Source organism: Numenius arquata, chromosome 3 (assembly GCF_964106895.1).
Source record: "Numenius arquata chromosome 3, bNumArq3.hap1.1, whole genome shotgun sequence".
Lineage (NCBI taxonomy): Eukaryota > Metazoa > Chordata > Aves > Charadriiformes > Scolopacidae > Numenius > Numenius arquata.
In genome coordinates, this window is record NC_133578.1 from 65,277,656 (window position 1) to 65,337,608 (window position 59,953).

General features: G+C 47.6%; 1 protein-coding gene across 2 annotated transcripts; it reads right to left on the reverse strand.

Moving 5' to 3' along the window:
* Positions 1 to 7,114: 7,114 nt before the first annotated feature.
* Positions 7,115 to 32,209, reverse strand: FBXO32 (F-box protein 32). Of its 2 annotated transcripts, XM_074146083.1 has the most exons (9): positions 31,878 to 32,209; positions 28,588 to 28,700; positions 26,828 to 26,877; positions 26,054 to 26,146; positions 19,006 to 19,099; positions 17,928 to 18,112; positions 14,112 to 14,294; positions 12,791 to 12,934; positions 7,115 to 12,327 (listed from the first exon to the last, which is right to left on the reverse strand). In XM_074146083.1, exons 1-9 carry the CDS (start codon positions 31,991 to 31,993, stop codon positions 12,238 to 12,240), a joined length of 1,068 nt encoding a protein of 355 aa, XP_074002184.1. In that variant the 5' UTR covers positions 31,994 to 32,209; the 3' UTR covers positions 7,115 to 12,237. The 2 variants fall into 2 exon arrangements, with proteins under 2 accessions (XP_074002184.1, XP_074002185.1); XM_074146084.1 differs by lacking the exons at positions 17,928 to 18,112; positions 19,006 to 19,099 and having other exon boundaries at positions 31,878 to 31,993.
* Between the last annotated feature and the right edge of the window lie 27,744 nt (positions 32,210 to 59,953).

A 59,953-nucleotide genomic window follows, 5' to 3' on the forward strand; every position in this document is an offset into this window, starting at 1 on the left:
CCTACACATTGAGAAGATGGTAGTTATCTCAGCCTTCCCTTCTTTTTAGTATGCAATTGTGGCGGCGTGCTTCCCACCGTCCCGGCTTGGCTGCTGAAATGGCAGCGCACCAGCTCCACGCTGGGAGCCATCCCGAGAAAACCTTCTGCCTGCGGCTTTTAACCATTTCGCTGTAAAGCTCCCTCTGCTTCCCCCATTTCTAAACTGCCGGGGTGAAGCAAGGGTTTCCAAGTCCTTGTTTACAGCCCGTGTAATCAGCTCGGCTATTTATACTGTACTCCTCGCAGAGCACTTTGCTGTATGAAACGGTCACAGTTATATTTATACCAGTGCAAAAACAAAGTCATCACAAATCGAGGAGGCGACATCAGAGTATTTTTTCCCTGCTATGTGACGCTGTTCCCCTGGCAATTCAAACTTTTATCAGGCAAAGTCCTAGGGAGAAAATCCAGCCCTCTGTAAGTCAAGGATCCCACCGGCGTTTACCTGTGCTTGTTTTTTTTTTTGTCTTGAGTGAAGTAAATGCGATTATTTAGTCAAGTAGCTCCTACCAGCTGCTACCTCGGTATGAATATGCGGCGCTGCCAGTGAACTCCATAGAGTTGTCTTAGTGGAGCTGAAAGCAGAGTTTGATCCACTCTGCCAGCGGTACTAAAAATACCTTTTAATATGCTAAGGTATGTGTCTGGCCAGAAGTTGTTTTCAAATGCATGGTTCCATGGAATTGCTACAAAGTAAAGGGAGCCGGACCAGCTGGGTCCTGAGATGCAGAATAACTGGTGCTGGGAAGGGCTGTGGGGCTCTGGCCTCTCCTCTGGCCAGGGGCACCTTGAGTCTGGCAGTAGGTTGGGAAGAAGGGGCCGGGAGGGGATTTGCCATGCCCTACCTGCTGTATTTGTCAGGGCTGTTTTACTGGGAAGATAATTTCCTTAATCCTCATTCTCATTTAATTTATTCAATAATTATACCCCCAAGCGCCCCAGGTTGAGTATTTATGATATCTGAAAGGCCAAGTGAGGGACTTGGTCCCGGCAGCCCCTGCTTGCCAGCCTCTCCAAGCTCACACCTTGCACAGAGGTCAGATCCGTGCATGGAGGCAGAGCCCCAGCCTCCTCCGAGCCGCTGCCAGAGCTGGGGGGAAGCTGTTGCCCTCCCTGATGGAGGAGAGCCTGGGTGAAGCCTTTCTGCCCATGCTCTCTGCAGCCTCGCTGCTTCAAACCACTGCGGAGACCCGCAGGGTCCCTTGCCAGGGGCAACCCCGTCCCTGTTTCTAGCTCCATGCAAGGGCAATGCAGGCAGTGGAAGTGGCAGGACATTACTACCCGACTTGGGATACTTGCTGGGTTTGCAGAAATCCTCAGAAATGGGGATTATTTGTGCTCATTCAATGAGCAAACACCCTAGTTGAGCAGGTAGAGTTCACGGCAAAAGCCCACATGTGGAGCTTCTCCAGTGTTGAGGAGGACATCTGAGGCCCAACACGTGGAGTCTGAAAGAGGTGTTACCATCTTCACTGTCACTTGGTCTCCTCTGGGATGGCATCGTTGTGTCCTGCAGTAAGGTCCCCTGCCTTGCCTGCACAGTGAGCCTGCTCCCAAATAATGTTATAACCACTTCTCGCTGCTGCTTAATGCCCTTTGGAGAATCATCTACGGAGCTGCAGCGGAACGGCCGTTAGCATGGCTGGATCAGCAAGTGGGAGCTTTGTTTTGAGCTTTCTGTAACGAAATACCACTGTGCTGTGGCACGCAGGCTGGCTAGGGTTTCACCGCCAACTTAAGAAAACAAGGGCAGAGGGTGATTAAATATTTAGTGGGATGCAAGATCCCAGCTGATGCAGTTCATCTGGTAACCTGAGGATGGGCTGGAGGTAAAAGTGGCTTCCTGAGATACCTGAGAGGGTACTACAGCAACCCAGCCTGGTGAGCAAGAGAAGCTTTGGGGTTCCTCCATCGGTTTCCAGGGCCAAGAGACTTTGAGGGTAATGTGTGTGGTCATGGAGAGGGACCAAAATGAGGACCCTTGGGATGGCTGTATCCTTTTCTGTTCAGATTTCCACCTTTGCTGTTAAATCAAATGCCGTTTCTGGCTGTGTTAGACTGTCAAGCAGGCTATACTTACATCAGGCAGAATATATTAATGAAAAAAAAAGAACAGAGGTTTGTGATTAATGCAGAAACATTCCTTCCCCACCACAGGAGGAGTCATATCTTCAAGTCCCTCTCCTTCAAGCAAAGCTGCTGCTGACAAGAAAATTATTGACCTTCCTTATGTGATAGAGCAAGGCTTCTGAAAGACAGCTCTAATTAATTGTGTCTGTACGTCTGCAGGCGCATCTCAGTGTGCTTCCTCTCTATGTGTGCATATATATAGGTGGCTTCTTTCACAGCAGCATGTTCTGTAGGGGGTAGCGGCTCCTGTGCTTGCTCAGCTCACCTCGGCATTAGCAACAAGTGGCGTTAAATTAGATCCTTCCTCTTCCCAAGGAGGACCCGCGCCTCGGCTGCTGCCACCCGTCCGGGCGTCAGGGCTGCGAGGGCTCCTGCTCCGCTCCCTCCCTTGGCACCAGCACAGGGAAGTACATCTGGAGAAACCGAGGCCCTTTCCTTTCTGAAGGTCCGAGGCCAACATTTTGCCGCCCTCCTAGTGATTTTACCATCCCTTCCCCATCCCATACACCCTTGGAAACGTTTAACGATGTTATTTTTTTCTGATACAAAGCTGTGCCAAAACTTGGTTACTTTAGGAAGACAAACTGGCAGTGGAAACATTGACAACTATACAGGCAAATATTGTATTGCTTAAAAAACTTTATTTAGATTGCTCCATCACAGGGGGAGTTGGTTGGTTGATGGGTTGTGTTTTTTTTTTTCTCTTTTTGGATGGTGCTCAAGATGCCATAAAATTAGCTACAGTATTATTCTAGCGATGTGTACACTTCATATTCATGCGCCTTCAAAATTGAAAGCCATCATGATAAAACAAAGCAAATAAACAGTCCTGAGGAGGACCTAATCCCTTTCCTCCATGCTTCCAGCAGCCACTGAAGCCCGCGAGGGTCCCGGGAGGGCAGGAGCAGCAGAGCCCGGTCTGAGCAGCGCAGAGGATCCTTGGGAAGGCTTTGTTGCTCTGCCATGAGGATATGCATGTTTCTGGCCAGCGGACAAGCATAAACATTGGGCTCCAGCGAAGAGCTGCAGAGGAGGGCGGCGAATTGCGGCCGAGATAAACAGGGTCCTTGCGGTAGTGCCCAGCTGGGCAGGGCCATCTCCGGCAGAGGGCTGCGATGTGAGCGGGATGGGGGTGTGGATGGGAGCGGGACAGGGATGTGGCTGGCAGCGGGAGAACACTGGTTTGGCAGGGGAGTGGGACACTTGCCCGGTGGCTCTGCAGCCCATGGAGGCTCCTGGCTGCTGGCTCCTCCTGAGGCCCTGGGGGGAAGATGAGAAAGGCTGGAAAATACACCATTGGGGACACATTAGGGGTCTGAGGAAAGAGCTCAGACGCAGTACTGAAGATGCCTGCAGTACTGCTTGTGATGGTGGTGTGGTTTGTATCCAAACAGTGGCCATTTTGCAGAAGGCCAGGGTGGGATAAGCAGACAAAGATCAAGCAGGCCTTTGATTTCCATCTCTTTCCGAGCAGACTGGCTGTCCACATTAGTCCAGGCTTAATTCATGCTCTGGGTTCATTGCAGCAGCCTTTTAAAACTCGGGTCTTCCCCTGTGTGTTGGTGGACAGAGCGGTATGGCTGTGCTGCCGCCTAGGGCCAGAGGGCCTTTGGGCTCTTACCTTCCTTCCCGAAGGGCCAACCGAGGGAATTTTGCATTTTTGCAGTCTGTAATTCAAATAAAGAATAAATAACTTTGTGAATATTAAGTAAAGACCTCAGGCAGCCTGAGGAGAGGGGGTGTAAGGGGTGTTAAAACCCAGGGGTGTTACAGACCTGCTTCCCTGTGCTGGAGGAGGAACGAACGGACGGACGGACGGTGCGGTGTCCCTTCCCTCTCACAGCACCGCACGTGCGCTTGCATGTGTGTGAAACCCATTAACTTGGCTTTTTTTTCTTCTGAATGTTCAGAAGAAGCAGTGAATAATAAAATGCAAGTTTTCCACAGAGACCAGAGGAAACAAATTACTGCCTGGGTGTAGCTGAGGGCAGAGTCTGGCTCATTATTTTCTGTGAAAAAATTCCCACGAGACCTTGTGGAAACCCAGCTTCTTTTTTTTTTTTTTTTTCCTCATTTTTCTACTTCCTTAAACTTTCCAAAATACTCTGCTGTAACATATTTTCCCCAGTCACATGTGTTAGCAAGGAGAGAAAAGGTTAAATTCTCCTTTCGTACTATAATGTAATTCATTTCCTGTTTTTCACAACTGTCTAGACACAGATCTAACGAGCATTAACCCTGAATCCCACCATTGGGTTAAAAATAGAGGCTTTAAATATAAAAGTGCGTGGTAAGAGAAAGATTGTAGGTTTCTACCTACCACCAGAAGCCAGCTCTTTTAAAGAAGAACCTTAATTGTCTATATGGAAGAAAAAAACCAAATAAAATTACCTCAGTTTCAGAGGTTTAAAAAGGAGCCCCATTGCTTTATATACACCAGAGGCAATGCAAGCGCTGCTGAGCTGTGACATGGACAGGTTGATCGCCCTTCAGGAGTTATATTTGTCTGGATTTACACCTCCAGCTATATCCAAAAAAGAAAGAATAAATTCCACTTCGTCAAGAGAGCTATAAAAATACCAGGAGAAAGTCATTTAAGAGATAACCCACGTTCAAAACCATGGCTAGGTTCTGGTGGGAGACCTGTGGACAAAATGTCCCCCAGGCCTAGCTGAGGAGGGTGCCCCAAACCCCAAAGAGAAGACTGATCACTGTGGTACCTTGTGCTGGGAAGGCAAGGGTGAAAGCCACAGTGCATTGGGTCCCAACCTACCAAAGCATTTAAACACTTATTCAGTCATAAACAGACCCAATGGGACTCTCATCAGCTTTAGATAGATCATGGTCGGGCTGAATGTTGGCCCGCGGTTAAACCTGGCAATTGCCCCAGGGACACGTAGCTGCCTCCAACACTCCTCCCGCAGGCTGGGCTGCCACACCGGGGTGGGAGGAGGAAGACAAAGGGATTTCTGGCCTCTAACGTGAGAGAAACCCTCACAGAAGTGAAATTTTGCCCGTGGAGGAAAGGCAAGGAGAGAACAAAATGGCTGGTGACCCCACCCAGGTGCTGGGCACAGGCAGGGGGTGAGGCAGCCTCCAGGCCATCCCTGACAGTTTGTCCCATCAAAGATTACCCACAGAGACATCATTTTTTATCTACTTCATGAATAAGCTTATTCCTACATGCATATATTTTTAACTCAAAGCTCATGTGCCCTGTTAAAATAAGTCCAAATCCATGGTGTGCCATGAAGCTCGTGTTTCCTGCACTGACTGAATTGCTCCATCTATAAAGAGAAAACCTGCAGGGCTGGGTGTTTATTCATCCCAGGAAGCAGGGAGCAGGCGTTGGTCGTGTCCCACCACCCCTTTTCAGCAGTCACCTGGAAGCAGCAGCAGCAGCCGGGAGGGGCTGGGACAGACCTGCCATGTTGGCCACAAATTCCTGCCAGCATGGCCTCTCCTGCTCGAGGCCTGTTCTGACCCGACCAGAACAATCCAAGGAAAACATATTAAAAAGACATTAGTTTGTTTGTTTTCTACTAAAAAGCAGTATACTACAGCATCAAGAACTGAGAGGGGTGAACTGGTGTCTTTCCAGCTTTGGGGAGGCCTTTGAACCCATGTGAGTTATTTATAGAGCCTTTTAGAAAACAGCTCTCTCCCGTTTCTGCAGTTTTGATGACAGGAGCAGTTCGGGTTTTGTCACAAATAAAACAACCCCCTGTGTGATTGACTGGGGTTCACCCCACACCCCTTGTAAAGCAGAGAAACAGAACTGAACTGAGGATTAGGGAAAGTTGGGGCAAAGCTGAGTCATAATCTTAATATTTGTTGTGTAAATAGTTTTCAAAATGCTTTTTGCCCAAACTCTATTTCATTAGGTTTTAAGACAGACAGCGAGGGCACTTCAAAGAATTATAGAGGGTGACTTGTTATCATTGGTGAAGGCATGACCTCATCCATGCTTCTGGCTGCCTCACCATCCACCTCGAGTGCTCTTAAAAGGGTGGAGGTGTTCACAGCAATACTATAAAAATACGGGAAGGATTATACAGAGACCTAACCAAACACATTCCTAAAGAGATCAAGTATTCCCCTTAAAGGATTTAGTCTATTAAAATAAGTAGAATTGAGTACTTTCAAGAAAGCTTGAGTAAGAAATGTATCTTGACAACAGCTTTCCTATCCCCTTGTTGAAAAGACTCTGGTGATCTTCTAGACTGTCCTGTGTTTCCAGAGACTTGTGTCTGGGGCTGCAACCCTCTGTCTAACTGTACTCCTGAGGTACAGCATAACTGCAAAAAGACTTATGAAACAACTTAAACATGCCTTACTTCACAGTGCAAATGAAATTACAAACAAAGTATAGTTTTCATGAGGCAAGTCATCCTGTTCTACCAAGATAACTTCTCCTGTTCCAGCCTGAGAGACATTTAATTTGCCTTTACCCCTGCTTTTCCCCAATTTACCAGGAGTCCCTTGGGTGGGCTCCTATTTGCATTCCCTCTGAGCAGGATCCCAGGTCAGACTGACTCTAACCAGATGCAATTGTAACTGAAAAAAAGATAAAAATCAAAGTCAGTTGGATACTATGTCCAGAGAAAACAACGTTTCCATAAACCACAAGTTGGAGTTGAAGCTATCAGACCAGTGTGTGCACTAGCAATCTCTTTTGGGGCAAAAGAATCACCCCTGTGCTTTGGGAAGAACATGAGCTCCCCATAAGCACTGTTTTTGCTGGGAGTTAGGACTCCGTTCACCCCATATTTCTTTGAGGAACAATCAAGCAACAGCTCTATCCTGGGTATTCTCCATGTACCTACTGCCACGACAACCCGAGTTCTAGACGTTCCTGCAGAAGATCCTGCTTACAGTCACCAGAAGCTCAAGGCTGATAAGGTCACCAGCTTGGAAGCAATGAGACAACCAGCCCTGTGGTTCACATTGTTTGAACATTTATTGCAATTCAGTGTCAAAAATGTTTTACAAAAATACATTACTGTCTGCACAGAACAGCTGTAAAAATCGGAGTTGAACATGCATGGGAAGAAGAAAAAAAGTGTGCAAATTTATAATAGAAGGATTTTAACCACACAATAATATTAAACAGAAGTCTTATTATACAAGGGATGCCTTTAACTTCAGGCCATCTCTAATTACAGCTTTAAGGAAAAACAAAACAGAACACACGCTCTCTCCCATATATAAGTAGGTATTTATAATTACTGCAGATTAGTTCCTAAAGGTGAGCATGTTTGTTATTTCAAATTAAAACGTTCTCTCGGTAGCTGACCTGTTAGCATTCTGTGCAGCACAGGATGGCTAAAGAGATGCAAGTTCCACCCTCAGTCGCCCTCCCAGGTGGGAAAAAGGCAATGCTTGGTCAATGGAGGGGGAATCTCTCTGGTGTTCAAGGTATTAATATACTAGAGGCTGCATGTGCCAAGGGCAAGATGGATTTGTTCTCCCTAGGGCCAGATCCTGCAAAGCCGATTTGTTACCAACAAAACCAGTGGAGGAAGATGTGGGACAGAAATGGGGCGCTGGCAGGGACACTGGCACAGCCACACGCTGAGAGCTCTGTGGATGGCTGGCCACGTCTTCAGAGCCTTTCACAGGCATCTCTGTAAGCAATGAGCTGAGAAAAGCTGCACAGGCAGAACACCAGATCCCCAAACCTTGTAACAGGGTGTCTCTGTCAACCCGATCAACCATCAGCTCCACGGGGTCTATGTTTTTGCAAACGGGCCAGCTAGGGAGAGTGGCATTTTAATTTAAAGCTATGTCTTTTTGGCAAGGTGCTGAATCCGTGAGGAAGCCGTGCAAGGGGTTTGTAAGAACAACCCCAGAGGACAACGCTGGTTTGCTGTACCCAGCAGGAGATAAGCGTGAAACAGCACGTCTGATTTATTAGCTACATAACAGAATTTGAAACGTTCCTGCTCTAAATCAAATGTTAGCTACTAAGGGCCAAGGAATTTTCTGGGCAGGAAAAGCTGGTTTGGTACCTGCATATGTTCTAGAAGGTGACAGCTTTGCAAGAGTAACTGAAGTCAAACAGAAATGGGAACACAAACAGTTCAAAACCTGGGGGCAAAGAAAAAGAATAAAAAAAGATATTCCCATATACAGAAAGTGGCAGGGTGCAATTAAATGTTTACATACAAAGCAATGTCTTCAGATCAATACAAGTTTTCCTAATCACTTTACAAAAGAAAAGGAGCTAGAAACTCCCACAATTAAAAAAAGAAACCCAAACAATATAAGAGGAGGTGCACACGTTTTTATGATCAAACCATACCACAGTTAGTATAAACGGCTTAAGGTATGTACAGCTGAAATTGTGCCTCTTGAAGTGGCTATCACATTAAAACAAACGCCAAATACCTGCCTCTTCTAGACAGCTGAAACAAACGTCTCTGGGATCTCTCCCTTCCTAAGCCTCCTCCCCTGCATGGATCTATTTTTCCTCTTCACAGCACCACGTTCCACGCTGCTGCGCTGGTTAACACATCCTCTGAAGATAATGAGATTTCTCTGGATATGCTGGCAGGAGAAAACCCCGAAGAGAGAAAAAAACCCTCTCTTTTCCTCGTACAAGAACTGATGCATATCTAATGGAAATGCATCAACTAACTGGAAGGTGAAATGCCATTTGAAAAGAACGTTCTATTTCCAAAGTACAAGTAAAAGCCTGTTTTCCCTTCACAACAGCTTTGCCACAATTGTCCTAAAATAAAGAGGTCCTTTTTGCCGGAGAGCAGCCTTACACCATCCTGCCTGGGAGCCCCGGTTATCACAGTCGCTTTTGTTACTCTGCCATCCTCAGCCAAGCAGATGCCTTCACACTGCTAAAATACTGATCGCTTTGTTTATAAGTGGTTAGAGGAAGGTATTTGGACGCAACAGCATTTAATTTTAAATACAAGAGTACTGAATTCACCACAATATCTCCCTGTACCAGCCACTTGAGAAAGAATAAGTCTCCCAAAGAGATCAAGGTCTTATTTGACAATTGCTGTAGCAGGAGGGTAACGAACAAGGCAGTAACTGAATGAGGCTTGTTCTGTTTCTTCTTGTTTAGCCTGTTTTGTTCTCCCCTACAGTAGTTGCTTGGTTTTCTGCTGCTTTGGACACTGACAGCAATATCCCAGGACCCCTGGGATATTGTGAGCCACACACAAGTATCTGTATGCATTAACAAATCATCTTCAGCACTTTGACCCTTTAAGATCTACACAGTGCTAAGAAATAAAAAAAACCCCACTAATTGAAGTTTTATAAATAGGAGCCTCAGTTGCACATTGTTAAGTATGTTGTCAGCATGACCCATGCTCTCTGGGCAGAAGACACAGAATAAACTCTTTGCTCAAGACCAGTGGCGGGCCAATAGAGGCAATGGCTAGAGCTGAGATGTCCCCAAATCGCAGCTGAACGCTGGGATTTTCTGTCTTGCTGTGCAGGGAACGTGTTAGGCCTGATTCAAACCTGAGCTTAAAATTCACCCAGTGTCACAATCTCACAGTGGGTAAGTCTCATCTGCTAAGCACAGCCTCAGACTAGGCTGAAACCCCTCCGCATCTCATACCAAAACACTGTTTGTTGCCTCCCCATCACAACAGGCTGGCTCACTGTGGGTGGCAGAGGCAGGACTGCAAAAAAACCCAACCCCAAGCAAGAGCTGGACACAGAAAATGCCGAGGGGCACAGGCCCTCTCATTGTTAGAAAAAGGATTCACAAGAATCTCCAAATCCAGTGGCAATGCTTCACTCGCTTCACTTGCGGGTTTCTCTCCTTAATGTCCTCAGTCACTAAGCCAGGTTTCAGCCTCGTCTACCCACTGCCATCAACGCGGGAACGAAAACAGAAACTGGCCTCCCTTGCTCACAAACATCCCCCCAAAACAAGCACAAGTTCATTTTTCCAAGGTAACAGCTTTTAAATCACTTGCAATTGACATGAATACAACCAGCAGGCCTACGCTTTCCACCCGCAGTCAAACTGATGGATGGGGCATCAACACCAAGATAAAGCTCCCTATCCTGGATGTGTTTTCTCCTCCTTTCTGGAGAGCGCCAAGCTCTTAGTCATGGCGAAGGGTGGCACAGGCTCACGGAGCTCTCTGGAAAGCAAAAGCTTGGATTTGCTGTTGGAAGGCAGAAGGGAAGCTCTTGCCAGCATTTTCCTGGTTTTCCTCCCCCCTTCCTCATTTCTCCATCTAGAGGCAGCCTTTTTTCCCTTTTTGCATCTCTTCCAAGAGTATGCAAAGTGATTTAGTTTGCAAAAATGCAAATACTGTCAATTTTTTTAAAATACAAACAGCTGCAGAAAAGTGTTGAAAGTCAGTTATAAAAATGTAAAAAAAGAATATTTAACAATAATTAACTCAAGTAGTTCTTCCTGAATTGTCCTGAGTACTCCTCTTCCTCACAATTCTTCGTACATAGTCACATGCAACCCACTAAATATTTACCCTTCCGCGGCATCCTGCTTATATCACGCACAGAGAAAGTGCTACACAGGAAATCTACCAGCAAACAGCAAAAACTTTCCACTGCGGGTTTTCAAATTGTTATATCCGAGGAGCCGGATTCTTCTAGTTCCACCGTATGGAAAAGTGAAGCACTGTATGCAACAGAGGAGACGGTGAGCCACATCATGGCCACAGCCAAGTTAGGAGTTTGGCCACTTACTCCATAGGACTGAAAATTTAGCTCTATGCTAGTGTTGGAACATCCCATAAAGAAGGTCAGCACTGGAAGCGGAAGGGACTAGGCCGGGTCTTTGCCATTTCCTTGGCACAGAGAAATAACCAAAGATGTCAGGTGCAATGTTGGAAATCCCTTGCTTATCCCAGTCCTGACTGCTGTTCTTAGGAAAATGCTGACAGATTTCTTCATGCTGTCTTGCTCATCACCCTGAACTCCAGCACGATGCTGCCAGTCTTCCAGTGAATAAAAACCGCATCATTTCACTATGTTCAACAGCCCAGTTCTCCCTACGTTTTACCAGCTCCAAGATGACTGAATTCACTTGACAGCAGTGGGAATACAGAGCAGTGTGTGTGTTGGAAAACTAGGAAAACATGGGCTTGGAGAACCAGATTCTAACCTCACTTGGTATTTCAACCAATGCAATTAATCTAGTGGAGTTGATACGAATTTACATGGTGAGATTAAATCCAGTCCTTTGTTTCTCTACAGCAGAACTTCCTCCCTTTTAGATAATCTTCATCCTTGTGGCTTCTCTTTTCCCTTTTGCTCAGTCTTTCATAAAACCAACAAATTAAATGAGGATGGAGTAAAGTCTTAGGTATTTATACGGTGCCTATCATCTAGGCATTCAAGCACTGAGTAGAGCAAGAAAACTACTGTAAAGAGGTAAGCATTAGTACAAGAAAAGATGCTTACTATCACAAACATTTCCCTTTAAATCATTGTACAAAATACAAAAGTTCACATTGTACACTGGATTTTTGTTTGAAAGGTACTCAATCTATTAGAGGTAGAAAGTGGTATGGTGCGATTCTCTTTTGCAAGTAGGCTAGAGTTCTATCCTAAGTATTTCAGACTTTTTAAAAACATAAAAGTATTATTAAACTTGTCACAGGGATATTTTTCATAAATATTTTTAAAACATCGTATTTATAAATATGTAATGCTAAATAAAACCAGATGGAGAAACAGTTCAACAGTCCTAGCCTCATATTGCTTTCTCTCTATTAGAAACAAACCAAGAGAGTTCTCAAATGGTTGTGGGGCAAATTCATTTGTAACTTCTAAAAATAAAAAATGAAGTTTTTTGCCCTGTATCTTGTACTCTGATCATAAAAAAGGGACTCTGTACAACATGCTGCATTTATACACCAGTCCTATGGAAGTCTGTATTCCTTAAGTGCTGCACGTCAGTGAGCAATTTCACCTTTCATCTCTGAGATCCTCTTGTTCCTTGACTCAGGAGCTTCAAACAAACATGAATATTTACACTATTTACAAATGGAGTGTCCAAGCTCAGTGGCGTAAAGTGTCCTGCAAGAATCGCGTGAGCTGCGGTGACCCAAGTTCAGAACCTGAACAAGTTGATGAAGTCTTGCGGCGAAAGAGAGGTGGAGCAAGTCTCCGGGTTGTTGGCTGTGCAAGGGTGATCGGTACCCTGGGAAAGGAGAAAACAACTCCATTTAGAGACTGTGGAAAGGGCGCCAGAGCATCAGCCAACTCAGCGCTGCCCCTCTGCCAGACGTCCTGCTTGCAAACAGACAGAGCAGAGCCCAGAACAGTATTTCTACTCTCGCCGAAGCAGGCAGCTCAGGACTGGGCTTCAGATTTTAGGGGCTACTGGCAAGTCAGGGGAAATAAAACCAGCAAAGATTCAATTCATTCTTTTCCCCTCTTCTGAGGGAAGAGAGGCTGGAGCCTACCATCAGCTATGGGAGTTTAACTCCAGAGACGTGCCTTGGATATCAACACAGTGGTCTGTGGGAGGACTAAGATACAGGAAAAACCTAGGTTATGCAGGCAAAGGAACTGCAGCACCCTAAACCAGCTGCAATCGGAGGAAGCACTGAATGCCCAGTGGCTCATGCCCCAATTGAGTTTGTCCCACCAAGACCTCATACCTTCCACGAGAGGATGTGGCAGTGCCTGCACAGCTGCAGCGTATCACCATACTGCTCCTTCCGTGGGTAACACCTTATCAGCTTGAAGTACATCTTTTTCCAATCCAGCTGCCCCTTGTCAGATAAGATTAGCCGTTTGCGAATCTGAAAAAAAAAAAAATCCTCAAAACTGTTAGTAGGTCAAATAAAAGTGCTTTTTTCCTCTTCAATTCATGTTGTTCTCCTCTCCCTTGCATAAGTATCATCCTTGCTGGTCCCGTAACAGTTCCCTTGTAACACCAAGAAAACTCTGAATATCCAGCTATAACCAGCTCCCTCAGGGCAACAGCCTCACCCGATACCATTATTGGGGTTTATCCCCATTTCATGAATATTACTGTAGGAACGCCTGAAATCCTATGAGCTATTTTATACTACTTTAGCCACTGGTTCTGGCTGGCAGGACAGTGAGTGTAGTTGCATTTAACAGCTTCAGAAATTAAAGCATTTTGCTTTTTCATTGACTCTAAGGGTCAGCGGTTTGTCACATTAGCTTGGGAGACACCCATCTTTCTTTTAGGGTTCATTAGTTGCAAAGACTGGATTTGAATTCACTTGCTAATAGAAATAACTTCCCCAGAGTCACATCCAAAGTCAGATCCAGGGTGAGCAAATAAAGCCAAGTCAGCAAAGAAATCTGGCATGTGGTCCCTGAAGTGCAGAGGTCTGGTATAAACACCCCATTCACCCATAAACACAGAGAGGGATTTTTGGTTGTTTGTTTTTAAGTTTAGAAGATACCAGATGATTACCAGCCTGCAAAAGGCTAAAGATGTTTACACAGGTACAACATGGACAGCAGCAGGGCTGTTTTCCACATACTGTCCTGTCACTCACAAAACGGCTCAGAGGGGATTTCTCGCTCTAAAGGGCAAGAGAGTACGACTCATCGCCCATGGACCACATCCACAGAGATTCTCTGCGAGGGTGTCAGTCCCTGGGACATCGGGGTGATTGCTGGAGCTCGCCTGCACGTTTTCCCCGCACACGTGGGGCGAGGAGCAACTGCATGACTTGCAGTTGTTACCACCTGGATTAGGGTTGAAGAAGTTCACCCTATGACTAATTCCTCAGGCTCCTATTTCAGGAATCATTGCCCTGGCATGCAAAACCCTCTACATAAATCATCTTCACAGCCGTTCTCATGTCAGCCTGTATTATCAGCTTGCGGCACAGCCCTTGGATCCAGGAGATACTCAAATGAGAGCGTCCTGCCCCTGTGTGTTCACTTGCTAGTGCGTTACAACAAGCAACTGATGGCCCTTTGCATCCCTCCTTGTACCTGTCTGTCCGTAAAGTGGTACTGGCAGAGTTTCTTCCACAGCAGCCGGTCTTCGCTGAGCACTTGCAGGTCGGGAGCCACTTGACCGAGGCTGACCAGGTCTCTCCCATCACTCAGCCGCTGCATGATGTTCAATTGTAAACACAACGGCAGGTCTGTCAAAGTGGTTCCTTTAAAGGCAGGCTGGAAGAGACAGACAAAAATTGAGCTCACAGGAAGCTGAAAAACCAAGCAATTATAGCTTGCAGCAGAGTTACTGCTTTTTAAGCGTTGCTCTTCACATAGAGAATAAGCGGCAGCTCCCCCTTCTGAACAAGGAGACATTTAACCTTCTACCCCAGAACAGTTTGAGATATCCTCAAGGAAGAGGACATGTAGTTGCATTACAGTAGTTAGAAGCAGAATTGCAGTCCAAGCCTCCTCCTCCCCTTTTTGTCCATCCCACATCCATTCCCATAAGACCGCTCCCAGAAGCACCACATCCAGCTTTCACTATAGCAGGATGTTGGCTACATCATGGTTATCAGCAATTAACCACCCAGGTCTCTCCACCATGAGGGACGTGGGCATTACTTCTCAAGGTCAGCCTCCTGTTACACACATTGCTGGGAATCTCATGCTCTTCTGACATGTGTTGTAGCTTATGTCGTCACAGGATCCTGCTGTAACCAGAGCAGTGACTGATGAGTACCCGCAGTAGGATTTTTTCCTGCATGGCTTCCCAGGTCACTGCTGGCAAGGCTAACTTTTCCTCTGTACACACTTGAAGGACCTGCCCCTTTCCCACCAGCTGCAGCCACAGTTTTCCACATCAAAGTACATGCTAGCCTAAAGAGCCAAAAGCCACCTTCACCCCTATCCACCTTCATCTGGTCTACACAGGAACCAGGACTGTTTTGCTAGTCTGCATGGTGGAACAGCTCCAGGACAAATTGACCACGATGGATCAGCAGGTCCTGCACGCCGGGGAAATCCAAGGGACACATGGGAGCAAGTCATCAGCAAGGACCACAACCCGGGCTCCAGCTGCTCCAAACTCAGCCCCAGCCTTATTAAGGCAAACAGCAGCTTTTAGGATTGGGCCTCAACGAAGAAACAATGTTAGACAGATGTGCCAAGTTTATAATTTACCCTGCACAGAGATGCTGCTATTTTAAGTCGCAGAGTCACAGCACCCGTCTCGCAATTGGCAGAGCTATTAACCGTTTCAAACAAGGAGCACAAAGATCGCCATCAGCAGAGGAACACTGCGTAAGGCTGCTCTTAATCATACAGTCCCATCTCCAGCCATCCCATTGCACAGGAGACTCCACAGGCACAAGAATGTCTGTACACAAACAGCTCCCACCTTCCCTTCAGCACCCCAGGGACCACCCTGCCCAGTCTATGCAGCACCGCCCAGTATCTGCAAGGACCACAGCTTTTCAACAGAGGCATCAGTTTTGGCCATCTCCACCAGCAAGACAGGCCTGAAACAACCCCCTGAACTGTCTCTGCCACCTCCAGAGGACACTTTTTCCCATGACAGCTTTAATGCTGCATGCTGAGAGTTAAGCTGCTGTAGATGCTTTCTTGGTACAATCCACAAGACCAGACTCGGTGTCCCTGCCCGTCAGCGCAAACTGAGGTCATATTTTGGGGTAGGAAGAACGCACTGGCACCTTGGATCACCTCCCGTTGATCTCCCTCGCCAGCCTGACTTTTCCATTCTCCTGCCCTCTCTCTACATACAAGCTTCACTGGGGCACAACAGGCAGGACTGCGCTCAGAGGCTCTTGGGTCAAAAAATCCCAAAGCTTATACTTTCAGTCCTATTTCTGAAGAAACCAGTATGACTCAAGCAAATCCTTACATGTTTTCTGAGTCAGGACCAAAGACTTATCTGCTACTTTTTTTCCTCAGTACTCCTTTCCAGGACTTTTCAAACATTACTTTTTTTGGAGAAAGAACACAGATTAGATCAGAGCAGATCAGCATGCTGTCACTTTCTGGACAGTTTTTTTTTTTTTTTTCTTTTTTTTAAGCAGTTCGGTCATACTCTCAGCATTTTGCAAGTGTGTTATTGGTTGTGGGTTTTTTTTCTTTTTCAGAAAAAAGGTTTATGTCTTGGCTGTTGCAAGACTTTCTCCCCCCTCCAGAAACAGAAGCACTCAGTGCACTGTAAGCAACTGGCTGCACAGAGCTGAGCTTGTTCTTCCTTCCTCTAATCTCAGTTTTGTTCTAGCTTGACCTGAAGTCATCTTCAGCGGTGTGAAATTTGGTTTTTTTGCAAGCTTAACATCTATTTATTTCAGAAAAGTGTCTGTAAACCTACGCATAAGTATACATGAAAGACAGTTCTGTTCACAAGCAGTATTTTGATGTACTTTTGTCTGGATAGGCAGAGTTCTTTGAAATGCTTATCTGTGTTTTATGAGTCCATAAAGTAGAGGGGAAAAAAAACCACACTGAACTACTGAGGTAGGTCCTGACCTGTGGTGCACTCAGGGCAGCAGATGCCTGGGTGGAGCACGGGGCAGCTTCCAGCTCACAGACCTGCTGTGCCCCAGAAGCCACCCCACAGCTGGGTCAGTGCTCCCCCTGCGAGGCACAGGGAGCTGCAGCCCATCCCAAGAGCTCAGACAGGAGGGACAGCAGAGGTGGGGCAGAAACCACCATCAGATAAGACACTGCTGCTTTTGCAGCTCTTGAAACTCCCCAGGACCTCCCAGTGTTCATCTTCTGCTGTGTCCTGTTGCCTGCATTACTCTAACTGAAGGACTGGAAATTGTTTCCTGGTATTCCCAGAGAACACAACCATGTAAAATGGTGGAAGCAGGCCCTTTGCTTAATTCTTTCCAAACGCACTTCTGGTTGACCCAACAGGGAAAAAGGTGCTTTTTATATGCCCTTAGGCCATGCCTTGGTCTGCGTGCCTTGGTCAGCCCTACGGGGAATTTCATAGTTTGGTTTGCTGCAGGAAAGTCCTACAAGGGGCACACCAACACAAAGGTCAGCACTGGGGGAAAGCTTTAGCGTTTCTGTGGAGTAAGTATCCGTTTGAGGGGAAAAAAATAGTCTAGACATGGTTCTGAGCAACTGGTTGTACGTGTCCCTGCTTGAGCAGTGTTGTGGACCAGATGACCTCCAGAGGTCCCTTCCAACCTCAACCCTTCTGTGATTCTGTGAAGCAGAGCAAGTTCAGATTTGATTTCCATGCGAAGCCAGGTTAGGAATTTATCAACTAATACATCTCTTTCCCATCCCTACAGACGCTGTTGAAAAAACAGATGTTGTGAAAGCAGGACTTGTCCGGCTGGAACAGGCAGCTCCAGACTACTGGAAGAATCATTGATATTTTCAGCCAGGGAGCATGAAGTTATGCAGCTATTTGGAAATTTGCATTTAATTCACAGATTAAGCAAATCTAAACCCCTCAACTATCTGATAAACAAGTTTTGAAGGCAATTTCTCAGTTTGAGAAAGATCAAGTTGACTCTTCATATTGAGGCCTAAAGTCTGAAGACTCTCAAGAGGAGGAGGTGGTTTCCCACCCAGCTTTGTTCATGCTGCACTTCATGGCCACTAAAGAGTCAAGCCACAATCTGTGACCAGTAACAGCAAGCACGATCCTGGGTTGTGTATGTTGAGTTTGAGTTGAGGGACACAAGTAATGCTAGGAATGCACCCAGTTGATTTTGGCAACGCCAGGTCCTTCCCCAGCACTGTGCTTGCACTGGGAGTACAGTGGGATGCAGTCACGTGAAAGAGAGCTGCTACATGAGACGGTTTCGCGAAGGAGCCACATTATTTTTAGCTTTCGGGATTTATGCTTACCCTGGTGATCTGAATGTTGTTCAGTTGCTGCTGCCAGTGGAGAATACTCTCCATTCTGTGCACCCACATGTTGATGTTTCCAACCAGGACAGACTTGCCAACCCGTTGAACTAACGTGCAGAGGGATGTGTAGAGGGTCTGCAGCAATTCCCGTATTAGCCTGATGTTCTGCTGATCTTCAAGGACTTTGGAAGAACAGGAAAGGTTAAAAATGGGAACTGCCCAAATCCTTTCCTGAATCTACATGTTTTTCAGGCAAGTCAAGTTATCTGCTATAACCTCACAGGTCAGAGAGCCAGCCTGCACTTTTCTTTTTAGAGGAAAGCACTTAAACACTAGCCACGCACAACAGGTTAGACAGCAGATGGAAAGAGATCCTCCCAGGATAAGCACATATCTGCCCTTTCTGCAGCACTTCCCATTTCCAGCCGCTGGCAACCAGCCAGTTTTCCCCTCTGATACGTGGGAGATGTTATCTATGTGCACCTCTTCCCTGTCTCCTCCAGCTGATGTGCAGGGAGACAGCTCAGGATCTCCTTTCTCATTATGTATACACACACACTAACGGGGTGCTCTCAATTCCCAGGCTTCAGCCAGGGCTAAAGCATCAGGGAGGGAAGTGTAACATCTCAGTCACAATTCAGCCCCCCCAGCAAGTGAAGACAGCCCTCAAGCTTTCCTTTCCTCTGGAGCAGTGGGAGCACTTGATGATACAGCAAACTGGTGACAAGGTAGCACCAGAGACTACAGATGTGGTGGGCTGGGGGCAGGAGCAGCCATCTCTTCTGCAGCCAGAAATAGGACTCAGTAGGATGCAGAAGGGGTGGCAGCAAGGAAAGTTGGAGAGGGAGGAATCACCTCTCAGATACCTACCAGAATATAGACATGTCTTCCCACTCCCTCCCCACGTAGTCCTTCACCAAGGGTAAGGAAAGTAGAACCGCACGACAGAAATAAGCAGCGGTGCCTCTCTTCACCCATCTTGCATTGCCTGACTGTTCTCAAGGATGTGGTTCACACAAGTACACCAGATTAAATCAGACTGCTCCTCCTCCCCCTCACCGTTTCCGTTTCTTACCTTTCTGCACCACTTTTTCCAAAATGTTCATGTAGTTCTTCTGGGCAATGCCACTCAGTGACGTCAGCTGAGACTTTGCTATCAGCTCCAACAGCTGTGGATAAAAATAGAAGTTGCAAGCCTTAGAGCACAGAGATACCTTTCTAATCTTGACTCCTGGTCACATGACACAGCAAAACAGTCCAGAGACTTGTTTGCTGCTTGAAAATAAAAGGGAGACAGAACCACAGAGCAAACTAACACAAAGGGGGAGGAGAGCAGGGGCCAAATAATTAAACCCACATTGAAAGGGGTAGGGGGGAAAAAAAAAAAAAAAGCATTCTAAAGCATTCTAATGATCTTCAGGGGGGAAAAAAATGATTTTGTGGTTCCAAGATGCAGAGAAACCACAGAGCAGTGCTCACACTGACAGCTTCTATTCACACCGAGGGAACAACCAACGGCCGACGTCACCATCCTTCACTGGGGCATAAACAAGCAGTGTCATTAGGGAACACGAGCAAATGCCTGTTTGCATGGGGATGTTATTGATGGGGCATTAATGAGAATCAGACTCCGCAATTTACGTCAGACTCCTGGGTTGTATGGGTTTTGTCAGAGTGCTGTCGCCACGACAGGAAGGTTAAGCACTATATTAAAAACAAACCCCTGTTCCCCCAAGGCTTCCTCCTCTCTGTTCAGCTCTTACAGCTGCAACACCAAACCACCTTTCCCTGTTTGCCCTGTTTACTTGTCAACCTCCCCTAATGGAAATTTCGCTTCTACTTTTGATTAGGATTTGCTTCCCATCGCTGATCCCCTGACCCATGGAACAATCCCAAGGCTGAATTTGGGCTGCAGTCGCTAAAGGAAGCATTTCCCACAGGGAAGATGCCCTCTCCTCCCCAGCTCTCCACCATCACCAGAACAGCTGTGGAAGTTTCCTACAGATCATGCTCTGCAGAGCATGTGGCCTATGATCTTCCCAGCCTTCCTCCCTTCCCCCAGCATTATATAAATACACAGACTGTCCACGTGTCAGTCCATTTGTTTTGGATGTACATAGCCTTCTGTTTTAATTTAGAAAGGAAAGGAAAAACCTTTTATGCTGTAAATCAATCAACACATTGCCGCATGACCAGCTTATTAATCCTTTATTATCTGCAGCTACAGTATCCCATTGCTGGCACTGCAGGAGAGCCCAGAGAAGGTGCAACTACTTGTGTCAAGTAACTAAGATGGCTTTTGACAAGACTTGATAAGTCATGAGCTGAACTGTTTGCCTGGCTGTAAGAATGACAGGAATGTATCCAAAAAGTCACCGGCAGCTTGCCATGAAGCGGGGAGCTCAGGGGCAGAGAGGTATTTCTGCAGTCATTCGCCTGCTCTGCTCATCTCAGGCGCTGGCATGTGACTGCCAGTTCGGAGCAGTGAAGTCGCCCAGAGTGACCCATCTCTTCTTCCGTTTAATTTCCAGGCCAACACCATCATCAGATGGCTTTGAGTTTACATTCTATTAATATCTTGCACCTCGCATGACCGAAGGAAAACAAGATGGAAAAAGACCTGCACTAACTCCTGTGAAGTGCAGGCTGCCTGGGGTTTTGGCTCATTTGGGGGAAACGAGATGCAGGAGAGTTGGGTAGTATTTGGTACATGGGCATCAGTGGATCTTCTTGCTATTCCAGCTAAACCGAGACCAGAAGGACTAGATATTCTTAAAAACAAAGCAGTTTGCAAGATCTTTGGAAAGTTTTAAAAAAGGTTCTTTCATAATTTCATTAAATACTGGAAGAAGAAGAAGAAAAAAAAAACAAATCAGTGTCCCAAAGCAGTATGTAATACTCTGCTTACACTAAACTATTTAGCCTTCAGACCTTTGATTGTAGCGATCAACTTGCCAGACTCCATCTGTACGTTAGCCACACACGCACCCAGATCAGCTCTTCTGTGCATAAACAACTGCTGTCTCCAGATTGCACCATTCTGGAACTGGCACAGAGACAGCTTCCTCCAGGCTGGGTGTTAGCAATGTTGTGCCCGTTACTGAAAACACCAAAATGCACCCAGTGATAAGCATCACATAATGCAACACCATAAGAGCTAGACACCAGGGCCATTCTTAATATGAACAAGGATAAAAATCTCAGTTCCTTGAAGAACACTAAATTGGTACAAAATTAATTTAGCCAAAGAACAGATTCAAATTTGCCTTGTCTGTGTTTATCAAGGTTCAATTTATGTTCAGTGAACCAGCTCAGATATCATGTGTCACCTCCCTTCCCCTGCAGCAATAATCACAGGATGAAATTCCATATGAAAACTATGTTGTGAATACTTCTAGGACTACTCTGCTCCCCAGGGACCGCTGGCTGAAGCGACTGGCTAGCCTTCCAAATCAAAAGGTGTTTTTTATTCTTCTTTGCTCATATGATACATAAAAAAAAACAGGCAAGCAATACAGTTCATCTGTGCCTCACATGCTCCAGTGCTTTGAGGCACAGACCCAGCAAGAGTATGAGCTTAGTTAATGGACTGCCAAATTGGGGTCTACAGCATTATAAAAAAAATAAATCAATGTTGCCACATGTATAATACAGCCTAAAAGCCGACTGATGAATTCAGATTAATGCTGAGTAGGGTAAAAAGGCTGGAGAGCTGCAAGCATGTGTTATGATGCGGCTGCATTAAGTCCAGCCCACGCTCAACTGAGAGGGACAGATGGTAGGAGAGAGTGCACAGGGAAAGGTTAAGAGCAATTTTAAAAGGCCTGCTTTTCAAAAAAACCACTAAGTGATTGCATTCCAGCTGCTTTTTAATTGGAGCTGGGAAGTCTGCAACACCTCCAGAAAACAGAGCATTAGATCCCAATTCACTCAACTCCCAGGAAGTTGCAAAGGTGATCTGGCAGCTTCCCCCAGGAAAATCCTTCCTACAGTCCCCCACCCCTATTCTCTTTGCTCTCAAGGGTCTGCAAGAGCCAAGGAAAAAAGGCAAGAGACACAGTGGGTTATTCCAGAGCCTTTGCAAAGCTGGCAGGAGGCAGTATCTTCCACATCAGAGCAATAGCCTGCTCGCTTGCCCCACAAGTGTGATGGGCTCCTGCTCGTGTCCCACCAGCAGTCTCGGTGCAATGAGCCACCCAGCTCTGGGAGCAGAGCGGGTCCTCCTGCCGTAAGCACGAGGGAAAAACAAGCAAACAAGAGTGCCATGTGTCAGGGAACAAGGGCCCCTGTTTTAGGGCCATGAAAGCACACTGCCCTGCACCCCTGACTGCTGTGCACAGCATCGCTTAGACCTGACACAGCCAGCTGGTACTTCTGCCACCGTCTCGGTTCAACGCTGAGGTGTGTGGGCAGTCTGTACTCCAAATAATTCACGATAGGGGCTGACAGCACACAGAGCCAAAAAATCCTCAGCAGGCCTGCTCGACCGAGCAGGAGGGTGTAACCTTGCCTCAAAAAGGGAAATGCTTTGTAATAATTAAAATGACAAGTATCGAACTACTGAAGTGTAAATCCACCTTTGAATACCCACAACCAGCTATAGGGAAGCTGGACTGCAGCCTGTGGGGATCAATAAGCTCCTCCTGGTTGGGGATGTGGCTCCTTTCATCTGGATTGCTTAGAGAAACATATTGCAATGAAAAATTCCTCCTCCAGCCCCCCCCCTTGCTCTCACAGCCCTTCGCTCTGTGTGGCTAATGTGTCACATTGGCTTTCAGCTGGGAGGTAGAGCACAGCAAGGCGAGCTATAATGATTTACAGCACAGGTGCTGACAGATCTCCATGAGACAGCATCAAACTGATATTCTTTCAGCACAGCATAAATCCAGGACTCCTGGAGCTAACTGCTGTAAAAACCTTAAGAAAAATTTAAGAGACTACTTTAGCAGGCTGCACACTATCGAGATCATATTATTCCAGAAGAGCTGTGCCCATGGAGCTTAACCTAAGCTTTTATGATCAGAAACAGCACCTTCCCTTGAGACATAACTACACAATCATCATATGACAAATCTTTCTGAAGGAAGCAGCCTGCAAAGCCTCACTGTCATCTGAACAGAGTGTTCCCAAAGGAGCACCAACAACTTCTGGGTTGCATGCACTTTTTGTCTCTGCTCACATTACTTATGCTTACAGAACACTTCCAGTCTCTTCATTAAATCTGTAAGACCAGAGAAACCGGGACTGCTTCAAGACCAAGAACAGTTTGGGTCCTTTGGGTCAATCACACACTTCTTTACTAGCTCTAAAAAGGGAACATTGTCCTGTGACATGTAGGCAGATGCTATAGTTCAAGCGATCAGCAAGGACCAGGTCGTGGCACCAATACCTGTACTTAGTACTTCCAGCACTGTATCAGCAGATTGTCAAGACAAGATTGATGTTGGAGGAAAATTTGTTCCGCTTCAGTTACATGAACTCACTGACCACAGCTGATGGTATTTGCCCATGAAAAATATCCACCAGGCTTCTTGCAGCTCCTCCACCTCACTTGAAGGAGGTGCCCATTTTATCAGTGCACCATTAGGAACACCAAGAACTTAGTTTGGGTATATCTTAAGAAGCAGATACTTCTGTACAACAAAAAAAAATCAGCACTGAAAACACTGTAGCACTTGAGTTCAGAGAAATTCAGAAAGGAATGCTTTGAGAAAGGCAAGCTGATGTTCAGCCCAAAAGCCTGTTTTGCTACCAGCAGTGATGCAGCCTATTTCTCTATAGGGCAAGTTTGGGTGCAGCCAGCAGAATCCCAAGCCTGCAGCTGTTTCTCTCGTTTCTTCCCCTACAGCCAGCCTCATATTCTCCCCCAGCCTCCAACTCTAAACTTCCCTCCTCAGAAAGCATTTGCTTGATGAACTAAGTAGTGTGACATTAATCAGATACCCCCGAGCAACGGGTGGAACTAGAGAGAACAAGGGGAGGGAGGGAAGGGAAAAATGTTTTGCCTGCCAATGTTTGAGGCATTTTCCATGTGACAGATTGCTCAGCTGTGTGCTCTCAGAGGCCTGCGATTCGCAAAGGACCATAAGGATCCACATCTAGGCAGAGCTTTTCATGAGTAAATCTGGCACATTAGGCATTTTATGAGCTACTATCCACCGGAGACTTGGCCGATACAAGCCTTTCATTTTAAGAAGTCAGTTTTATATTTGATCCATGGTACCAGGTTTAATATTTTCTTTAATCTGCCAAACCGCAAGTCAGCCCCAATTAGAAAGCTTCATACTTCTCAGTAGTGCTGTATCCTTAACACTGCTGGGGGGAAAAACTACTCTTAAAAGCTCAGAAGTAGTTTGTAGAAATAAGGACACGTGCCGACTTCCATACAGAACACAGCTATTTTGGATACAAAGCAGATTTGGGATGCTTTTATGAAGTCCTCGTGGGGAAAAAGGGGGAAGAAGGTCAGCCTGAGCCTCTCCACCACACCACACCAACTTCACTGAAATTTCAGTTTGCTCTTCAAAAAATTTAATGGGACTTCTGATCAATCATTGCAGTCCCACCTGAGACACCCATCACATTGGGCTGAGCAGCAGGAGCCCATCACATGGCACAGCATGATCTGAGGCCATGCTCAGCAGAAGTCTTTGAAGTTCTTCATTGTCATAAGACAAAAGGTCTGCCAAAGGGGTCTCTGGAGCACCATTGAAGAGTTATATTTTATTTTCCTCCTTTATATTTGACTAAAGGATTTATAGCCTTAGCATGAACTGTTCCTTCCACAATAATCTCCCTAAAGATGACATGGCTGTGTGTATTTATATCTGGCATCAGAAAACACCGAGTACCTCAGCACTGGTGATCACCTTCTCTGCATAAGCAGCAAAACAAATTGTCCCAGGACCAGCAGAACTAGGACAGCCTGAGTTTCCACAGACTTGCACCCCACTTTGCCTCCCCCAGCATCCCCACTCCCTGCCACCCACCCCCACAGTGGGACAATCCAAGTGAATGCCAGTGCCATTCCTGCACAGCAACCTAGCAGTCACCCCCAATGCCTGTGCCCTTCCCAGGGTGACAAGCATTTTCACGGACTCCCTGTCACCTAGACAACAGGTGAACAAACCAAGGTGAACCTGCTCAGATCACTCCTTCCTTAGACACTTTTCATGACATTTGACTCAAAGGGAAAGCAATACCAATGCTGCTTGCTCCATAACCTAAAACCTGAACAGCTGGTGCCTCACCAGTGATCAACTGCTGATGAGATGTGAAAAGGAGCTGTTTATAAACAGCCTCAAGTTAATAACAGATTTTTTTTTAAGCTTATTGAATTCCAAGCCTCTATAAGCATTCTGAAATTTGAGATCAATTTGCAGATCACATGTACATAAACATACAAGCACCTGCAGCCCTCGGGACAGTAGCTCCCCCAACCACTACCACCCACCTTGGCCACCCAGAACCAGAAGAGGCCCTGATCTGTTATGCAAAGCCAGAGCATGGGGACCCTGAGGCTGATGGCTCCTTCCTACCAACTAATGGTGTCAGAGCTAACCAAATCCTTCAACTACTGAAACCACTGCCAGTCACACAGGATTAAGGGTAACCAGCCCATCCTCTCATTCTCAAAACACTCAGCTCCCCAGAGTCTCTCCTCTATCACTTCAAAAGAGACAAAGCTCCACAGCGCTCATGGAGCTAGAGCCTCCTGTGCTGAGGTCCCCACTGGTCTGTGGCTTCTGTGGAGAGCCCATGGTCTCTTTGGGGCTACAGGAATCACGTTTAGAAGCTGAACTGAGAATTCAGGAATTAGAAGCTAAGTTTTCTGCCTTTCAGCAGTGAATTTCACAAGTGAAAAGCAGTAGGAATGCTAGGCTAAGGAGAGCCCATCGTCTACATTACCACCACCTCCCTCCCTCTCCATTTTAACAGATCAGAGAGGAGGTTTTGGGCATCTACCCACACAACTTCCATCAATTACTTTGTGCAGCAAAGGCCAACACCCCCAACTTGCACGCTTGGACCTCTTTTCTTTGCCAGTGCTTCCCATCACCCAACTGGTGTTCAGTTCAGAGCCTCCACCACCACAGCAAAAGAAACCCCGGCTTTCCACTCACCCTCACGACATAGTTGAATCGCCTGGAGTCCAGGATAGCAGTGGAGAAGTCAAGTCGGTTGAAGGCTTCTCCCAAGGTGCAGTAACCATGGCGCTGAGAAGAAAAAACAGTCTGGATCATGTTTTGGCAGACATGAGTCCAGACAGCACCAGGAAGACATGACCCAGGGCAACTCAATTTAGCAAGCTAACGGGTACAAACCATGGGATCAGCTCACAGCTGGAGGAGGCAGGCCTGTCTCCCGCAGAGCTGCACTTACTGACGTCAAGAGTGGGCATGGCCCAATGTGGATTACGGTAGTTTCCCAAGAGTGACCCGAGCTCTGCTCATGACCCATGAATTCATGGGCGAGAATGAACCACACATTCCTGGAGTTCAATATATAGTGTGAGTTCAGAGCGGTCTCGTACAGCCACTTCTCTCCATGAGCGCAAGCGAGCTGTTGTGGTGAATTCCAATGATTTTCCATGTTAGGACTGTACTGGGTGAAAGCCAAGAACAGTATTATGGCTTGGTCTGCAAATGGCTGTTGTGTTTTTTTTTTTTTTCAACTGAGGGAAGCAAACAAGTCATATTTTAAACACATGTACAGAGTCTTGTACAGCAAGCCCTGGCTCCCTGGTTGGGGCTTAAAATCATTACTGAAATTCCAACCACAAGCCAGATCTTCCACTTATCTTGTAATAGCTTCTGCTGATTTATATCAGCACAGGATATTCCACCGCTTGGAACAAACAGTAGAAAAGTGAACAAAGAACCTATGGAGGTGCTCACCTCTTTTGTGCTCCCCTTGTGAACATAGATCCACTTCTCCTGGTGGAAATCTGTTTGGACAAAGACACATTTTTGCTCAGTTAACCTTCCACCTCAGAGGGCTGGATCTCTGTTCTGCTCAGAACATTGACTGCCCTTTTAGTTCAAATGAAGTTATTTTGTGTTTACAACACCACACTTGAAACTAAGACTAGCAACTTGCTGAGCTGCTTTGTTTCCACGCTGCTTCATTTGAGACTGCAGCCCTGAGCCTTAGAAAGAGCTTCTGTTTCAGTGACACAGCTCAGGACTGTAAATGTTTAATCTGCCAGCCACAGATATACCATAGCACCTCCTCTTCTTTGGACCCAGACAGTAAGTGTGGCTGACAGCCAGGTTTTGTTGTTATTGATTTTATTAACTATTCATTACCTTGGTTACAGGCTTGGGATTGAATGTCAAATTTGAAGTTGAGCAAAAATGTCATGAGACACCAGGCATGTGGGAGAGAGCTTTTAGCAGTGAGGTCAGGCTCAGAGGAGCATGCTTCTGCTTGCAGCTAACTTGCTAAAAAAGAAAAACCTATTTGGGACCAAAATTTTCCTCTTTCTAATTATCCCTCCCTTCCCTCAGAAGTGGGAGTTGTCCCATCCACTCCCCAAAATAGCTTCCCTGTACCCACCACATGTTGCTACTGGGTTTGCAGGAGAGCCCTTACTCTAAAAGCAGTTATGCTGCTCAATCCTTCTCCCACCCCGTTCTCACATGGGCTCTTCACCCTTCTTCCACAGCTAGTGTAAGAAAAAATTCTTCTCCCCATCCTGCTAGACTCCTTTCCTTAAGGGAAATATCATGCTCCTGGAATCTTTTTCCACCCAAGGATGCAGCAACATACTCCTGCCTGGCACTGTGAGCCCAAGGACAAACCCGGGCTCAGTTACAGGCACGCAGACACAGCATTGGGCCCTTTTAAATAGTAGGTCACAGCAGAATCCAGCCAAAAACTGTCATGGTAACATTTGTTTGTTCAGAGAACCGAATGCACAGAGGGGCCAGATTTTGGCATCAGTTTCCAGAATCCTGGGGGATGCACAATGAGCTAATAGTAGTGTGGGAATTGTAACTCATTTCCTCTGTGTATGTTTACATTCGTAGCCTTCACATCTAACTCCAGTACCTATCTTGCAATCAGACCAACGCAGACCTTGCTGTCCCTGCAGGCTCCCCCGGAGTCCTCCCACAGTGAGCCATCTGAGACCCCGGCTGCTCGCTGTGCGTACAGAAAGATTTCAAACCTTCCATTGTTTTGAGCGAGCCGAAATCTTATTTCATTTTTCATGCACTCCGCACACAGAGATAGGATCAAAGCTCACATTCAGGCTTGTAGCCTCCAGTAATGTAGATTAGTACTCGACATGCATATGGAAGGAAGAATAAATTTAGCCTGTTGTGCACACGGAAGTCTAAAGGGGGAAAAAAAACCTGGAACTGGTTCATTTGAATGTACCATAGGAAAAAATTACCCTCTCTCTGACAAACACAAATGACAAAAATTTGAACACAACAAGCACAACTCCTCAGAGCAGGGATTACTAACAGGGGCATAAATCTTCACATTAAACTGTATCCAAGTTCTCTACTTAGGTCAAACACGGGCGCAAAGCCCTTCGAGATACTCTGGAAGACTGTTTGTGCACTGTGCAAAAACCATAGATATGAAGCATTTTCCATTCTCCTGCAGCAACTTTTATTTAGAAAAAAAGCCCAAATAGACATCTTACATTGAATCTTGGCTTTGTTATTTAGCAGGTCTTTTTTTCTCTTCTTGGCTGCAACATCATAGTTCAGGCTGTTGAAGAGATTCTCTTTGTTGTGATCATCCTTCTTACAAAAGCTGTGAATGACACAAAGCAAGGATTTTGTTTATTTCTGCAGTCTGCTGAACACTATGGTTCCTGCAAGGAGAGAAAATACACAGGTTTTGATTGTGAGCTCCAAAGCTGCCTCCTTGCAGGCTGCTCTTGAGAAGCCTGCATGCAGTTTTTGTATCTGGTAATGATGGTATTTTTAAAATGAGCCTCTGGTGCCTCATTTCTGTGCTACCTGAGATACCCATAACAGACAGGAGCAGGTAATATCGATTGCACAATGCTGGGACACTGCTGGGCAGTCTTTTCCTCCCTTTAACCTGCTTCTATCTTTAACATTGTATCCTCCTACTGTAGGTGGTAGATTCCTCTGAGCCAGTCAGACTTCAACGGAAGGACATATTTAGACATCTCTAAGGACATATATATACACTCAAAATATTTATTAACAAAAGAATCCCTACAAAACATTCTTTCAAGCTTACAGGAAAAGCTCAGCTGAGGTCCAGACTTGGCTGGTGGTTTTCCAAACCCCACATAATAGTGACTATACAAATTAACAGCTGGGATCTCTTGTCCAAGACTGCCCATCTTCTGCTTTTGCTGGAGCTCTGCTGTAACTATATTATTAGCGAAGGGAGTTCTAACCCCTTATTTTCTTTGAAGGCAATGAAAGACCATCTATAAAGAGCCTGTGCATCAACATCTCCACATTCTGCAGACCTGCAAATCAGCAGATCCAAGCAGCAATGTGGAACTTCAAAGCCCCTGGGCAGCCACAGCGCTGCAGTGCAGGGGATGGGGAGGCAGGGGCAGGCTCCTGGGGGTGGCAGGGGAAGGCAGCACCCACCAGGAGCTCTCAGCAGAGTCCCCCCTGCACACAGCATGCTGCCCAGAGCTGCAGGGATGCTTCACGGGTGCTGGGGAGAAGACAGGCAATGCATCTGGGAGAATGAAACAAGAGAACCACCCCCACTGCTCAGGCAGCTCACAAGGGATGGGAGATGGCTCTCTGCAAGTCTAAATTCAAAGAAGGGTCCCAGGGACCTCCCTGCACCTCTCAGCTGCTGCAGCTGGGACATCCCCAGAGCTCTGGCAGGCACTGAAAGCTGCTGCTGCTCACAGCACTGGGCAAGCTTCCTCTGTGACAGCCACAAGGACCCTTACACAGTCAGGCTGCTTCCTCTACAGACCTCGTGTTTACACTGTTTAGCCTCAAATAAAAGCACTGCACCAACTCACACCTCCAACAGCACAGGCTCCTGCTAAGGAGTGAGACCCACAGGACAAGCCTCCTTGTTTCCCCCTACTGATAAACAGGGTCACCAGCCCAGGCCCACAGCCAGGAGAGGGAGGTTTGCTGTCTGTCAGCAGGGCCATAACACCAGCATGAACACATGTCAAGTGACCAAGTGAGAGTTTCAGCCCCATGAGGGACCCAGACCTCCTTCAGCAGGGTCCAGATGGGTGTTCTGGCCCCAGAGGTGGAAGAAACCTTCCCCAGGCTCAGGATACCAGCTTCACCACAAGCCTTGAAGTGGCACCATGGCTGCAGGGAAAGCACAGCTTCTGCAGGTTCCACTGTGACACTGTGGATGGGGAACAGCAGCAGTAACACAGGTGGACAGTATTTGCAGCAACAACAGCTCAGGGAACTTCTACCAGCAGGAGCTGGCTCAGAAGAACCTAAACCTGGGAGCAGAATGTCTCAGCTGCACATTTCCCCCACTGCACAGCTTTCTGCTGGGGGGACTAAGTCCCAAGGACAGAGTATGGCAGTAAGGAAGAAGCAGTTTTGAGATGTTCAAGCTTGTATTTTATCAGGCTTGCACAAAATCAATAACAGGGCAGGCTAACATGCCCTACGCAGTGGCAGAATCCAAGGCCAAGAGCACAAGACAGATCTGCTTTAAATCTGACATGTCAACAGCACACCCTTGACTGTTGACTTCCTCCTGAATGACTCTGTAATCTGAAACTTCAGAACAGCAATGGAAGAATTCCAGTAGGGGAGGCAGGTTATTCCCCTGTCTGTGTACCACCAGGTTTCCACATGCTTCTCCAAGGAATCTTGACAGGCTGAATAGTTGGGCACCAGGACCTGGCACTGCAAGGACCCAAGTCCAGGGCCAGTATGTCACCCCCCTCACTTTTAAATGGGAAAAGGGATGTATAAACCCACGCCAAACTCAGCATTCCCAACACAATCACGCTACCACCAGCCAGGCATTTTTCTACCTATTTACGAATCCGATGCTTTGGATTCTAAGTCTGATTTTTTATTTACAGCTTGCATGAGAGGGGAAGAGGTAGAGCCTGGACACACAAACCTTGCACAGTAGCATCTCAGCAGCAGTTCACAGCGAATCCCTGTTTGCTCCAAGTCCCTTTGTCATGGACATTCCTGACCCACCCCTCAGCCTGATGGCAGCAGACCCAAACCTGACTGCCCACAGCTGACGACAAGCTGCAGCTCTGCAAGAAGAGTTTGGTTTTGACAGGAGCGATCTGGCCCCAGACCATCACACCCACGCTCTGCACAGGCTTCCTGCCCCGCAGCTCCCCGGGGCCTCCACCATCTCAGGGGCTTTATTGTTGTTTCGGTGCCGAATTAGTCAAGCTGCACACCAGGTACATTACTCATGGTTTGGGGAAGGTTGATGGCTTCAGACACATCGGCCTCCTCCAGCCCGAGGGCCGGGAAGCCCGAGGCAGGGCTGTTTTGGAGGAAGGAGGGGGGGACACCCCTCCAGGACCCCCAGGAGACACTCAGATCGCCCAGGCCGTGGGGAAGCGACTCTTTTCACCTTTTCCACCCCATCCCGCAGCCCTAGGGACAATCCCGGTGGCCTAGGGAGGGCCTCCCTGTCCAGGCGGCCCGGGACTCCGCTAGGGCTGAGGGAGACCCGGGGGAAAACAGCCGAGCCCCCTACGCCGGCGGGCTCGGCCGCCTCAGAGCCGCCGAGGCCCGGGGTTACCGGCAGGCCCGCACAGGTCACCGCCCCCCCCGACACCGGGGACCCCCAGAGCTGGCAGCCCCTCGGCGCGGCGAAGGGAGGGGGTCGAGCCGCCGCCGTCGGTCTTACCACCGACCACCCCCCACGTCCCCCGCACCGGGAGCGTGCGACCGCACCGCGGCGCCCTCTGGCGGCGCCGCCGGGGACAGAGAGCCGGGAGGGGGACCGGGCCGCCGCCGCCGGTACCTGCTGATGTCGCCGACATAACCGCCGCTCTTCTCATCGAGGAAGCGCGTCCAGCCGTCAGCCGTCTTCACCCAGCTCTGCCCGGGGGAGCGCCAATCCTGCCCCAGGAACGGCATGGCGGCGGCACGCAGCGAGACCAGAACCGGGACAGGCGGCGGGGCGGAACGGGACGGCACCAAAACCGGGAGCGAGACCAAGAACGGGAGCGGTACCGGAAGCGGCGCGGAACCGCGGGTGCCGGGGCGACGAGCCTGCGGTGGCCGCGCCGCTCCGCGCTATTTATGCGGCGGCGGGGCGGCGTGTTGCCGGAAGCGCGGGGCTGGCCACGCCCCCGCCCCGCCGCACGTGGCGGTGTTTATCGGCACTGCCCCCGCCCTCCGCGGGCGGGAGGGGGCGGGGCAAGAGGCGGGGAAGGGGGCGTGGCCATGCCCGTGGGGGCGGGGCAGAGCTGTTTGTGTGCGCGGCGTGTGCGTGCCCGTCTGCGCATGCGCGCAGAGACCCCCCCCCTCTGGCGGTAGTGAATTTACATCCATGCGTAGAAACCTTTCTGTATATTTGCATCGTATCTACGAAACGTTAAATATAGATTTCAAATTAAAGTCTTATGCATAATTAAATATGTTACTTCCATACTTGATTTATTGATACGAATAATATAAATATTTACACGGGCATGTTTTGTTCGTGCTTATAAATGTGTTTTAGATATTTACGTATCACAACATTACGTCCTATTTATAGAAACATACCGAATTTATAGCAATGCACAAATAAATTTAGAATATGTGAAAGCATACAGAACTTATATGTGGTTCTATATAAAGAACATTAGAGAGAATATTATATATAGAATGTTTTCTTAAGTTTTTTAGATCTGTCATATCAACATAATGTTTTATGCATGCATATCATGTTTTATGTCTGGTTTATGTATGCATGTGCTTTTATATGCGTGTTCTTATAGATAATGCTATTTTTTAATATTTTATAGATAAACATGCAGGACAAAGATGTATAGAAAACCATAACCTAGATGAAAAAATATGTTATATGTAAATGTAGCTTGTTGGGTGCATGCAGTGGTAGGTGTTAGAGAAGGTCCTATGTGTTGAACACCAGATACATGGGGGTTTTGCATTCAAGCCCAGACTAGGGGGCATTCCCAGCCAGGAATGCACTATGGCTCATGTCATAAATACAGGACATTTTGTATCAGGGTTACAACATATTTGTCCCGTGCTGTGGTGTGTGTATCTCAATACACTGATTCTCCCATCGCCAAGTCACTGTCATGGGGGGGCACTGCATGTGGGGTGGCCCTGGGTGGCTGGGAGCCGCTCCGGGCCGGCGGGAAGGGGCAGGGGGCTGTTGGGACGAAGACAAGAGAGATGGGGAGCGGCTGCGGGGACGGCGGGATAAGCTGCCCTAATCCGGGTCACGTTGCCAGCCGGTCCCCGGCTGTGCTACCTGCTGCCGTGGGGCTTTCGGCAACATCTGGCGCTGGCTGGTGAGGGTGTTACGTAGTTGCCCTCAAAAAAAACCCCCCAAAACCCTAATAAAAACCAGCACAGGAGGTGCGGGGAAGGCGGTGCGTGCAGATGCGGCGCTGCCGGGGCTGAGGGCAGGCAGGAGGGCTGCGGGAGTCACCCCGGCCACACCATCTCTGTCCCCTGCTGTGGCTCGCCTGGGGGTCTGTGACATGGGGGAGAACGCAAACCCTCTGGCTAAGAGCTGCCACGTCTGGAGGGTCCCTGCAGCCCCTGGGGACAGAAAGCGCTTGAGAGCATCACCAAGCTACAGCACATGCAAAAATTAAAATCCAAATACGAGGACACCGGGACCGAGGTCTCCTCCCTCTGCCTGTCCCATCCACCCCTACGAGGTCCCACCATCCCAGCAGTGCCAGCTGTTTTTTGGGTGGCGGGGGATATTGTTTAAGCTGCAAGAGTGGCTTCAGCTGCAAAATCATCTTTGGTGAGTTTCTTCTGCCCTGTGCTTTCCACAACCCAGCATATTCCAGTAGCATTGCTGCAGGCGATGCTGCCCTCTCAGGAGAACACAGAGGGGACCAGGTCCACAGCGATGGAGCTACCTGGGGTGAGGCCACCTCCTAACAGTGTCATTGAGCTCCGTGTGTCCCCAAAGGGCTGCAGCTGCTTGTCACCTGCATCCTGCTCTGCCGAGTGGGTTAAGCCAGGCAGATCTATGTCATTGAAAATATCTTCATCCTTTTAATAAGGATCGCTCGGCAGGTCTGAAGCGCAGGTTGGTTTTGATCTGCAGAAGGGGGTGGGGAGGGAAAAGAGTGCTAGGGAAGGCAGATGCAGGGTCTGATTTCTCCCATCTCTTTTAAAAGCCATCGTGAACTGGGCCATAACCTGCAAGTGCTGTCAGACCCTTGGTGAGCAGCCAGGGAGCTGCTGGTGGCCTGCAGCAGGCCGTCGGTTGGCTGCTGATGGAAAGAAAGCACCGTGTCAGACCATGAACCGGCGAGAGCCGTGGATACGACTGAGCAGGGGGTGTGTTAAAACCTTTGGAGGTTTTAACGTGGTGTGGCAGGAGTGTGGCAGGAGAGCTGCCGCCACTGGCACTGTAGGATAACTCGAACCCAGGGTAAAAAAATTTATGATTGAAAAAAGCACAACAAAAAAAAAGAGAGTGAAGCTCACTGCACCCACGCAGGTGCAGAGCCAGGGTTTGCCGGGCTGGACCCACCACAGGCACTGACATTTTAGAAACGGTGTCACAGACAGAAATCGGAGCTGCTGCTCCGGAGCACGGACCCTTTCCCTGGAGACCAGAATAGATCTGCTGGTGGCCGAGCTGCTCCGCTCCCACCGGCTGGGCGGCTTTCCTGAGAGCTGCTGCTCAGGAAATACAGGGCATTGCAGGGCAGCAGCCTCCACGCACAGCCTTTTCTTTACTTAAGCTATTACTTAACAGGTACCACAGGCGCTCAAACTCTGCCTTCGGTCCTGGGCAGGGGTTGGTGTGCAGGGGTTAATGAAGCAGGGACAAACCCATGCTCGTGCCTGGGAAGGTGCAGAGATTTGCAAAGGAGCCCAGAGGAAGCATTGGTTTTGTCCAAATCTGTAACTGATGGTGGATCTGTGTTAACTAATCTGGGAATCAGCAGCAGAGGGATTAAAAGTGGCACGTTTAGTTGTGAAAGGAGAACTTCCCCTGCCTTACACCAGTGCGGTGGCTCTTGTAGGAGCCTCACTGCACCACGTCCATCACAGCTGGTATCATCTGCTCTGTAGGAACCCATTGCACACAGCGGGCTCCTGGAGCTCCTGCACACAACCCCACCTCCCCAGCCTTGAACCCCTCCAAGGCTGGGCTCCCTACACCAAAGAATGAGTTTTATCTCAGGGCATGCAGGAACATGGCAGATCACAGCTGGTTGGAGCCAGGGGGGGATCCACCACAGTGCAGTTTCAAAAGGAAAAACTGAATTTTTGGGATGAGTTGGGTACAGGGCGACCTTGCTGAGTGGCCATGGGGTGCAGCGGGGAGTGGGCACAGTCCTAGGGCAGAGGTGCAGCAGCTCTGCATGGGGGGTGCGAGGACTTTATTCCAGTGGTCTCTCGACTTCAACCTGTGTAGAGTCACGGCCAGCACATATAGGTACCGTAGGGCAAAGCTAACAGTGGAAATCAGCTCTGGCAGTGAAAATGGTCACTGAGGCTGTGGGTGAAATGTTCTGCACCAGGCACTGCGTAACAAAAGCTGGCAGCATTGGTTTACAGAAAGGTGATGGGCGCTTGGCTTTGGGTCATTATTCACTCGGGTTCCCACAGGTGAGTGGACCTTGGGAGAATTATCAGTGTGGTCATTGTATCATCAATGTCTGCATTAAAGCATGTATTTCCCGTATGGAGATAAGTCCAGGAACCTTCTTTCAGAGCAAACTCTGGGCAACAAACCCTCATTTGGCACATCTTAGAGGATCCTGCCCACATCACAGGCTCAAGCCATCCCAGACGTGCTCCCACCGCCTGAAGGGGAGAAGTGAGGAGTCCGCGTTTGGCTGTGGCAGCCTGTGCTCTTAAACCTCAGAAGCAGACATATCCCTCTTACCCAAAAAATGATCCAGCTGGATATTTCCTTAGGGAGAAAGGCCTGGTAGCCTCTGTGTCCCCATCATCCCTGGCTGGGCATGCCAGTGGCTGAGTCGGCGTGCCAGCGTGACTCACGCCACTTTGCCATCTGGCAAAGCCACGCAGTGATGATGAAGGGCATCCAACTTCAAGCATCTAACTTCAGTCCTGGTGTGGCCCAAGTTTTATTTTCCTACATCTCTGTACTCTGAAAGCAGCAGCTCACTGAGCAAGAGCAAACGCCAGAAATAAGCTTGGCTTGCTGGCATGTGCATTACAGGGATGCTTTAGGGGACCCGGTTTTCCCCTGGGACTCTCTATTTCTCCTGTCTGGATGCTCACAGGTATTCTCTGGAGCCTCATCTTTCAAAAAATTCAGTAGCTCTGCCCTGTATCAGGCCTCCCTCTGGCCCTGGGCACAGGAGGGGACTCTCCTGTTCCTGCCCTGCAGCTTCCTGGTGACTATCTGGTGGACGTGGGTCCCCTAAGGCACCTGGCAGTGAATCCCTTTGGGATCCTCCAGGGAGAGGGATGTCACACAAATGCCGGTGACATAAATGTCTCTCACCACAGACTCCTGCCTGTGCACTGCCAGAGCCTGGTCAGAGGTGAGGAGAGCACAGGTCTAACAGCAATAACAGTGGCACCCAGCGATGTACGCTGTTCTTCTCATCTTCAAAGCATTAGCTGGTGGGAATTTATCCTCATACCGGGCAGGCGAGTCTCATGACCCTCGCTCTACAGAGAGACAGAGTAAATGATGTGATGAAGGATGAATCAGGACACAGCTGCAATGAAATCATGGCAGTTCCTGCCTGCCCGTCCCGTGACCATTAGACCTTATGTACTCATCAAGAAGGTAGCCGGCATCCAAGGAGGTGAGGGAGCCAGCCTCTCCTCTGGCAAAAAGTCACGCAGCCTGTGGGGAGGTGCTGGGCCATGACTCACCTTTGAAAGCAGGTTCCAGCGCTGGATGTGGCTGGGGACTTGTGAGATGCGTCCTCTGACGACTCACTCCCGGGGTCTGGCAGAACGAGACCACACAGTTAAGGATGCTAAAAGGCTGAGGGAAGCATCTCCTGGCAGGATCGGGGTGCCAGACTTTTTCTCCGTTGCCTTTGAAAGCCCGAGCCTAAGATTTTAACCCTCTGGATGGGGTCTTGGCTGCTGATGTTGGGGTGAGAGGGCCGTTTGTGTAAATCACTAGTGGGGACTCAAGCCAGGAGACTGGCTCCGAGAGTGGATTTGGTCTCGCCAGATGCTGGTTGACCTTGGGCGAGTTACTTGAGCTCCCCGGGGAGAAGTCCGCTCCGCACTGAAACCGGAGCGGTACAGAGCGGCAGCTCCTTGGGAAGTGGGGGGAGAGGAACAATATAGTTTTCTGGGCAAATACCTGCAAGCGGGTTTGGTGTGAAAATAGAAAATATTTGGGAAAAGTAAAATGCCGCCCTGGCTTCACCTCGGTTAACAGGAACGTACCCCTGAACACGGGGTGATGTGGTTAGGACAGATAATGGAGACGAGAAAGCCGCAACAGAACTGGCAGTTCCCCGTGCACAAAAGCCAAACAGCGGGGTGTTGTCTGTGAGCCAACTTCCACGTACCTCGCACGCGATGGGCCAGCCCGTCCTCCCTCCTCCCCGCGCCATAGGTGGCTCTAAAGGAGGAAAGAGGCTGGCAGCAAATTAATGCCAGCAAACTGACTGAAAAGAGAGGAACAGCCCGAGGGACTTGTGTCTTGTCAAATTGGAAGTATACCCGGGAATTATTTCTTGCTTATAGCGAATTGTGCACGACGTAGCTGACAGCAGGCTTGGGGATTTGATTTCATAGAAAATATAAATTTTCCACATCAAAGGGTGTCTCTGCCTCCCACCCGCTAGGTTAAGCCCAGGGTTTTGCAGCCAGGAGTTGTTAATACTTGACATTCAGTTCCACAAAGGAGAAGAGCAGGAGTTCAGAGCTATGGTGGGCAAGTGGCCAGTGGTGCCTGAGCCGGCCGTGGCGACAGTCCTGCAGGACGCAGGTTTCTCTGTGGGACAGCAGCACACCAAGCCAAGAGCTGGATCAGCTCCGGGACCTCCCCAAGCTCCACGGCAACGTGTGTGCTGCACTGCCAGTGATGGGGAAAGCAAAAGACACTGAAAGGCACTGAGCTCTGAGGGTATCTCACCTGCAAAATCACGTCAGCAGTGGGGTTGGCTTGGCCTGGCTTTGTAGTGCAGGTCATGGCTGACCTCCTAGAATAAGCAGTGAGCTCCTGTAATTACCCCAGGGACATGACATAGTGGCCATGCCTTTCATCTCTTCCATCCTCCTTGTGGCACATCATAGCTGTGGGTCTCATAATGGCTGTGAACTTTGTTACTGGTGCTGTGGTGTTTTCTGTGGCTTTTGTGGCCCCCTGTGCAACAAGCATCGCTGCCTGATTGTCTGCAGTCTCAGGGGACCCAGCTTGGTGACCCAAATTCTCCCTTCTCTCGCCCACTGCTCTTATTCTCTGGATGCTTGTTACAGGGAGGTGTTTAACGCCGGGTACTCCCTTTTGCAGCTTCCTTGCATCTTAATTTTCCTGTCTCTAAAGGGATTTGGAGCCTTCAGAGGTGGAAGAATGGTGCAGTCCAAGGGCAGAGCCTGCTGCAGAGGACGGATGTCCCTGGAAGGGAAGGTAGGAACACAGATGGAGGGAATGGAGTGTGAAATTTCCGTCCTTCTGTCCCCCCAGCAGCCTTTAGAAAGCAGCTGTTTCCATTGCATGAAGAGCCATCCCCGGGCAGGGCAGTTTCCAAAGGTGAGAGGTGGCCCCAGGCGAGGTCTGGGATGGTGCCAGGGGGTGACAGCCCTGCCCATCGGGTATGCTACCTGCTCCAGGCCTCCCTTCAACACCATGGGGGAGAAAATCTGAAAGTAACCCCTTGCTGTTGGACCACACAACACATCTACCCTCTCTCACAGGCTCTGAAAGGAGCTGTTTTTCTCACTGGCCCTTATGCAAATGCAGATTTTATGGTCACGCTATAGAAACCACTGCAGGGGAAGCAACCCGGGAAGTTGTTCCTGGCTGGATTTGAAGGTGCCCTTAAGCTAACCCTCTTGTCCTTTACAAGTTTCTAACCCAGAACTACCTGTTTTACAGAACAGCTCCTTTTTCCATTTGTAAGAAAGCCCTCTCCTGCACCAGCAGCTGCTTTCCACGAAAGCCAGTGCTTCGACTTCTTGGTCTCAATGAAGAGCCCATGGGAGTTTCTCAGGATGCTCGCCTCCGTGTCTGTGGCAAGCTCCAGCCTGGGTCACTCTACATTTTGCTTACCTCAACACCACCCTGGCAGCGTCAGCGGGATGCAGGGAGCATCCCTGCCTGACGGGGAGGGCTGTATGAAGCTGCTCTGGGGTGGCTTGGTCTCGTGGGTGGCCAGTGCCTGGCTCAGCCACAGGAGCAGGCTGCAAAGGGCAGCGGGGTGATTTGCTGTGTAAAAACCCCCGTGGAGGGAGGAGCGTGGTTATTAGAGAGTTCCGATCCTCCTCCCTGTTGGTAGGATACACAACTTCTCCTAAACACAGCCTGTCCAGCTGCATTCCTGAAGCACACATTCCTTGCCGGCGTAGCTCACCCGGAGTGTGGCCAGGAATAGCGCGGCGGCTTCGTGTGGGACCTCTCCCAAATACATCTTTAATTGAACAGGGCCACTTGGCCCGTGTGCTTGAACTCGGACCAGGAGAAAAGGATTGTAATTACCGGTCTTTTTGCCATTTTCTACCCAATGCCATCTATTCTTTATCCCTCACATCTATGGCTATAAGCACCACCACTCTTTCAGCTTCATTTTGTGATTCTTGAGCGTCTGATGGATGCTGTGCATGTACCACTGTCCTCTGTTGGGCTGTGCATTGGGCCAGTGTGGGTGCTGGTGAGCAGGGATACTGGTGGAGCTGCCTTCTTGAGTTAATATAGTTAAGGCTTGTTGTCATGCAGCTGGAGGTACTAATTTCTGTCTCTGAAACCACATAGCTGAGATTCAGCTGGCTACTCATAGCCACAAAGAATGCTTTGCTGGAAGGGCAGTCACCGGCTTTCTGATTTTTATCGTAAGTCTTGTGATAGCTGGCTTTCTTTTGACAGCACCAATATCTGGAGCATAGTTTTGGGGTGAGAAGCTCAGCTTTCAGTTTAAACCCAGAATGCACATTTGCAACTCTGACAGCATGCTCCCGTGGCTCAAAAAGTGCAAAATACCCCGTGCTTTGGTTAAGAAGACAATCAAAAAAGAATATTATGTTTTTTAAGGCTACACTGTAGTCCTTGAGTACTTGGCACTGGCAATCTAAAGGAAAGATGCCAGCTTATCAGGCCTTTTTGTTATGGAGCAGCTACCCATAATTTTGAGAACCAAGACTGCAGTGGTTTAGGTGTCCTGGAACAGGTGACAGATTCTTCCCCTTCACTCCTAGGAAGTGCTGAGAAGGGCATAGCTGCAGCGGAGAGCTCAGTGGGCCATCTCTCATCCCCAGGACCTTTTAGAGGAGCAGATAGGAGGCATCAGACCAGGTTGGCTCGTTTCCCTTGCCCTGCCTGTCACTGCCCACAGGCAACCTTAATGCCAACACTCTTAATCTAAATATATACAAGTAAGATATTTTTATAACCCTTTCATTTTTTATGAAGAGTTGCAGGAAAGAGGAGCGTTTTCTGATCAGAGCTCCTGCTGAAGACCACTGCATATCTGAGCTTCTCCCTTCCAGTTGGTAATGTGAAGGCATATCTTAGGGGCTTTGGCTTCATCTCCCTCAGGCTTGGTATTGCTGTAGTAGCGGCAAAGACTTTGTGGCTCAGCAACCACAGTTTTCAGTCTGCTTTTTTGTGCTTCCCTGTGCTGTGTGCAGACATAATCACAGTGGTCAGTCCTTGCTTTCAACTTCCCCCTTGCTGCCTTGTGATGTTTACATGGTGTGTAGTGTTCTGCAAGCTTCAGATAAACAGAAATAAAAATCAGTGTTGGTTTGCTTTGTAAGAGTAACCCCTGGAGTCAACAGCCATTCACTGGTTGTAACCATTAACTCTCGCACCAAGAAGTGACTTTGCAGAAGAAATAAATAGCGTATCAACTTAGGGTTCCCATGTGTCACACTCTTTTCACATGAAAGCATTAACAAACTAAATGCAGCAAGGGAACAAAGCAATAAAGCATCTGGACTTTCTTGGCCAGGCATGGAGTAGAGTGTGCCTGATTTTTCCAGGAAGCAAGTGGATTTGCAGAGAAAGTGCCAAGGAGCCACAGCAGCATCACTGTTATTACAAGGAGGGGATTTTCAGCACACACTGTGCTGAAATGATGATGGGCGGCTGGATCCTGATGGGATCTTCAGGATCTTTTAGTCCTTCTGCAGGCAATGGGAGCCCAGCTTCTAGAAGATGCTGGAAAAGAGGGGGCAGCCTAGTAATAGCCCAAGAGCCATACTCTCCAAGGTGTTTTTCATCAGCCCAGGGTTGGCAGTTGCAAGGAAAGGGCACAACACTAATACCTGCAAGAGGAGGAATGAATTCAGAATTTAAGTCCATATTTCTTTGGCTGTAGTTCTCTCTTTTCCAAGTTCTAGCTGGGAAAGAGGCAGCCTTCTCCTTGTAAAATAGAAGGACGAACTAAGTAATACCAGATCTGTCTTTATACATGTATATCTAGTGGCTTGATTTTTAAATTTTAAAATATAATTAAAACTGCAGGGGATAAAGCAACCTGATGCTTTGAGGGTCTTCCCCCTTGTTCAAAAGACAAGTCTTGTCTGTTAATTGGAGCTAATACTGCGATTACACAGCCTTGTGCTGAGTTGCTCATCTCAACACTTGGCTGATGCTGGGAAGCATTTTTTGGAGACAGGTTCCTTTCCCAAAGGTTGAGGTATAAGCCATGACAATGCCTTAAAGTCACGAAAAGGCCCAGTTATACATTGGCAGGGGTTCAGGTGTTTGGGGTTGATGGAAAAAATAATTAGTCCCTGCCATAGTAAAATTTGGATATGGGGCTGCAGGACTCTGAATAACTCAGCAAGCTCAGCGGGCTCATAATTCAGAAGAAGCCCAAGCAGGCCACCTGCATGGCTGGAACATCGATTTTGGGTTTTTTATTGGCAAGAGCTGGTGCACATTAAGAGCCTCTGAGCTCTGCAGAAGCAGTTAGGTGCTCTACCCAGCCACTGCAAATCAATCCTAAAGGGAAAAAAAAGTTACTTTTCATCCTTCCTTGGCTCATGGTAAGATATGTGAGCTGCCACATTACAATTAGAGGCCAGTTCAGGAGAAAGTTTTGTCCCTCTGATCCAAAATGCATCACCTGGCCCGGGGCAGGACCTTTCTTCTGTTTTTTGGCAGCCGAGATGCACAATCGCCTGGGTTTAACAAGTCCCTGTGCACGAGGAGGGCTGCGGGAACGCCGTGGCTTCGTGCTCTTCGCCTGTACCAGATGCGGGGTGATGCAATCTGCCTCCCCACTCATTAAATGAGGTCAGATTACCTCGCTTTTCACTGGAGTCAGGAGTGTGCTCCAGGACAGTTACCGTGGCTCAGCTCACAGGCAGGAAATTGTTAAATTTCAGCAATTAACCTCAAGAACAAGTCTGTCATCTGAGTCCCTCCTAGTCTGTTCTTTAGGTTGCAAGTCCTCAGGAGCAGGAGTTGCTTTTTTTCAATGTGATTTCCCACCCGTATTGCATCAAACAAAAAGTGAGTCCTCCTAAGTCTGCATTTAATTTTAAGGTTCTTCTACTCTTAACTCGCCAGGGGTTTGCCCAGGTTAGGTGGGACACAGTAGCTGTATCAATCTGAGAGTGCAAAATAGTCTCCTCTGCTGCTGCTGCCAGAACAGCTCATTTGGCTGCTGCAGCTGCTCTTGGCGACTTTCCCACAGATATTAGCGGGGCAGGTTTTGTTCTTAAATTTGCAGCCTGTGTCCCTGAGGACTACTCTAGCCTGAAACACCGTGGTGGTTCGAATGAGGCTTTTTGCTGACGGCTGCAGCGGAGCAGTAGTCCTCTTCCTCCGGCCCTGTTGTCTGGAGGCAGAGCTGGTGGCCAAGAAAAAGCATTTCCCAGCAGATACCGTGCTATTTATTGGAGGGTGTTGAGCACTGTGCAGAGTATGCTGACTTTTAAAGTGTGACCACTGTGAGTACACCAGCTGGAGCACACGGAAGGAAAACGCTTCTAGGTCCAAGTTTAGTGATCAGCTATTCCATTGAGCATGAAACTTGTGTAAGAGCTTATAGCATTCGTCTTTCTGTTGAACATCCAACAAGTACTGCAGCAAAATTAATTCCAGATAATACGATTGAGGTTAACTTAATGGAGAAAAAGCTTGGAAAGCTTTTTTGGAAGGGGATCTGTTGTGTGTATCTATGTATCTATATTCACTAGGGGAGGATGTTAGCTCTGGTGTGGGAGGGTAGTGACACATGGGTCCTAACAGAGGTCTCATCATGTGTCTGTGGAAAATACATATCATCTATGGCAGTGTGTGTTGCATAGGAGAGTTAGGAAACCTTGAACAGGTGACAGCTGATTAAACAGTGGAATTTTTAGGTCTGTGAGCTATTTGAAATGGAGAGATACATCCTAAGACAGCTACCTACCTTAGGCTGCCTGAATCCAGTTTTTCCTCCTGTTCCCAGCCCTGCAGCTTACCTTCTACAAAGCTGTTATTGTTTAGCCTGCACAGAAACTGCCTTTGTCATCATATTGGAGTCTAACTCCCCCAGCTAAATTAGATCATTGTAGCAGCGCAGACAATATACAACCCTGCAAGCCAGAATGTAAATTTATTACTTTTCCCATAAAACTAATTTCACAATGTTTTTGGAACAAGCCTTCCTGCTGTCTTTTGAATAGAGCGTTTGAGTTGAAGGAAGAAAGAATAAATTCAGTAGTAAAGAAAGGTAAATTCAACTTAAAATCTTCAGACCCAAGATCAGCCCCAAAGCATCCGTGTCATCACAGTCAGAAGCCACCTTATCTTCTGGTGTGGTTTCACTGCAGCTGAGAGCTTATGAGAATGGCTGATACCATGAGAACAGTTGATCCCTTTTTCACCCTTCCCCGGTGCTGGGATTTGTGCTAGATTACATCCAAATGTATTTCTCAAGAAAAGTCAACTGGGGATACCACTCAACTCCCTTATCTTGATGGATCTTCAAAGCAACTCCCCATCCCAATACCCAGCCTTATCTGGATATAAGCAGCAATGCTTGGTGCATCTCTGGGCCATCTTCCCCACATGGTCAGACTGTATGATCATCAGCTGTTTCACCAGCAGAAGCTGGTGTGAAAACAAAATGGCTGAAAGATCTGTAAGCTGTAAAGAAGTGACAAAATGCAAAGCACAGGTAGATGCTATTCCCAGAGAGGAGGGGAGTGGAGGGGATCAGTCGTGCGCCCTGTTGATCCTCCTTCACTGGGGTGCATGGGGTCTGGATGGATCTTCTCAAGGGGGCCTTGGGTAAAGACTGGAGGATTTAGGTGATGTCAGCTATGCCATGAATTCGTGCACCATCACACACTGTCCGAAAAACCACAGTTCCCTCTAGAAAGAGGAACCCATTTTCTCTCCTGCCAGGGGCTGAAGTACGGAGAGCAGAGCATTACCACACTGATCTGACTAAGCTGACATAATAGGCTTCAAATAAATAAGTCCGAGGCAGACAGTAATTGCAGTAACATAGGCTTAGTGGGGAAAATGCAGACCGCCACAGGTATGCCCCAGCTGCGAAGGAGGGCATTGTCTCTTCCTTTGCTTCTCCCCACATAGGACTCCATTTTATAATTTACAATTACAGCTTGATTGGCACCACAGACCAGAACCAACAGATGAAACGAAACCTGATAGCCCCTCCCTGCTATTTAAAGTAATATTCCAAAAATATCCCCCTGCTCTCCAGGCAAGGATAACACAAAGGGCAGAAGAGGACATCACCTCCCAAATTCTGCCTCCATCTCTTTCCCCAACTGTAGCCCGGTCGTGTCCTGACTGTCCATACAACGTGCCTAAATATTTCTATCGTTAACAAAAGAAGGGAAAAAGGAAAAGGGGCATCCTCTCCCAGCAGGAAGAATGTCTGGCTGCAATATTTCCAGCAGGAAAAGGTTAAATTCAACTTTATGACATTTTTCATGAAGTGTCTGCTTTCCAGGGAAACTCTGAGTTTAGAAACATTAAGAATTTGCTGCTGTGGTGATACTCCTCCGTGTGCTCCAGGAGGCAGGACTGTCCTTCTCAGCCACAGAAGGTCTTCTGTGGTGCACCAGCACTCTCATAACATACTGTTTTCCTTCTGCAGGAGGACAGACTTCAGTGCTTCCTGGGGGTTTTGGTCTTTACCAGTGAAATGGCCCATACAGTTGGCACCATAAAGTGCATTAACCGCAGGTTCCCCTAATGCTTAACAGGGATACAAAAAAGTCAGCACTGGAGTTACGCCTCTTCACATGTAAACCTAATTTTCTGACCAACGACATGGATGGTTTTAATTTACTTTATCCTGTGCAAGCTATCAGCTTGTCAGTCTGGTAGCAAGCTGTTGGTTTTTTTCCCCTAGAAGAAGCAGCAGAGATGATGTAGAGGGTCAGGGTTGGGACAAACTAACCTGATGTAAAGGACATTCAAAACAACATAAAAATGAGTCTGCACGTAAAAGCTTTAAGTGGTGCAACCCGATTCAGTCAGTCAGATCATTGATCAGTCAGATCATTGATCTGGTTTGCTGCACTAACAGAGGAGGATGAAAACTCAAGTTGGCAGATACCAGAGTTTCGGCCCAGAATTTAGTTCTTGGACTAAATTCCAAGACTAAAGTGCAGCTCTGAAGGCAGGAGCTCATCCAGCAACTGGGAAGCGAGAAAAGACATTGCTTTTACCAGTGAACCAGATGGACGTCTCTTCTCAGAAAACACTGTTGTGAATTTCAGAGGCATCATGTTATGTACAATGTTCATCTCCCTGGCATGTTGGATGAAAATACTTTATCCATAATAATAAGGTAATTGGCTGTAATTTAGGATATTAAGCAATCCGTCCTCAAAAGGCATCAGACAGTGCAGGGGAGGATTTAGTCCCCGGTACAAGCAATCACGGCGTGTGTTTTAGTGGTGCAGATAGTACTGGAACTGCCCCCCTCTTCAATAAAATACAACATTATCTCAAGCACACAAGCAGCATGGATCCACTGAGACCAGTATTTGGAGCACAGAAGAATCCTGCTGGTCTTCCATCACCTGTTCCAGCCAACTTTCTTCTTCCCCACCCAGATAAAATGCCCTGCAGATCTAATGGTAGAATTTGGCTCTCAAAGCTAGAAAGCTCCAACTGTAGCCAAAGTAATATCCTAAAATAGAAAGAAAAATGAGAAACCAGAAATGTTGTTTTCCTCTTTCAAAAGTTTCGGCAGGAAGCTAGCAGTGAGAAACCGCTAAAATGGCTCTCTCTCAATTACCTCTCCCGATCTGGTCATTGCCTGAAACGCTCAAAAGATCCCTCATCCTAAGGTCCAGAGGGACCTTGATTTCAAGCCTGTGGCTCTGGTATCACTGGAAACCACCTTAACGTAATTGAGCTCAGGATTTCGTCTTTCTGTATGAATCAGTCTTAGGGAAGCTGACAGCTACAAATCCCCATGTTTTTGTTCTGATGAAAACAGCCTGAAGATCTAAATTTAACAGTTGATTTCACAATGCTCATTTTTGACTGTAAGTATAATCACCCTTGAAAAAAAGCTTATAATAGGAAGAGCTATATTCTCCGGATACTGGAAAAGCAAACCAAAAAAGCAAACAGGACAAATTTATCCTCATTCACAATTTGGACCGTTTCTGATGGAAGCTTTCTACTCTCTGCTTGGGATCTTTGAATGAATACTGTGAATAAAAATAATGTAAGTTACAGAAGGGATTCATAATTCCTGACCCCATTTCAGAGGAAGATGCAGCACATATCTGCAGTGTTCGGGTCAAGGGAAACAACGCCTGCAGATCAAATCTGTGATGTGAATGATGTTTTTTTCACATGAGGAAACCAGACAGAATATTTTTCCAGGATGAAAAAGATTTCTTCATGCACACAGTTATTCTGATGAATTTCTCCTTGTAGACAAGTTATCACTATCACTTACCCCACAGTCACATTACTACACTTTAGCAATGTAAAGACACCATAGAGTGGATGTAAATATAATTTATAGCTGAAAAATGACATAAATCACCTGCACACTATGAGGCGATTTATTGTAAATGAGAGTGGGGCCTCTACAGTGAAAATCTGCTCCCAAGAGTGACAAATGGCATCTTGTACTCAGCGCTTTGTATTTGAAACAAGGTCTGCTTTCAAGTAAGCCAGGATGGATACCAGAGAATGACCTGCGTCCTGCTCCTCCTCGTGCCTTGTCAACAGTTCACCGGGTTCCAGCCATGCAAATTCATGGAAAAGAGGGAGATGTGCATGTGTCCTTGGAAACACGATTTTTATTTGGGAACATCCTGAACCTCGGATGCCAGCGGTGTTTGTCAGTCCAACACTTATGAAAAAAGTCATTGCACTTATAAACTGAAGGCAGCAGAGACCAGCTACTGCGAGAAATTACACAGAGGGTTTTACAATACAGTGGACCATGTCACAGCCCCCCCAAAATAGGAGAGGTGCACCCACTATGGCTCAGGGCCTTTGGCCGTGTCCTGCTCATCCAGGGGGTGACAGAGGTGTCCCCTCCGCCTGTGCAGGTGCACATCTGCATGGACATCTTTGAGGAGCCAGTTGGGAAATGGGTGCCAAGGGCACAGGTTATGGCCCAGGCTGCCCTCCTGGGCCAAGTCCTGGGCCTCCCCTGTCCTGGGTTCCTGGGGTGTCTCCCAGGCTGGTAGGATGCTCAAGCATGCAGGGAGACCTGAGACATCTTCACCTTACCCTTCCTTGGAGGTGATTGTCCCCAAAGCCATCTGCCCACTCCGGTGGGGGGGATAACACCTGCGGTCTACCACCTCTGTGAGCACCTTCTCTCCTGGAAAAGCTCCTCCTGCATCCCCCAGGAGAGCAGCTGAGGGTTGGCACTGCAACACCCGGTGTGGACATGGCAGGCAGCTGGGTGCGGCCGCAGGAGCCACACTCATGGCAGAAGAATGTGACATGCCTCCCTGGGCTGCGCGGCAGCCTGCGGGCAGGCCCAGCTGCATGGCTGATGCATTGCTCCCTCTGCCCCCTGACGGATGAGCAGGCGGTGTGGCATGCTGCTGCTCTGCAGCTATCGGTGGGGGCCATTCAGAGAAGCGGTGGGCTGGTGTCAAGCAGGATGCGCGCTCAGATGTCTAGCTGGATGGATCACGAGGCTCTACCTGGGCTATCAGCTCTGCTCCCTGACTGCAGCTAGCTCCTTGGGAGGGGCAGGGCTTGATAAGCTTTGCCAAGAGGAGCTGAAGTGGGGCTGGTGTTTGCCCCATGATCAGGTCTGTGCAGTCCCACCAGCCGTCCCAACTCCCTGTAGCTGTGCTCCATCCTGCTCCTTTACATTCCCCTTCTGCTTCAGGTAACAGTCTGATCCTCAAGACGTAAACAGCAATAAAAACATCTCTTTTTATATAATTCCTTGACCTCAACCATGCCAGTCCCCTGGACCTTTGATTCAGGGCAGACTGCAGCTTCTCTAGTCTGCCTCATGGCTGCCTTGACTTCACTGATGACCTCCTAATCCTGCCTGGGCTCAATCCGGGCCCTGCTCTTTGGGCTTGACTCTGCCTTGCCCTATTCATGCTTACCTGAGAATAGAAGGTCTTTCTCTGTTGAGTCCCCACTCTTTCCCTGGGGGACAAATTCTTCCCACTCCAATGGACTTGATGTCTGCCTTGGAGAACCTGTGGGCTGAGTTCTGAGCTCCAGCCACCGGCAGCCCCAGGCTGCCTCTATAGGGCCTGGGATTCTGGAGACACTTTGACAGTGAAGCTGTTGTTTTGGGTATTTCTCAGGCTGTATTGCCCACTCCTTGTGCTAAAGCTACAGCTTAATTCCTTTGAAGAGTCTAAGGTGAGGTTGTTAATGAAGATTTGAAAACATAATACCCCATGAGATACTCCTCATGGTACAAGGACTGGTTTTGTTGACAAAGGCCAGCTTATCCGCTGGAGTTAATCAGTTCAGCATCAGTTTAGCACCAGTGAGGCTTTGTTGATTTGCACACACAGAAGATTTGGCCTCAGCATCCAGTCCATATTATTTTACAGCAGATAATGAATGCAGCATGTCATCTTTGCTTTTCCTACCCTTCTCTGAAGCTGCAATCTTGCTGACCTGAAAACATTTTCTCACAATTAAACTTTCAATCAGGACATAAGTCCTTTTTAAGATGCTGAACGCCACGCGATGCCTTCTCCTTGTGTGGGAACAGCTCTGCTGTACCAAGAGGAGGTGTGATCTTGACTTTATGGGATAGAGATTCCTTGTGGCACTGACTCATACGCTGTACATTTGTGCTCATTTTCACATCTTCCTCCTGATCCTGTTTTAGGCTGCGTTTCCATTACTCCTCCACCCTGGGGGAGGAATCCTCAGCCAACACAGCTCTAACCCGGAAACCACAGAGGATGAAAAGACCTTTCATAGCAGTAATGATGCCATGTTCCTCTCCTCTGCAGCTGCATTTTGAAAACAAAAGACCAGGAGGCAAAGTCGCCACCCACAAGCAGAACTTGCAGCTCCGCGGCCGTCGGGGACTGGTGCAAATGGGCCTAATGCAGATGCCAGAGAACATACTTCCTGTTGACACCAGGGAACAACAAGAACCGAAACTATAACCTAATCTAGGGTGAGAACAATGTCTATTTTTGCATATTTAGCACCCTAAAATCTTTACATGTTTGTAATCAGCTGTTTGGGTCAATCTATTGTAAAGACTATGGAATGTCTGCAAAATAAGGCGGTGGATACACTTCCACTTTGTTGCACCACCTCACTAGATACCCATGCCTATGCACATATTCTGGCTCCAGTGTCCACGAAAGATTCTATATAAAATAGATAGGAAGACACATGGAAGCACATCCAGTAGTGTGGCGAGTCTATTGTTTAACACAAAGTGTAGAAGAACAAATTGAAGGCCATGCACCGATGACCTCATTTCACTACTGTGTATTGCTAGGCAGGGTTTAGCTGTGTTGCTTCTGGGCTGAGGTCTTGCTTTTCCAGCATGGATAGCCCTTTTGAACTGGCAAAGGGTAGGTGATTGACATCAGACAGAAGGCCTGATTTCATAAAGGCTTTGGCATGCCACTTGCTGGAAAATCTATTCCGATAAGTGCCATCCAGTGTGATTAAATGTGGCACTGAAAGGTAAACTAAGTTTCTGCCAAGGAACTGCCACTCTGGACTTGTTTGCTCTCTGCTTGTACAGGCAAGCCTGGTGTTAGTCATCGATGGGAAAAGGTCAGTGGGACCAGGAAGGGTCTGGCTGCATCTGGCTTTAACTTCTGAAAGACCCAGCCACGTAGCAGCAGTGTAATCCTGCAAGCTTAGCATATAAAAATACAGCTCTTCCTTCTCTTGGACAGGCTCAAAAGCATGAATTGAAGGTAAACTATGACTTAAAGCTGGACGGTATTTCACGTGCACATTATGTGCCAGTGCCCACATGAGGGGTAGGACAGTGAAGAACCAAGCTCAGTGTCCATGTGAGACACTGAAATGTCTATGGGAAGTCTTTCTGAGCTTCCACAGAGACTGTTTCAAACCTTGTGCTAATTGTTTTCTTCTTGACCTGCTATGAGTTCACTCCAATAGCTGCCTGGGGCTTGATAATCTTCTCCGGATTGTAGTGTTCTGCTTGTGCCTCTGTGTGGCCTGTCCTCTGCCGTGCAGAAACCTGCAGGGTCACACAGTGTGCCTATGCTGAGCTGGAAACATGGGAATGGGTTATTTCTTCTGAGTCAAGTTGTCCCCTAAAATAAGAACCTCATTTCGAATAGCATTTGGCACAGCAGAATGCGTTTGTCTTCTCCAATGTGTGAGCTAGGGAAGAGTTATTTTCTCCGTGGCATGGAAAGGAAACAGGAGAACTGAGACACCAACGCCCACATCTATGAAGGTATCTAAGCACTCGCTGGGGTCTGCACATTGTGGCCAAGTGGTTTGTTGATAGTCACACGCAGTCTGGGACAGCAGGTACCTAAACCCCGTGTTTCCAAAGTCCTAAGGTACAGCCCTTATTGCAGGGTCGGGTTTCTCAAAGGCTCCTTGAGGGACCAATCCTAGGAATGGGCCGATGCTGTGGGTGCCAGTTCCTCTGTTTATTTCCATGGTGCCCCATCCCTGCAGACACTTCTCCACCCGGTGCCGTGTGAGCGCCTGGGCAGAGGTTGCTCTCAGCGCCCAGCTCTGCTCGTCCCTCGCGGGTGCTGTGAAGGAACCACCTGTTGCTCTAAATCTGGCAGCGGTTCCTCGTCTCCCCTGCAGCCCCATTTTAACTCCTGTAACTACATCTGCGTGACCTGTTCTCTCCTGCTGTGCAGAAACCTGGGCAGCCACATGGGGACATATGGGGTCACTTGTACTCCCCTGACCCTGTAAATGTAGAGGGGTCAGTTTATTTCCAGAAAGTATGGTTTACATATGGTTTTCCTTTCATTATTTTATATGTCAGCTAGAAAGGCTCTGCTTGTTCCCTTCAGCAACAGCAAGTAAATACCTGACCTGTTTAGAAAAAACTTAACACTTGAGACCTGGAGAAATCTTTGGATGCAAGATGCATGCTGAACTGTGTGTGACCCTCTGAAGAGAAACATTAGCTTAAAATATTAGTAAATGTTTTTTAGTGGAGATAAAAGAATATTAGAGAAAATATACAGAACTTGAGGTCCAAGGTCCCTGTGCAGTCCATTTCCCATTGAAATCCAATGGCCCAAATGAAGAGGTCAGCAGAAGTTTGCTTGAATTAGGATTAAGGAAAACAAGGAAAGCTCTTTGCTCACTCCAGGCAGTGCTGTTATCAAGAGGATCTCATCATAACAGACTGAGGCCAGGATTTTCAAAAGCAGTTAATTGGTTTTCTTCCTTCCCTTGAAGCACGCCGAGCAGAGCCGCTTTTGGGAAGGTGTGAGAAACGGTGGAGCACCAAGGAGCCCCACGCTAGTCCTGGGAGACTTAACCAATGCCCCAAGGCTGCTTTGAAGCATTTGACCCATCTACTGTCAGATCGAACTCCAGGGGATAAATTAGAGAAATTTGACTTGGACAAGCGCAGATGAAGCGTATGCTGTTGAGTTTCCTGGGTTGCCTGTTTGGGCGTCTCCATGCTGTGTCCCCTTTAGTGCTGAGACAGGCAGGCAGAGACCAAAGAACGGAGATGCCTCGTGTTAGCTTTAAGATTTCAGGATGAGTTCAGGTGGGGAGTGCAGGGACCTACAGAGTTGTGCTTGGAAGACAAAGTTGAAGGACTCCTGCAGTTCACAAAGCTACTTGGGAACTGGATAGTCAAGTACTGCCAGTTCCTAGGATCAGCTTAAAGTTAATAGAGTGATGGCGGGTGCCCAAACATCCTTGCAATCCTACATTTGCAGGCAGTTTTCATCACAGAACAGACAAAATAAAATAGCTTTTAAAAGCTACACACCCTGCAGGTCTCTGTCCTTGCCACTGGGTATATGAAATTTAAACTACAAAAAAAAAAAACCCAATGAAAAAAGGGAATGGATTCATATAAATAGCGTAATTGGAGAACCTTGAAAGTAGCAAGAATGTGTGAGACTTTGATGCATTTTTATCCTTTTAAAATAAAACAGATGCTGAGGGGAGGTTACAAGAAGGCGTCTCAGAGGGCTGGTGCAAAAATATTGAAAGAACTGAAAAACATGCTCTTTCCAAGGGAATAAGCAAGGACCTGGTCCTACAGACCTTGGATGTGGAAATGCATGTTACAGAAATGCCACGTTTTGGCATCATCTGAAACTGCAGATTTGGGAATGAAATGAGTGCATGGAGTACTCCATCCATCATTACTCTGAATTTGAAAACAAGTTTCAGATGAGCTCAAAGGGATGTTTTTCATATCTCGAGCTTACCTGGGACGTTGCCTCCAAGCAGAAGAGCCCTTGCTAAGTAAAAGCATCACTAGTCCATGCACATGATCCACCTCCAAACCCTGCAAGTGTTTGTGTCCTTTTCATAAGGCCTGTTTCCCCAGTGGGTCTATAACTCCATGTTAAATCCATCCGTGATTTCTATGGAAAGCAGTGTACAAAACCACATTGTAGGAAAGGGAGGTGTGGGCTAACTTCAGCCCTATTATTTATAAGAGGCTTTTCTTAACACTGGTCATCTTTAAAGGAGCATTCAGGTTTATTTTTTTTTGGCGGGGTAGCCTCAGTCAAAATTAGACCCATCTTCATTTTATAAGTCTTCATACTTATACAGCAGATTACCAGTTCATTTAAGATCATCATTACGTTAATTTAATTGCACTGTTTCTATAGGTGTTGTTACCTCCTAAATAGCAAGTAGCTGCAGTGGGATTGTACAACAGCGATATCTGGCAATTCACAAAAGACAGCATTTTTCAGGCTTTAGTGGATTCATTCACAATGCCCTTGTGGGGTAGGTATCATCCTTATTCTAATGTTGTGGTGATGGAGACATAAAAGAAATAAGGTTTTACCCACAGTCACGCAGCAGGTCCCATCCTTTCTCACTTGACTGATGATGCTATGTAATTCCGCTGCTGATACACACTGTCAAACTAACTGTCATTTCCACCTTTAGTGATAACCAAGAGTAAAGTATGAAGTAAGGCAAGAAATGATGAGCAGAAAGTCCCCTGTAAAGAAAGGACTTGTTTCCCCATGGGTACACATCCGATTTGTCCTTCCCAGTTTCCCCCATCAAACGCACTTGAGCGGATGTTAGGGGAGTTCCACCCGTGCGACAGGCAGAGATCAAGGTTTGGCTCCACAGGGATGTTTTTTGCTGTCCTGAAAGCACAACTTAATCCTGCAAGTGCATAAAAAGCAAAGCAGTGAGGATAAAGCACTCCTGAGTTTCTGGCTCCTTTGACTTCATCCCTGTCTTGGACAAACTTCCTCTCATCTCCGAGGAGTTAACTGAGTACAGATCTCAGCATTCTCCTCCCTAGAGTTTATTATGAATTTATTAAAAAAAAAATCTAATCCCTTCAGCTATGAAAATTACCCTCATTTGTCTATAAATAGGCTTAACCTCTTAAACTGTGTCAGATGCTGCTGATTCACCAATCTGATCTAGATCTTCAGATGTTCTCTGCTCCTACAGCTCCAGGGCAGATGACTCACACTGTTTGCAAGTGCCGTACCCCACTGAGCCTGGCGGTTCCCCGATTCTGCTAGCACTGTGCCTGCAGATTTCTACTAAAACCTGGGCAAGGGATTTTCTCCTGATCAAGCTGAGCTCACCAACATCCTGCAGTCACAAAGTAGTATGTTGTATTTACATGAAAATCCATGTATTCACATTAGTCCAGCCCCAGATCAGCAGAGCAAAAATGTATTCTAGAATCAAAGAAATATGATAAAGGCAAAAAACCAGGTGACCCATGTAATCATTTCCCAGCTGTGTTTCCCTTCCCTGGTGAAAGTCCTAGGAAAGCCTGTGTGCACTACCTATCGCCTTACCTTTGAAATTGCTTTGGAAATATGAAAGGGAAATGCCAAAGTATTTTCAGTCAATCTAAATGGCTTTTATAGTTTGTTCCTGGAAATCAGAGAGCCCTGAGCTGTCTGCATGTTCTTTCCTTGCTCTATAAAGCATTTGTTTTTAAAAGCAGAAGGGATCCACTGTCCCAGTTGTGTGACCATTCCTAGAGTTGTCCACAACCTTCTGCTATCTTTCCTGGGGAAGGGGAAAATCTAGATGTTGAAAACCATGGAAAAATCTCTTCTCCTACATATGTTTTAGGGTAATGACATCCTTCTGGCTATGGGGCACCAGGGGACAGAAGAGGTTGTTGTTAGACAGTTAATGCCCATCCTCCATGTGTTGCCTGAGTTTCCAGGAAGCCCTGGGCCTTGGCAGTTGTTTGGTCACATTTGCATGCTGGCTTGTGGGATGGGCTGTGGACCAGGGAGCTACAGGGAAGAGCTGATTTTTTTTTTTTTTAGGTGTACTTCAGTTATTCAGGTTATGGCATAAGGTGTTGTTCTTGCCTAACAAATGAGCTGGATGCTTTGAAACTCCAGCTGATGATGCTCTGAGGCTCAGCTGTGTCCTCTGCTCTGTGTCTCTCACAAGCTCTTTGGAGTAAGGACCCGCATATTTTATGCTGCCATCACAAATAACAGGCTCTCATCTTGAAATCTGTGATTGACTGTGCACATCACATTTCATGCCATTAAAAACATAAGCTCAAGCTTGGAAGGACGAACCTGCTTTTGGCTTCTCTGCCATTTGTATTTCAGTCTGCAGGCACCACTTCTTTCACTCCGTGTTGCTGTTTTTCTCTTGAGAAAATTTCCAGTCTCCTCTATGCCTGGAGAAGAAACAGGCTCTATTTACTGACATTTATTCCAAGTTATAATGAGCAGAAAGACAACTCTTGTAGGCTCTAAACAGGATCTCTCAGCTAGGAGCCTTCAGGGCTTCAGCCAGCACCTCCCAAGCCCAAAGACTGCCTTCTTTTAAAAACGTCTGTATTACCCATTAAATATCACAGCGTGTTGTAGAACATCCATAGGACCTCTCTGCTTTTCTCCTTGGTCAGGGCTTGAGGTGGCACTCATTAAAGCTGCTGGGAGTCTTTCCTTAGGATGCCATGGCTTTGTGGGCATGGCTTGCACAAGCATGGGTTGGTTCATGCTATGGGTAGGGGAATTTGGGACCCCATTAATTGCTAATTCAGGTGCAAGCTCCACTGCAAGGGAGACCCAGGGCCAAAGCATGGCCTGAAGCATATGGAGGCACCATTAACACTAGAGCCTTTCCATGCTTTTGCACAGGATGAACCCCAGGTCAACACCTTGGGAAGGAATCATCCTCTGCCATCAGCTTCCTATCTGGGAACCTCAGTGCCTGGCAGGGGAGTCTCCTCTGGTGGCCCATCCCTTTGCATGTCTCAAAGGGATTCTATCCTGTCCGGCGGCAGCGGGCAATAGCTGTGCATGCCCTGACCCCCTGGGCTGGCTTCCCATGTCAGGCTTGCTAATGGTCCTCATGCCAGAGGCGAAGTTTTCTTGCCAGGGGACATATTCTGCAGTGCTCAGTCTGTCTCTAAGACTAAGAGCCCTACCCGGGGAACAGATAAACAGAACAATGTTTGAGCCTCTGGTACTCTTTAATGTCATTTTCAGGGAAATATATGTGTCATAACAACATAACGCAGGCATAGTTCCCTTGCTTTCGGTCTGCCTGGTGCCAGGGTACACGTCATTTCAGCATCAAAACAGATCCAGCAAATTCGTGGTAACTTTGGTCTCCCAAGAGCTGCCTCTTTTGCCCCTTTGTTTTGTACTTGTCTCTTGTTTTCCAGCAGCCTTCCTCATCCCTGTCAGGGGATGTCACGTACTGCTATGGTTAACATCTAATTTTCACTGGAAGCCCTTGGGAACTGGGCCCTTATCTCCACATACCACGCACATCAAAACGGTTTAATCAACCCTATTAATTCCAGGGCTTGCTGCTGATCTGGATAAAACACTGTGCTTTCCCATCACTGAAGCTTTGTAGCCAAGTTTCACATTGCAGCACTCTCCATGCAGTTTGCTTTCTGCTCCTCAGGGCTGGACATGTTCCCCTGCAGTCACCTGGCTCTCACAGAGAGGTGCCAGGGCTCTGCTCTAAGGCTCAGATTGGTTTTGGCTGATTTTCCAGACCGGAAGCATCCCAGCAGCTTGAAAATTTGGACTTGAGAGTCCTTGGTGTCACTTCCTGGTGCTCTGGGCAGTCATTGCCACCTCCAAACATGGGTGTAGGGCACCTGCAGAGCACATCTGCCCAGTTGTTTGGCCTGAGAAGGTGTCCGAGAGCAGGGAGAAACCTCAGCAACGTACCAAGATTGGGGCAAAACTCAGGGGATGTCATTACGGCTGTGGCACTGGGGGACCTGAGGAAGGGGACATGCCTTTGCCCTTGTCCCAGCATGCCTGCTTTAGGGAGGGGTGGTGGGACATGGCTTCTTCATCAGAAGACACAGCCTGATTGAGAAACAAACTTCAGAGGACTAGACTTGGGAGGATTAGATATAGGAGGATGGTTTATAGAGATCTTCCTGACCAGATGAAGAAGTGGACCAGATCCTGCCACCTTTTCCCACTTCCAGCAGAATTTTACCCCATGGCTCCTAAAGCCACGTGTCTCCAACAGCTGTGGGGATGCCTCGTGTTTAAAGCAGCCACAAGGCACCCACCGAACGGCCCGGGGCTGCTCAAGATGTGCTGCTCCTTGCTTTTCTCAGAAGGGGTTCTTGCAACATGAAAGGAGTGCAGGCAAACAGCCCCAGGGAGAGAAGTGACAAGCGGCAGCTGGAGCCGGCGGGTGACTTGCCGAGTGACAGAGCAGTTGGGCTCCTCGCTACTCTGCTACTATTTTGGAAACTTCAATAAACACAAGAGGCCAGATCAATCTCTCAGTGCTCCAGCGTAAACCTTGAGGAGCCCCGTTGACTTTGGTGGCATTGGCAGCCTGAGACACCAGTTTCTCCACATGCACTGTGCTTGGTGTGGACCCCAAGCAAACCCATCAGAAATAGCTGCTGAAAACATTATTAGCAGTCCACTAATTAGCGGGTCTCAGCTCCTTTGCTGGTGCAAGCTTGCACCAAGGAATTCACGCTCGTTTGTGCCATGGAGAATATGACTGTTTAGCTTCGGCGCGGGAGCTTTCAAGCAGCTGGAAAAAAAGTATGGATGTTTATATTTTTAAAAAGGGATTGTTTTTGCTGCTGTCAATTATTAATGGCTCTCAGGTCAGGCTAAGGAACAATGCCAGGGATAAATTACCCTGTACGCTATTCATATATGCTCTCCCCAATTGTTTCTTTCTCGACTAGAGGATTCACCTCACAGTGAACTCCTTGGCGTTTGGAAAAAAGGACTGAAGAAGAGATGAACTCAGAGTGCCCGTTTATTTATGCATTGACATCTTTCCTACTTTTTCAGGTGTGTTTAATCAAAAAGAAGCAGGAAATGCATTATAATTATAAACATATTACTGTGCAAGAAAAAGGCTGCCCTTGGAAAGGATTGTATTGTTTGATAAATGGTTATGGTGAAAAAACACAGGCTTAACCTACGAAGGACTTTGCTAAGATCAAAGCAAAGCTGCCGGCCACCACGGGCTGCCTGTGCAGCAGGATTCAGCTCTGAGTTTGCAGCGAGGGAAGTGGAAGAAAGTTAAAAAGAAAGTGCAATCTCTTCCCTTCCTTCCCCCCCCCCCGAAACTTTCCCCCTAGAATAAAAAATAACTCAAACATTAAATATTTGCTGTTAAAATTAATAGAATTAGTGATGAACCCAGCTGAGAACACAATAATTAGGGCCTGGTCCAAAGCCCCTTGCTGAAGCCCATGGAGAGACTTATTGTTTTCAATGGGATCTGGCTCAGGATCCTGGTGAGCCAAAGCAAAGATGGAGTTACAGCATAACCCTGGGAGATCCTGGATCTCCTGCAGTCTTTCCATGTGACCCTGCCTAAACTTGCAAGCATTCCTTAATCCCAAGCACAGCCAAACCCGAGTTGGTAATATCTGATGCCGCAGTGAAAAGCAAAAGTCCTTCTGGGCTGGGAGATCGGGAATGCTGTAGGTAGAACGCAGAAGGGGTTTATTGCCCTTCTCAGTGCTGCGAGGCTGAGCCATGGCCCTGCACTTAAATAAAAAAAAGTAATACAGACAAACTGGAAATTGTCCAGAGGAGAGCAACAAAAATGATCAGAGGTCTAGAAAACATGACTTATGAGGAAAGATTGAAAGGGCTGGGTTTGTTTAGTCTACAGAATTTGAAACATCCTAATAAACTTTAGAGATGTATAAAAAAAAATTATATCAAAAAGGGTAATCGATTGTCCTTTATCTCTGTGGAGATAGCAGAAGGTGCACCAAAGGTGCACTAGGTGCACTAGGAGGGATAGTGTTAAAAGCTGTGAGGTTAATAATGCACTCAAGAGTGTTACTTGAGTAAAGTCTGTCTCATGGGAGAATTTCAATGCGTTGGACAAGAGGGACTGGGTCACCCACTGTCCCACGGAGCAGGCTGCTTTCAGCCATGTGGTCCTGTGGTTTCCATGGTCTGGTGACTGTCTCAGGACACCCAAGAATGAGACCCTGAAGGTGATGAGACTTCACAGCCCTCTCTGATTTGAAAAAAAGCAGCAGGTGCTCAGCCCTTCCAAAAGTTGACCCCCAAACCAATGCCCGTTTCTAAAGTTCCTATTTTCCTTGGGAATTATTTAATAAAATAAAGAGCAATGAATTCCCACCTCCGCATGGGGCTATGATCGTATTCATGAAGTACTTTGCTGCTGTCCCATGGGGTATTTCCATCTAAGCGAGTGCTCAAATGCTCAAATACTAGGATGATGAGACTTCTGGAAAAGCATGTGGTGACTCAGAAGGTGTCTGGGTAGTGGTGGCCTTCCAGATCCTGATCAGGCAAGTCCCCTCCTGACACTGGAGAAAGGGTGCCTTGATGGACCCTTGCTAGAAGTGCTTTCACCCATAGCACCACTGGGCATGACAGCTGCAAAGCACTCAGGATGGTATCAGGCACTGCTCTGGCTGGCCCAGGTGGTGGCCAGCACCTGATTAGAAAGGCAGCATCCCTTCTCCCCATAGCATCTTCCCTGGGGCTGCGTTTCCCCTCCCTGAAGCTGCATGTGCTGCTGCCTCCCTGTGACTGAGTGACTCCACCAGCCCTCATCTCTCTTGGAAAGGCTCAACACTGTTCTCTGGTTTCAACCCTTTTTTCAAAGGGCCACAAAAGCTTTGGTCAGAGTTTGCATTAAAG

What these genes read in the sequence shown, in the direction of transcription:
- FBXO32 (XM_074146083.1), bottom strand. Translation starts at nt 31,993, where the DNA reads ATGCCGTTCCTGGGGCAGGATTGGCGCTCCCCCGGGCAGAGCTGGGTG. An exon ending in GATTCAACTATGTCGTGAGG is followed by an intron (nt 19,100 to 26,053) that starts GTGAGTGGAAAG and finishes TTTTATCCACAG; the next exon opens with CTGTTGGAGCTGATAGCAAA. An exon ending in GGAAAAAGTGGTGCAGAAAG is followed by an intron (nt 18,113 to 19,005) that starts GTAAGAAACGGA and finishes GTTCTTCCAAAG; the next exon opens with TCCTTGAAGATCAGCAGAAC.